The sequence below is a fragment of the Crinia signifera genome, chromosome 19 (assembly GCF_055691185.1).
Source record: "Crinia signifera chromosome 19, ASM5569118v1, whole genome shotgun sequence".
NCBI lineage: Eukaryota > Metazoa > Chordata > Amphibia > Anura > Myobatrachidae > Crinia > Crinia signifera.
Window position 1 is genome coordinate 5017510 of NC_139226.1, and position 63336 is coordinate 5080845.

The 63336-nt window shown below is 51.8% G+C and overlaps 1 protein-coding gene across 2 annotated transcripts; it reads left to right on the forward strand.

Annotated features, from left to right (window-relative positions):
* Positions 1-16891: 16891 nt before the first annotated feature.
* On the forward strand, positions 16892-51304 carry LOC146041989 (protein-arginine deiminase type-3-like). Of its 2 annotated transcripts, XM_083161875.1 has the most exons (15): positions 16892-16948; positions 18403-18475; positions 18552-18613; positions 18839-18956; positions 19501-19626; positions 23178-23341; positions 31315-31406; positions 45155-45266; positions 47556-47663; positions 48082-48236; positions 49321-49462; positions 50118-50211; positions 50354-50430; positions 50520-50660; positions 50961-51304. In XM_083161875.1, exons 2-15 carry the CDS (start codon positions 18472-18474, stop codon positions 51192-51194), a joined length of 1629 nt encoding a protein of 542 aa, XP_083018001.1. In that variant the 5' UTR covers positions 16892-16948; positions 18403-18471; the 3' UTR covers positions 51195-51304. The 2 variants fall into 2 exon arrangements, with proteins under 2 accessions (XP_083018001.1, XP_083018002.1); XM_083161876.1 differs by lacking the exons at positions 16892-16948; positions 18403-18475; positions 18839-18956 and having other exon boundaries at positions 18596-18613.
* Positions 51305-63336: the final 12032 nt, after the last annotated feature.

Consider the following 63336-nt stretch of genomic DNA (forward strand, 5'->3'; position numbering starts at 1 on the left):
ATGCAGGCGTGGCCAGGTGTGTGAGGGGAAGTCATGTGATGTCAGCTCCGCCCCAATCAGCCTTATTCCATACCTCCCAACTGTCACGATTTTAGAGGGACAGTCCCGATTTTCGGGTCCTGTCCCGCTGTCCCACCCGCGGCAGGCATTGTCCCGCTGCGGGGGGTGGCAGTTGGGAGACCCCCCAATCTAGTAGAATAGACGCTGTGCGCATGCGCACAGCGTCGATTCTCGTATGAAAATGAGGTCGCGGCTAATTAGCATAAGCCGCGCCCTCATTTGCATATGCCCCGCCCCCTTTTCGGGCGCTCGCGCGCGAGTGTCCCTATTTCTTCTACTGAGAAGTTGGGAGGTATGCTTATTCTATCACAGCCGCTGAGTAAGTCCTGGGCTACACACACACTGCACACTGGGGAATCATTACATGGTGAGCAGCTGTTATCTGGGAGTGTCAGGTAATACGCAGGTGTGGCCAGGTGTGTGAGGGGAAGTCATGTGATGTCAGCTCCGCCCCCGGTCAGCCTGATTCTATTGCAGCCGCAGAGTTAGTCCTGGGCTACGCACAGACTGCACACACTGGGGAATCATTACAGCAGGCCTGCACCTGTGTCTGGCGAATCTCTGGCACCTTGTATGGTGCTAGTACTGAAGGTGAGGATAACTGCTGGGCGCTGTCATTCTTGCGGATTCCCCTCTCCGCGGGGTCAGGACAGCTGGAGGCACCACTTTTGGTGCCTCCAAATCAATAAAAACATGATGCACAGTTAAAAATGATTAGAATAATATAAAGAAAATAGTTATGACACAGAATTTGTGTCATAGGTATCTTCCTTGTATTATTTTAATCATTACTGACAGGGGAGGCACTGCCTCCCCTGCCTCCCCTGACTGCACGTCCCTGCTCACAGAACACAGCGGTGCACATTTTCCCTCCTATTACAGCTATTGTTACCTACAGAACAGAGGACGGTATAATTTCTCTCTGACATCACAGAGGAAGAAAGAATAATATCCGTATTAATCATGTAGTCATCCTCAGGGTACGCCACGCCCTGCTCTACGCTGCACAGCACCGAGTATCAGCGGAGGTGTCACCACGATTCCTAGAAACACAATCACATCACTGTTTTTCTTGTAACATTCTTTGTGACACGTTGTAGCCTAAAAATAGACAACTGTGTGCGGTTCATGATCATCATATTTCTTCCAATCAACATAAAGAGAAAAGCCATTTTGTGATGATTGCTGGGACTTGTGGTTCATCCCATGCTTTCCTAGCTGCAGTCCTCAGGTAGCCCCGACGCAATGTTTTCTGGGGGGGTGGTATGATTGGCCGACAGTCATCAGGTGAGCACGAGAATGTCAACAGCTTCGGTCAATAGGGACCATGTTGACATTCATTGGATTAGTTGACACGATCCAGATGCGCTGCTCCCGGCTGGTACCCGCTCACGGACTGGAGAGGCGCAGAGATGTTCATCTTCCGTGCCTCTCCTCAGAATGATTCCATTGGCCGCCTAGCGGCCAATCAGGAGCCGACTTTCTCGGCTCCTGATAGGCCGCTAGGCGGCCAATGGAATCATCCGGAGGAGAGGCGCCTCTCCAGTCCGTGAGCGGTTACCAGCCGGAAGCAGCGCGTCTGCCGGAGAAGATGCCGATGTCATCGCCGGGGACCAGGTGAGTAGGATTTGCTTCCTTAGGTACCCCTTTTGGATTACTTCGGATCCTGGACCCCGGAGACATCAGCCCTGGAGCCCAGGACCCCGGACCAGCCCCAGAACCAGGACCAAGGCCCCGGAACCGGACTCTTCAGCACAGGAGCCCCGGACCCAGGATCCAGGGACCGACCTACGGGCTCAAGGTAGGTAAGTATCAGTATGTGTGGGCTGTGGATGTATTAAAGTTTTATTTTTCTGGGTGTCAGTGTGTTTTATTTAACTATTTTTTGTACTGTGGAACTACAAGTGCCAGCGGGCCCTTTAATGCCCCGCATGCTGGGACTTGTGGTTCTCCAAGTCCCAGCATGCGGGGTAGGCTTGCTGGGACTCATAGTTCTACAGTATAAGACAATAGTTTTTATTCTTTTTTTTTACACTTTTCATCAGCCCGGTGCCCACCGCCCAGGGGCATCGGGGACAGCCCCGGACTTTCAGCATGGGCTGGTAAGCCCTGGAGGGGGGGGGGGGGGGCCTTCATTGGGGGGGGGTCCCCACTTCCCCAGGACCCCTGCCCATGCTGACCAGCCACGGGGATAATGCTTTGGCCGCGGGACCTTATATAATAAGTGTCCCCCGGCTGTGGCATTACCCTGCTGGCTGGTTGGGTCTGGTGCTGGTTCTTAAAATACGGGGGACCCCTAGTCATTTGGTCCCCCGTATTTTGGGAACCAGCGTTGGACTGAAAATTGCACATTTTCTGGACTTAAAAATTGCACTTTATTGCGCTATTTTGCAGCGAAATCGCATCTCATTAAATATGCGAAAATCGGCCCAATAACGCGATTTTAAAAAGTGCGATTTTGTGCGATTTTTATACATGCTTAAAAATCGCATGTCATTAAATTTCACCCCATGTGTCGCCATCGATGTCTGTGATTGCACTGCAGACCCGAAAAGTCAACACACACAAGGTCGACATTGACAAAACACATTCAACAACTGTTAACATGGTTATGGTCGACACAGGAAAAGGTCGACACGTGTTTTTTCCCACTATTTTTCCCCATTTTTTTTTAAATACTTTTTTATATTTGAACATCTGCATGGAACGGTGTGCCGACGTGTGCCGACGTGTGCTGACGTGTGCCGAGTGCAGCGGTACTGGAGTGATGCACCTGGCCCAAAAGCACAGAGAGCAAAGGGAGTGGTACACGATGTGGTGGTTAAAACGCTCAGGTGCCGACATTGGCACACAAAAAAAGCAAAAAACGTATATCAACCTTTCATGTGTCAACCTTAGACATGTTTGTCCTATTGCATGGCCAGCTTTGCGTGTCGACATTGGAAAATCACTGGCTATCGAGTAGTGTGTAATGTGTGTGTAGTGTGTATAGTGTATGTAATGTGTGTGTATAGTGTATGTAATGTGTCTGTAGTGTGTAATGTGTGTGTAGTGTGTATAGTGTATGTAATGTGTGTGTGGTTTATGTAATGTGTGTGTAGTGTGTATAGTGTATGTAATGTGTGTGTGGTGTATGTAATGTGTGTGTAGTGTGTATAGTGTATGTAATGTGTGTGTGGTGTATGTAATGTGTGTGTAGTGTGTATAGTGTATGTAATGTGTGTGTGGTTTATGTAATGTGTGTGTAGTGTGTATAGTGTATGTAATGTGTGTGTGGTGTATGTAATGTGTGTGTAGTGTGTATAGTGTATGTAATGTGTGTAATGTGTGTGTGTGTGTGGTGTATGTAATGTGTGTATAGTGTATGTAATGTATGCAATGTTTGTGTAGTGTGTATAGTGTATGTAATGTGTCTGTAGTGTGTAATGTGTGTGTTGTATGTAATGTGTGTGTAGTGTGTAATGTGTGTATGTAATGTGTAATGTGTGTGTAGTGTGTATAGTGTATGTAATGTGTCTGTAGTGTGTAATGTGTGTATATAGTGTATATAATGTGTCTGTAGTGTGTAATGTGTGTGTAGTGTGTATAGTGTATGTAATGTGTGTGTGGTGTATGTAATGTGTGTGTAGTGTGTATAGTGTATGTAATGTGTGTGTGGTGTGTATAGTGTATGTAATGTATGCAATGTGTAGTGTGAATAGTGTATGTAATGTGTCTGTAGTGTGTAATGTGTGTGTAATGTGTAATGTGTGTGTAATGTGTCTGTAGTGTGTAATGTGTGTGTAGTGTGTATAGTGTATGTAATGTGTGTGTAGTGTGTATAGTGTATGTAATGTGTGTGTAGTGTGTAATGTGTGTGTGGTGTGTATAGTGTATGTAATGTGTGTGTGGTGTATGTAATGTGTGTGTAGTGTGTATAGTGTATGTAATGTGTGTGTGTGGTGTATGTAACATGTGTGTAGTGTGTATAGTGTATGTAATGTGTGTGTGTGTGTGTGTGTGTGTGTGTGGTGTATGTAATGTGTGTGTAGTATGTATAGTGTATGTAATGTGTCTGTAGTGTGTAATGTGTGTGTTGTATGTAATGTGTGTGTAGTGTGTAATGTGTGTGTAGTGTGTGTATAGTGTGTAATGTGTGTGTAGTGTGTAATGTGTGTGTTGTATGTAATATGTGTGTAGTGTGTATAGTGTATGTAATGTGTCTGTAGTGTGTAATGTGTGTGTTGTATGTAATGTGTGTGTAGTGTGTAATGTGTGTATAGTGTATGTAATGTGTTTAGTGTATAGTGTGTGTGGTGTACAGTGGCATAAGTTCGTTCCAGTTGCCCGGAGGCAGGATATATATTGGTTCCCCCCTTACACACACACACACATATACACAACACAATAAAACCTTATATAAAATATATATTTCTGTTAAGAAATATAGATAGATAACACATATATTTCTCAGAACTCTATAACTGATTTATACTTGCATGGGGAGGAGAGGTGCCCCCTTGGGAGCAGGAGCCCGGCGGCAGATGACTCCATTGCCTCCCAGAGTTCTGCCTCTGGTGGTGTATGTAATGTGTGTGTGGTGTATGTAATGTGTCTGTAGTGTGTAGTGTGTGTATAATGTGTATGTAATGTGTGTAATGTGTGTATAGTGTGTGTAATGTGTGTGTAGTGTGTGTATAGTGTATGTAATGTGTGTGTAGTGTGTAATGTGTGTGTAGTGTGTGTAATGTGTGTATAGTATATGTATAGTGTGTAATGTGTGTGTAGTGTGTGTGTATAGTGTATGTAATGTGTGTGTATAGTGTATGTAATGTGTGTAGTGTGTAGTGTGTAATGTGTGTGTATAGTGTATGTGTCAGCAGTGCGGGTCAGTAATTACCATCGTAGTCACCAGGTCTAATATTGCTGTAATAATAACTGGCCAGAACTAGCGCCAGGCTGCTGACACAGAGCTATGTAACATAACAGGAAGTTGTGTCCTGTTGTTGTGTTTCCTAGAGGTGGTGCGGAGGGGGCAGTCGCTGTACCCCCGAGAGCCGGTACAACCCCTGTTGTTGTGTTTCCTAGAGGTGGTGCGGAGGGGGCAGGCACTGTACCTCCGAGGGCCATACAACCCCTGTTGTTGTGTTTCCTAGAGGTGGTGCGGAGGGGGTAGGCACTGTACCTCCGAGGGCCGTACAACCCCCGTTGTTGTGTTTCCTAGAGGTGGTGCGGAGGGGGCAGGTGCTGTACCCCCGAGGGCCGGTACAACCCCTGTTGTTGTGTTTCCTAGAGGTGGTGCGGAAGGGGCAGGCACTGTACTCCGAGGGCCGGTACGACCCCTGTTGTTGTGTTTCCTAGAGGTGGTGCGGAGGGGGAAGGCACTGTACCCCCCGAGGGCCGTACAACCCCTGTTGTTGTGTTTCCTAGAGGTGGAGCAGAGTGGGAAGGCACTGTACCCCCGAGGGCCGGTACAACCCCTGTTGTTGTGTTTCCTAGAAGTGGTGCAGAGGGGGCAGGCGCTGTACCCCCGAGGGCCGGTACAACCCCTGTTGTTGTGTTTCCTAGAGGTGGTGCGGAGGGGGCAGGCGCTGTACCCCCAAGGGCCGGTACGACCCCTGTTGTTGTGTTTCCTAGAGGTGGTGCGGAGGGGGAAGGCACTGTACCCCCGAGGGCTGTACAACCCCTGTTGTTGTGTTTCCTAGAGATAGTGCGGAGGGGGCAGGTGCTGTACCCCCGAGGGCCGGTACAACCCCCGTTGTTGTGTTTCCTAGAGGTGGTGCGGAGGGGGCAGGCACTGTACCCCCGAGGGCCGGTACGACCCCTGTTGTTGTGTTTCCTAGAAGTGGTGCAGAGGGGGCAGGCGCTGTACCCCCGAGGGCCGGTACGACTCCTGTTGTTGCGTTTTCTAGAGGTGGTGCGGAGGGGGCAGGTGCTGTACCCCCGAGGGCCGTACGACCCTTATTGTTGTGTTTCCTAGAGTTGGTGCAAAGGTGGCGGGCACTGTATCCGCCCGATGGCTGGTATGACTCATGTTGTTGTTTTTCCTAGAGATGGTGCAGAGGTGGCGGGCACTGTGCCCCCCGATGGCTGGTGCGACCCCTGCTGTTGTGTTTCCTAGAGGTGGTGTTGAGGGGGCAGGAACTGTGCCCCCCTGAGGGCCGGTACGACCCCTGTTGTTGTGTTTCTTAGAGGTGGTGCGGAGGGGGCAGGCACTGTACCCCCCCCCCCCCCGAGGGCCGTACGACCCATGTTGTGTTTCCTAGAGGTGGTGCGGAGGGGGCAGGTGCTGTACCCCCGAGGGCCGGTATGACCCCTTTTGTTATGTTTTCTAGAGGTGGTGCGGAGGGGGCAGGTACTGTACCCTCTGAGGGCCGTCCGACCCATGTTGTGTTTGCTAGAAGTTCTGCGGGAGGGGCAGGCACTGTGCCCCCCCACCCCCAAAGGCTGTACGACCCCTGTTGTGTTTCCTAGAGGTGGTGCGGAGGAGGCAGGCACTATACCCCGGAGGGCCGGTACAACCCCTGTTGTTGTGTTTCCTAGAGGTGGTGCGGAGGGCGCAGGCACTGTACCCCCTAAGGCCGGTACGACCCCTGTTGTTGTGTTTCCTAGAGGTAGTTTGGAGGGAACGGGCACTGTACCACCCGAGGGCCGAAGGACCCCTGTTGTATTTCCTAGAGGTGGTGCGGAGGTGGCTGGCACTGTGCCCCCCCTGAGGGCCGGTATGACCCCTGTTGTTGTGTTTCCTAGAGGTGGTGTGGACGGAGCGGGCACTGTGCCCCCCAAGGACCGGTACGACCCCTGTTGTTGTGTTACCTAGAGGTGGTGTGGAGGGAGTGGGCACTGTACCCCTCAAGGGCCGTACGACCCCTTTTGCATTTCTTAGAGGTGGTGCAGAGGGGGCAGGTACTGTACCCCGAGGGACGGTACGACCCCTGTTGTTGTTTTTCCTAAAGGTGGTGCGGAGAGGGCGGGCACTGTGCCCCCCCCCCCCACGAGTGCCGGTATGACCCCTGGTGTTGCATTTCCTAGAGGTGGTGCAGAGGTGGCGGGCACTGTGCCCCCCCCCCCCCCCGAGTGCCGGTATGACCCCTGTTGTTGCGTTTCCTTTGCAGATATGATTGTGACAGGAGAGAACCGCTCCCAGATGTATAATCCCAGTGTTTCCACACAATAAACCTGGCCACGGGCCACGAGCCGGTTCCACCTCCTGTGAGGTGAGGTGTAGTGCAGGAATGCGGCCCAGCCCATACCAGTGACAGGCTGCCATTAATGACATTAATGACCCCAGTCCTGTCCGGGCGAGCTAATCCTCCCGACCGGTAATGCAGGGAGACAGTCATCCCAGTCAGTCACTCTCCCAGCTGGATATACCGTCAGACATGTCTAAGGGGAGGTCAATCCCAGTCTCACACCTGAATCCCACCTGTGACCTGTGTGTGGTTGGCCATGAGACCACCATCGATATCTACCGGTGAGTTCACCATCCTACAGACCCAAGCGCAGGATTCCTATTGGCTGGCATTTACTTTGTTGGGGGCTTTATAAGTGGGACAAGTGTTTTTAGGCTTGCAGGTGGGAGTAATCAATAATTTTTTGCAATTTTTTAAAAAGTGCTTTAAATTGACCCATGTATATATTATACCTATTCATGTACCGCTGGGCGTCTGTCTCGCCGATGCGGCGTGCAGGAACAGGGTCCCGTCACTGTACGGCTTGTGTGCTGGGCGTCTGTACCGCCGATGCTGCGTGCAGGAACAGGGTTCTGTCACTGTACGGCTTGTGTGCTGGGCATCTGTACCGCGGATACTGCGTGCAGGAACAGGGTTCTGTCACTGTACGGCATGTGTGCTGGGCGTCTGTACCGCAGATGCTGCGTGCAGGAACAGGGTTCTGTTACTGTACGGCTTGTGTGCTGGGCGTCTGTACCGCGGATGCTGCGTGCAGGAACAGGGTTCTGTCACTCTACGGCTTGTGTGCTGGGTGTCTGTACCGCAGATGCTGCGTGCAGGAACAGGGTTCTGTTACTGTACGGCTTGTGTGCTGGGCGTCTGTACCGCGGATGCTGCGTGCAGGAACAGGGTCCCGTCACTGTACGGCTTGTGTGCTGGGCGTCTGTACCGCGGATGCTGCGTGCAGGAACAGGGTTCTGTCACTCTACGGCTTGTGTGCTGGGCGTCTGTACCGCGGATGCTGCGTGCAGGAACAGGGTTCTGTCACTCTACGGCTTGTGTGCTGGGCGTCTGTACCGTGGATGCTGCGTGCAGGAACAGGGTTCTGTCACTGTACGGCTTGTGTGCTGGGTGTCTGTATTGCGGATGCTGCGTGCAGGAACAGGGTCCCGTCACTGTATGGCTTGTGTGCTGGGCGTCTGTACCGCGGATGCTGCGTGCAGGAACAGGGTTCTGTCACTGTACGGCTTGTGTGCTGGATGTCTGTACCGCGGATGCTGCGTGCAGGAACAGGGTTCTGTCACTGTACGGCTTGTGTGCTGGGCGTCTGTACTGCAGATGCTGCGTGCAGGAACAGGGTTCTGTCACTGTACGGCTTGTGTGCTGGGCGTCTGTACCGCCGATGCTGCGTGCAGGAACAGGGTCCTGTCACTGTACGGCTTGTGTGCTGGGCGTCTGTACTGCGGATGCTGCGTGCAGGAACAGGGTTCTGTCACTGTATGGCTTGTGTGCTGGGCGTCTGTACCGCGGATGCTGCGTGCAGGAACAGGGTTCTGTCACTGTACGGCTTGTGTGCTGGGCGTCTGTACCGCGGATGCTGCGTGCAGGAACAGGGTTCTGTCACTGTACGGCTTGTGTGCTGGGTGTCTGTATTGCGGATGCTGCGTGCAGGAACAGGGTCCCGTCACTGTATGGCTTGTGTGCTGGGCGTCTGTACCGCGGATGCTGCGTGCAGGAACAGGGTTCTGTCACTGTACGGCTTGTGTGCTGGGCGTCTGTACCGCGGATGCTGCGTGCAGGAACAGGGTTCTGTCACTGTACGGCTTGTGTGCTGGGCGTCTGTATCATGGATGCTGCGTGCAGGAACAGGGTTCTGTCACTGTACGGCTTGTGTGCTGGGCGTCTGTACCGCGGATGCTGCGTGCAGGAACAGGGTTCTGTCACTGTACGGCTTGTGTGCTGGGCGTCTGTACCGCGGATGCTGCGTGCAGGAACAGGGTTCTGTCACTGTACGGCTTGTGTGCTGGGCGTCTACCGCTGATGCTGCGTGCAGGAACTGGGTTCTGCCACCGTACGACTTGTGTGCTGGGCGTCTGTACCACGGATGCTGCGTGCAGGAACAGGGTTCTGTCACTGTACGGCTTGTGTGCTGGGCGTCTGTACCGCGGATGCTGCGTGCAGGAACAGGGTTCTGTCACTGTACGGCTTGTGTGCTGGGTGTCTGTATTGCGGATGCTGCGTTCAGGAACAGGGTTCTGTCACTGTACGGCTTGTATGCTGGGCGTCTGTATTGCGGATGCTGCGTGCAGGAACAGGGTCCTGTCACTGTACGGCTTGTGTGCTGGGCGTCTGTACCGCGGATGCTGCGTGCAGGAACAGAGTTCTGTCACTGTACGGCTTGTGTGCTGGGCGTCTGTACCGCGGATGCTGCGTGCAGGAACAGGGTTCTGTCACTGTACGGCTTGTGTGCTGGGCATCTGTACCGCGGATGCTGCGTGCAGGAACAGGGTTCTGTCACTCTACGGCTTGTGTGCTGGGCGTCTGTACCGCGGATGCTGCGTGCAGGAACAGGGTTCTGTCACTGTACGGCTTGTGTGCTGGGCGTCTGTACCGTGGATGCTGCGTGCAGGAACAGGGTTCTGTCACTGTATGGCTTGTGTGCTGGGCGTCTGTACCGCGGATGCTGCGTGCAGGAACAGGGTTCTGTCACCGTACGACTTGTGTGCTGGGCGTCTGTACCACGGATGCTGCGTGCAGGAACAGGGTTCTGTCACTGTACGGCTTGTGTGCTGGGCGTCTGTACCGCGGATGCTGCGTGCAGGAACAGGGTTCTGTCACTGTACGGCTTGTGTGCTGGGCGTCTGTATTGCGGATGCTGCGTGCAGGAACAGGGTTCTGTCACTGTACGGCTTGTGTGCTGGGCGTCTGTATTGCGGATGCTGCGTGCAGGAACAGGGTCCTGTCACTGTACGGCTTGTGTGCTGGGCATCTGTACCGCGGATGCTGCGTGCAGGAACAGGGTTCTGTCACTGTACGGCTTGTGTGCTGGGCGTCTGTACCGCGGATGCTGCATGCAGGAACAGGGTTCTGTCACTGTACGGCTTGTGTGCTGGGTGTCTGTACCGCGGATGCTGCGTGCAGGAACAGGGTTCTGTCATTGTACGGCTTGTGTGCTGGGCGTCTGTACCGCGGATGCTGCGTGCAGGAACAGGGTTCTGTCACTGTACGGCTTGTGTGCTGGGCGTCTGTACCGCGGATGCTGCGTGCAGGAACAGGGTTCTGTCACTGTACGGCTTGTGTGCTGGGCGTCTGTACCGCGGATGCTGCGTGCAGGAACAGGGTTCTGTCACTGTACGGCTTGTGTGCTGGGCGTCTGTATTGCGGATGCTGCGTGCAGGAACAGGGTTCTGCCACTGTACGGCTTGTGTGCTGGATGTCTGTACCGCGGATGCTGCGTGCAGGAACAGGGTTCTGTCACTGTACGGCTTGTGTGCTGGGCGTCTGTATTGCGGATGCTGCGTGCAGGAACAGGGTTCTGTCACTGTACGGCTTGTGTGCTGGGCGTCTGTACCGCGGATGCTGCGTGCAGGAACAGGGTTCTGTCACTGTACGGCTTGTGTGCTGGGCGTCTGTATTGCGGATGCTGCGTGCAGGAACAGGGTCCTGTCACTGTACGGCTTGTGTGCTGGGCGTCTGTACCGCGGATGCTGCGTGCAGGAACAGGGTTCTGTCACTGTACGGCTTGTGTGCTGGTCGTCTGTACCGCGGATGCTGCGTGCAGGAACAGGGTTCTGTCACTGTATGGCTTGTGTGCTGGGCGTCTGTACCGCGGATGCTGCGTGCAGGAACAGGGTTCTGTCACTGTACGGCTTGTGTGCTGGGCGTCTGTACCGCGGATGCTGCGTGCAGGAACAGGGTTCTGTCACTGTATGGCTTGTGTGCTGGGAATCTGTACTGCGGATGCTGCGTGCAGGAACAGGGTTCTGTCACTGTACGGCTTGTGTGCTGGGCGTCTGTACCGCGGATGCTGCGTGCAGGAACAGGGTTCTGTCACTGTACGGCTTGTGTGCTTTGCGTCTGTACCCGCGGATGCTGTGTGCAGGAACAGGGTTCTGTCACTGTACGACGTGTGTGCTGGGCGTCTGTACCGCGGATGCTGCGTGCAGGAACAGGGTTCTGTCACTGTACGGCTTGTGTGCTGGGCGTCTGTACCGCGGATGCTGCGTGCAGGAACAGGGTTCTGTCACTGTACGGCTTGTGTGCTGAGCGTCTGTACCGCGGATGCTGCATGCAGGAACAGGGGGGTGTAAAATGTCTAGTTATGCCAGTGAGAGGTTCCCACACCTCTGTGCAGGCAGATAAGACACAGAACCAGGCTACAACCCCCTGCACCGGATGGGCAGTTGCCAGCGACAACCACACATGATGGTCACACGGAGGCTGGTGATGTTATTATGAGTCACTGCTGCGTCGGATACATTATACTATGATGTGTAATAAGCGTCCAGCGATCAGTTTGGAACTTTGCGATAAATTGTACAATTGACTTTCTATAACTCTTCCTTTATAAGAAAGGGGGGGGGGGGAATGTAGGGGTTCTCTGTATTTTAAGACCAGCACCAGGTTCCACTAGTCAGTAAGGTAATGAGCTGCCTTTATATAGGTCCCTGCGGCCGTGACATTAACCCCCAACTATATAGCACTGCCCCGGGTCACTGGTGGATTGGGGACCCATCCAATAAAGGCCCCCCCCCCCCCCCCCCCCGGGGCACTTAAGGGCCAAGGCTGAAGCCCGGGGCTGTCAAAACTCCGTTCTCAGGATCACATGACGTCACTTGATGACACGCCTCTCAGATGTAGCGGGAAACGTCCGCAGATGTCTCTCCCATAATCTCCCTGTCACACATTCAAAAATTGCCCCAGCGACGCCATGTGTATGTATATATGTGATATCTGTGTAAAAATACCTATTTGAGTTTTCCCGGAGAGGAAACCTGCAGCGAACTTCAAGGGTTTTGCCCCACCTCCAGTTCGGAAAACATTGCAAAACAACTGCGATTCGAGGGTCTGCAGAGGAGGCGGAACTAAAATGTCCCCTTAGACCCGCCTCCTGCCCTGCCTGTGATTAACTTCCAATCCTGCCCGCTTCACTGAAGTGCAGGCAGGATGCGGGAGATTTGCCTGTTCCTCCATGGGTGCAGGGGCCTCCCCGGAAAATGGGAAGCCTCCTGCAATTTCCAGGAGAGCAGGCAAGTGTTGTATTAATTGTTTGCTAATTAGCTAATTAACATGCTAGCGAGATGATTCATGGCCCATATTATTCGGGAACATTTCCGTGAATGCCGTAACGGGTTCAGTAGTTCTCCAATCACTGCGCATCATCGGCAATGTCGCCATCGCTAAGCCACGCCCAGTTTTCATCACCTGTCTCTCACCACGGGATTATTCCCCATGGGACCACCAGTCCCGTGGGGAATAATCTGCAAATACCTAATGATATTTGGGCCCCGAAATGGGCGACTTAGCAGCAGCTTCTCATACGCATATGCCAGTAGATGAGGGGAACAAGTAGATGGGTGAAAACCAACTGCTGCCACCTGTGTTCCCCTCGGGTATGGATCATTTGGTCTACAACACGATGGTCAACAAACATTGGGTCGACACCATTAGGTCGACATGGGTCTAGGTCGAAATGGGTCTAGGTCGACATGGGTCAATGTTGAAATGGGTCTAGGTCGACATGGGTTTAGGTTGACAGGTCATTAGGTCGACACAAGCATTAGGTCAACATGGGCAATGTCGATAGTCAAAAGGTTGACACTGGGTTTTTCACTGTTTTTTGACCCTCATGGAGGCTATTTCTATGAGGACGCGTTTCCTCATCCACCCCGTCTTCCACTCCTGTAGCTTACAATGGACGATGCAAGCTGAATGAATATATACATTTATATCCCACGCAAGCTCGGTCCCAGGTATCGCTATGGCAGTCATGCAGTACACTTAAATTCAACAGTTACAAAATGCCGACATTGTCAAAAGATTAACACAAACAAGCCTTTTGTACCTGTTCACAATAAGCTACTTTGTACCTGTTGACCTTTTTTACCCTGTTGAACTTTTGACCTTGACAACATAAAGCATGTCGACTATATGACTGTGGACACTGTGGACCTATACACGGGTGACGCTGGTACCGGTGAGTCCTCCTCCGTCTACAGGAGCCTCAGATACACACAGACATGTAATCTGGATGACACTGCTCACTGTATCCGTGTACGAGTCTGGGCATGAACAGGCAGATCAGGTTTCCATGGCCTGCAGTGTCAGCTCACATTATGCAACGGCGCAGAGAGGGGCGGAGCTACGGGACTCAGCCAAGAATATAATCCTCCTGTATTCTGTGGCCTGTGGGCTAAGTGTTACAGGATCACTTCCCTCACCCCGGGAAATTGTGTCCCCAAATATACAGGGCCAGGCGCAGAGCAGGACCCCCCATCACTCCGCATCCTTCCTGGTGACAGTAAGCGGGTCCCCCTTCCTCTGCGGAGTGCTAGAGGCTGTGCACTCACTGAGGAGAACGGGATATGGTCATTTGGTCTACAACATGATTGTCGACACCATTAGGTCGACATGGGTCACAGTCAACATGGGTCAAGGTTGACATTTCATTAGGTCAACACAAGCATTAGTTCGACATGGGCAAGGTCAATAGTCAAAAGGTCGACATGGGGTTTTTCACTGTTTATTGAGCCGACATGTGCCGACAGGCGGTATTTCATGCTCTACCATCCACTAGGGCGTGTTGGGAGAATAAAATAGTGTGCTCGAAGCATTGCCAGGAGCACCCGACCCCGGACCCAGGGACTTACCGACGGGCTCAAGATAGGTAAGTATCAGTATGTGTGGGCTTTGGATGTATTAAAGTTTTATTTTTCATGTGTCTGTGTATGTGTTTATTTTACTATTTTTCATACTGTGGAACTACAAATGCCAGCGGGCCCTTTAAAGCCCCGCATGCTGGGACTTGTGGTTATCCAAGTCCCAGCTTGCTGGGACTCATAGTTCCACAGTATTAAAGAATAGTTAAATATTTTTTTACACAAAGATCCACCGCTCCAGGGCCACCGGGGACAGCACCAGGCTTCAGCCTGGTCAGGTAAGTCCTGGAGGGGGGGGGACCCCTTTATTGGGGGGTCCCCACTCCCCCAGGGGCCCTGGCCAGGCTGACCGGTCAGGGGGTTAATGTTTTGGCCCCGGGACCTTATATAATAAGTGTCCCCCCGGCTGTGGCATTACCCTGCTGGCTGGTTTGGCCTGGGGCTGGTTCTTAAAATACGGGGGACCCCTATTCATTTTGTCCCCCATATTTTGGGAACATGCCCCGGACCTGGAGCCTGGGGCTGGTTTTAAAAAATCGGGGAACCCCTATTTGCCGGGTTTCCTGATTTTTTTATTACCAGCCCCGGCTCTTTCAGTCTGGTGCTGGTTACAGCTGTGGGGGGGACCCCATGCTGTTTTTTTTAATTTATTTTTAATTTTCCCATTTTTTTTAACACCGAAGCCTGCACGGATCCGACTAATCCGTGCAGGCTAAAGCCAAATATGACAGGAAAATAAAGTATATTTGGCCGGCCATTCGCGGCCGTTTTATGCCAATTTACAGCCGTATTTTCGATATCGCCACTTAGCAAATCAGGAATCACCATTCTTTTGAATGGTGATTGCTGTCGTATTCTATCGATGGTGTAATCATTCGTATTTGTAAATACAAATCAAGACGTCCCATCAAGACGAATACGAAAATATGAATACGTAAATTTCCCCCATATTGTAATGAGCAGACAGCTGGTGCCATGCTAGCACTTGTAGTTCCACTGTAGCTGACAAGGCTCAGGTTGTCTTATCATGCTGTAGATTCTAGGCATAGGAGCTAGCACTCGGTTTATGTGGACGCAGGTTACCCCGAGTGGGATCCAATCACTGCCCATATACACTATGGGGGTTATTCAGCTTGGTACGGTGGGACCGTACGCGGTCGGTTCGGGTTTTTTTTTCAACTGCGCATGCATAGCTTTCGCTATGTGCATGTGCGGCGACCTCACACCGATCACGGACGGGTCTCTCAGTGCGAAAAAACCTGTCCGCAAGAGCACGGTCATTGTGGGCGGCATATGGGCGTTTTTATGGGAGCGGCTGGAATAATGAGGAAAACTGGGCGTAAACATGGGCGTACACGGGGGTGTGCACCAAAAATGCATGGTGCCACAACCGCTCGATTGGCGAACGCACTGTTCATTTTGGCCCAAAAACAGGCGGACACAAAAGATGGCTCCAGACCACCCCTAGAGATACCGCATGAGAGCGGACGCCTGGGTCTGCTAATTAACGCTGATTACTAGTCACACACATACACCTGAATGTAATAAGCAATGCTGCAGCCTATTAAGTGAAAACCATGATTTCACTACCTGCAAGACACACACAGCCCTCAAACACATTGGAACCTTATCTTTCTAGACTTCTCTACATGTAAAGGTTGGTTTCATTTTAGGTAAGATTCATTCTAAGACCTGCTTATATATGTCAAGGTCAGAGGCAGAACTCTGGGAGGCAATGGAGTCATCTGCCGCCGGGCTCCTGCTCTCAAGGGGGCACCTCTCCACCACTGCCAGCTTAAATCCATTAATTGAAAGCCATCAAAATTGCTTCTGTGGCTGAGTTTTGAAATATATATGTGTTCTCCCTCTCTTTCTGTATATACATACAGTATATAATATATATATATATATATATATATATATATATTTTATAACAGACTATATATATTTTGAATAACGTGGTGTGTGTGTGTGTGTGTGTGTGTGTGTGTGTGTGTGTGTGTGTGTGTGTGTGTGTGTGTGTGTGTGTGTGTGTGTGTGTGTGTGTGTGTGTGTGTGTGTGTGTGTGTGTGTGTGTGTGTGTGTGTGTGGCAAAAATATTCATCTTGCCTCTGGGCAACTGGGACAAACTTACGCCACTGGTCAAGTTTATAACCATCTACACCCATTCAGTAAGTGTTTTTGTATACTTTAAAAAGCAGGACACTCAATTCACAGAAGTCGACAGGTGTCCACTTTTTCACTGTAACACAAACATACCAGTTTTTTATATGGAAAAAGACACATAAACCACGTCTGAGAGCAACAATGATGTTTTTGGACTCAATTTCTACTTGCACTGTGGCGTACGCTCAGATATACGGATGGTGTCAGTGGGAAAACGGATGAGATCCGTCCGTGCACTTTGGCGTACGCTCTGTTGTACGCCAGGTATCGGTGGCTAAGAGGGAGATCTGTCCGTACACGGTGGCGTATGCTCAAGTTTACGCCACTCCCCATTGTCGGTGTTTGTGACCGTCCGTGTGCGGCTATTCTGTGGGCGGACTTTCGCTCACCGTCCGCGTACGGGAAACGTACGGCGTGACTGACCGTACGTACGTTTCACCGACCTAACCAGAATAGGGCCCTATATTTCTCATTCAGTCTCTGTAACACAATATTATTTTACCCGTCATCAGGTATGTTCCAAAAGGGGCCGAGTCCTTCGATGTCCGTGGATCGAGGTCACTGGATGTCACCATTGTCTACAACCCCAAAACTCTGACCAAACCCCAAAATGAGGAAAAATGGCCTCTAAGGAAAAATGTCAAAGTCTTGATCACCCCCCAACAGCCCAGCAAGGAACTGAACGACAGCAAGGTGATGCGTTGTGTTGTGTAATACGTCCCATGTCTACTGTGCTGCAGAGGAATGGACACAGCGGTTCTACGTCAGCATTACGCATACAGGGTCTTATCAATACAATGTGGCAATAATACTGTAGTGTTAGATAATACTGATGTTCTGCAGGCCTCTATGGGGGTCAGTAATAATGTGCAATATATAGTACTATGTATCTGGGTAGATGGGACAGAGCAATGTTCTGCAGATCACTAGAGAGGTCAGTAATGGAATAATCTGCAGGATATATCACTATGTATGTACCTGTCAGGGGGTAGATGGGATAGAGCGATGTTCTGCAGATCACTAGAGAGGTCAGTAATGGAATAATCTGCAGGATATATCACTATGTACCTGTCAGAGGGAAGATGGGATAGAACGATGTTCTGCAGATCACTAGAGGTCAGTGATGTAATACTCTGCAGGATATATCACTATGAAGCTGTCAGGGGGTAGATGGGACAGAGCGATGTTCTGCAGGTCACTAGAGGTCAGTGATGTAACACTCTGCAGGTATATCACTATGTAGCTGTCAGGGGGTAGATGGGACAGAGTGATGTTCTGCAGATCACTAGTGAGGTCAGTGATGTAATACTCTGCAGGATATATCACTATGTACCTGTCAGGGGGTAGATGGGACAGAGTGATGTTCTGCAGGTCACTAGTGAGGTCAGTAATGTAATAATTTGCAGGATATATCACTATGTACCTGTCAGGGGGTAGATGGGACAGAGCGATGTTCTGCAGATCACTAGTGAGGTCAGTAATGTAATACTCTGCAGCATATATCACTATGTACTGGTCAGGAGGCAGATGGGACAGAGCGATAATCTGCAGGATATATCACTATGTACCTGTCAGAGGGGAGATGGGAGAGAGCGATGTTCTGCAGATCACTAGGGAGGTCAGTAATGTAATACTCTGCAGGATATATCACTATGTAGCTGTCAGGGGGTAGATGGGACAGAGAGATGTTCTGCAGGTCACTAGAGGTCAGTGATGTAATACTCTGCAGGATATATCACTATGAAGCTGTCAGGGGGTAGATGGGACAGAGCGATGTTCTGCAGGTCACTAGGGAGGTCAGTAATGTAATAGTCTGCAGGATATATCACTATGTACCTGTTGGGGGTAGATGGGACAGAGCGATGTTCTGCAGATCACTAGTGAGGTCAGTAATGTAATAATCTGCAGGATATATCACTATGATCCTGTCAGGGGGTAGGTGGGACAGAGCGATGTTCTGCAGGTCACTAGAGAGGCCAGTAATGTAATACTCTGCAGCAGGAGGCAGATGGGACAGAGCGATACTCTGCAGGATATATCACTATGTACCATTGGGGGTCCCGATCCTAATTGAACCCTAGGTTATATTGAACACACCATGGACTATACAGTATGTGTGACCAGGTATTTTTGCCGTATTCCCCCAGATTAAGGTTTGGTATTACGGACCTCAGCGGAGGGATGTCTTGGGCACTGCCGTGCTGTACCTGACGTGTATGGGTGAGTAGCCATACGTCAGGCAATGTGATTACCACCCTGAGATACTGGTGCCCTCTGACCCATTGCTGTGTTCCAGGTGTCTCCCTGGATGTGGATGTGAATCGCATCGGAGCCGTTACCCGTGGGGTAAAGGATAAGGTACGGGGTGCTCATTATAATGCAGAGTGGGGCAGATGTATTAAGCCTTATAAAGAGACAGACGGGAGGGTGATAAAGAGTGATCATCGTCCAATCAGCTCCTGTCATTTTTCAAAAGCATCCTGTATCATGGCAGTTAGGAGCTGACTGGCTGGACATTTTTGTCATCCTTGCATTTAATCCATCTGCCCCAATCCCTGGTACGCTCATGTTTACCTATCACAGGACTCCTGGACTTGGGGGCCCGGTGGGAAGGGAGCGGTTCTGCTGGTGAATTGTGATCGAGATCGAAACAGCTCCGGTCTTCCTGACAACCAAACCGTCGAGATCCCTAACGCTGCTGGTACCAACCTTGTTTTCATCATCCCAGTCCAGGTTTTATAGCAGAAACACTGCCATCTACTGGCAGAGACTGAAACTACATCTCTTTCTCACACATGCACAAACACAGAAGGCAGCAGACTGGCTTTCGAAGCTTTTGCTTCGAGCGAGCTTACTAGTATTTTAAATAAAACAGGAATATACAACATTAAAGTGCACCTGTCCACTCTGCACAGTGGGGGCGGCAATTTTTGGAGGGTCACCTATTGTTTATCATGATGCAGCCTATTAGTGCGTAGTAGACATATGAGGTGTGAGGCATCCGTACCTCTGTGACATCACTAGTTCCAAGTACATTGATAGCTATACACAGAGTGATCTGGAAGTGAAAGATACAGTATATTTATCTAATAAGTTTCCCATCACGAATGACGGCTGTGAGAGTCTGCTGTTTAGTGTCACCCTGCACAAGGGAATTTTCCCTAAATCGGTGACTGGCACTTCCAGGTCATTGGGTTGGAAGTCTGTGGGTAGTGATCAGTGATCATGGAACCTTCCTCCGGCAGATCTGAAGGACATGTCCCCAATGGTGCTGACAGCGGAGGGGCCCGATGAGGTGTTCGATGACTACAAAGTGATTCTGTCCATATCCGCCCCTGACTCCAACAAGCTGAGAGTCTACCAAAAGTGCAGTAAGTGTCTCTGCAGAAGGGCGGGTGACTGACAGCGCGAGGGTGTACGGGTGTCAGTGCGGGTGTAAGGGTGTCAGTGCGGGTGTCACTGAGAGGATGTAAGAATGTCAGTGCTGGTGTCACTGTGAGGGTGTAAGACTGTCAGTACGGGTGTCACTGTGAGGGTGTAAGAGTGTCAGTGTGGGTGTCACTGTGAGGGTGTACGGGTGTAAGAGTGTCAGTGCGGGTGTAAGAGTGTCAGTGCGGGTGTACGGGTGTCAGTGCGGGTGTCACTGAGAGTGTAAGAGTGTCAGTGTGGGTGTCACTGAGAGGGTGTAAAGGTGTCAGTGCGGGTGTCACTGTGAAGGTGTAAGAGTGTCAGTGCGGGTGTCACTGAGAGGGTGTAAGGGTATCAGTGTGGGTGTCACTGAGAGGGTGTCAGTGTGAGGGTGTAAGGGTGTCACTGTGAGGGTGTCAGTGTGAGGGTGTAAGGGTGTCAGTGAGGGTGTCAGTGCAGGTGTCACTGTGAGGGTGTCAGTGTGAGGGTGTAAGGGTGTCAGTGTGGGTGTCTCTGTGAGGGAGTAAGGGTGTCACTGTGAGGGTGTCAGTGTGAGGATGTAAGGGTATCAGTGTGGGTGTTTCTGTGAGGGAGTAAGGGTGTCACTGTGAGGGTGTCAGTGTGAGGGTGTCAGGGTGTCACTGTGAGGGTATCAGTGTGAGGGTGTAAGGGTGTCAGTGTGGGTGTCTCTGTGAGGGAGTAAGGGTGTCTCTGTGAGGGAGTAAGGGTGTCACTGTGAGGGTGTCAGTGTGGCACTGTGAGGATGTAAGGGTGTTAGTGTGGGTGTCTCTGTGAGGGAGTAAGGGTGTCACTGTGAGGGTGTCAGTGTGGTTGTCACTGTGAGGGTGTCAGTGTGGCACTGTGAGGGTGTAAGGGTGTTAGGGTGGGTGTCTCTGTGAGGGAGTAAGGGTGTCACTGTGAGGGTGTCAGTGTGAGGATGTAAGGGTGTCAGTGTGGGTGTCTCTGTGAGGAAGTAAGGGTGTCACTGTGAGGGTGTCAGTGTGAGGGTGTCAGGGTGTCACTGTGAGGGTATCAGTGTGAGGGTGTAAGGGTGTCAGTGTGGGTGTCTCTGTGAGGTAGTAAGGGTGTCACTGTGAGGGTGTCAGTGTGGCACTGTGAGGATGTAAGGGTGTTAGTGTGGGTGTCTCTGTGAGGGAGTAAGGGTGTCACTGTGAGGGTGTCAGTGTGGTTGTCACTGTGACGGTGTCAGTGTGGCACTGTGAGGGTGTAAGGGTGTTAGTGTGGGTGTCTCTGTGAGGGAGTAAGGGTGTCACTGTGATCGTGTAAGGGTGGCACTGTGAGGGTGTCAGTGCGGGTGTCAGTGTGGCACTGTGAGGGTGTAAGGGTGTCAGTGTGGGTGTCTCTGTGAGGGAGTAAGGGTGCCACTGTGAGGGTGTAAGGGTGTCAGTGCGGGTGTCAGTGTGTCACTGTGAGGGTGTAAGGGTGTCAGTGTGGGTGTCACTGTGAGGGTGTCAGTGTGTCACTGTGAGCGTGTAAGGGTGTCAGTGTGTCACTGTGAGGGTGTAAGGGTGTCACTGTGAGGGTGTAAGGGTGTCAGTGCGGGTGTCAGTGTGTCACTGTGAGGGTGTAATGGTGTCAGTGTGGGTGTCACTGTGAGGGTGTCAGTGTGTCACTGTGAGGGTGTAAGGGTGTCACTGTGAGGGTGTAAGGGTGTCAGTGCGGGTGTCAGTGTGTCACTGTGAGGGTGTCAGTGTGGGTGTCACTGTGAGGGTGTCAGTGTGTCACTGTGAGGGTGTAAGGGTGTCAGTGCGGGTGTCAGTGTGTCACTGTGAGGGTGTAAGGGTGCCAGTGTGGGTGTCACTGTGAGGGTGTCAGTGTGTCACTGTGAGGGAGTAAGGGTGTCTCTGTGAGGGTGTCAGTGTGGCACTGTGAGGATGTAAGGGTGTTAGAGTGGGTGTCTCTGTGAGGGAGTAAGGGTGTCACTGTGAGGGTGTCAGTGCGGCTGTCACTGTGAGGGTGTCAGTGTGGCACTGTGAGGGTGTAAGGGTGTTAGTGTGGGTGTCTCTGTGAGGGAGTAAGGGTGTCACTGTGAGGGTGTAAGGGTGGCACTGTGAGGGTGTCAGTGCGGGTGTCAGTGTGGCACTGTGAGGGTGTAAGGGTGTTAGTGTGGGTGTCTCTGTGAGGGAGTAAGGGTGTCACTGTGAGGGTGTAAGGGTGTCAGTGTGTCACTGTGAGAGTGTAAGGGTGTCAGTGTGGGTGTCACTGTGAGGGTGTAAGGGTGTCAGTGTGTCACTGAGGGAGTAAGGGTGTCACTGTGAGGGTGTAAGGGTGTCAGTGTGTCACTGTGGGGGTGTAAGGGTGTCAGTGCGGGTGTCAGTGTGTCACTGTGAGAGTGTAAGGGTGTCAGTGTGGGTGTCACTGTGAGGGTGTCAGTGTGTCACTGTGAGGGAGTAAGGGTGTCACTGTGAGGGTGTAAGGGTGTCAGTGCGGGTGTCAGTGTGTCACTGTGAGGGTGTAAGGATGCCAGTGTGGGTGTCACTATGAGGGTGTCAGTGTGTCACTGTGAGGGAGTAAGGGTGTCTCTGTGAGGGTGTCAGTGTGGCACTGTGAGGGAGTAAGGGTGTCTCTGTGAGGGTGTCAGTGTGGCACTGTGAGGGTGTAAGGGTGTTAGTGTGGGTGTCTCTGTGAGGGAGTAAGGGTGTCACTGTGAGGGTGTCAGTGTGGTTGTCACTGTGAGGGTGTCAGTGTGGCACTGTGAGGGTGTAAGGGTGTTAGTGTGGGTGTCTCTGTGAGGGAGTAAGGGTGTCACTGTGAGGGTGTAAGGGTGTCACTGTGAGGGTGTAAGGGTGTCAGTGTGTCACTGTGAGGGAGTAAGGGTGTCACTGTGAGGGTGTAAGGGTGTCAGTGCGGGTGTCAGTGTGTCACTGTGAGGGTGTAAGGGTGTCAGTGTGGGTGTCACTGTGAGGGTGTCAGTGTGTCACTGTGAGGGTGTAAGGGTGTCACTGTGAGGGTGTAAGGGTGTCAGTGTGTCACTGTGAGGGTGTAAGGGTGTCAGTGCGGGTGTCACTGTGAGGGTGTCAGTGTGTCACTGTGAGGGTGTAAGGGTGTCAGTGTGTCACTGTGAGGGTGTAAGGGTGTCAGTGTGGGTGTCTCTGTGAGGGTGTCAGTGTGTCACTGTGAGGGTGTAAGGGTGTCACTGTGAGGGTGTAAGGGTGTCAGTGTGTCACTGTGAGGGTGTAAGGGTGTCAGTGCGGGTGTCACTGTGAGGGTGTCAGTGTGTCACTGTGAGGGTGTAAGGGTGTCAGTGTGGGTGTCACTGTGAGGGTGTCAGTGTGTCACTGTGAGGGTATAAGGGTGTCAGTGTGTCACTGTGAGGGTGTAAGGGTGATGATGAGGAAGTGTGTCCCACCCACAATCACAGTAGTAATATTACAGTTTGTTCCCAGTTGTAAATCTCTCTAGAATATGGCAGCGGTCACTGAATAACCGATAAATATCCCAATAGGATGAGTCACAGGTTCCAGATGCTGACACCTTTGCTCCCCTGATTTAGAGAACATCTACTCCCATGTGCTGGGGATGGGGAAGTTACTGTACAAGGTCCAGCGCCAGAACAGGGACGAGGTGACATTCTACGTGGAGGGCCTGGAGTTCCCGGACGCAGACTTCCCTGGTCTGGTTAATATAAAGCTCACGTTTCAGAAGACCGGATGTGGGGTAAGTGACCGGTAGGCATCTGCAGCCGTCATGGCGCCATATTACTGTATACCGGTATGTGTGTATATTACTATATATGTCTGTATATTACTGTATACCGGTATGTGTGTATATTACTATATATGTCTGTATATTACTATTTATGTGTCTGTATGTTACTATATATGTCTGTATATTACTATATAGGTCTGTATATTACTATATATGTCTGTATATTACTATATATGTCTGTATATTACTGTATATTACTATATAGGTCTGTATATTACTATATATGTCTGTATATTACTATATATGTCTGTATATTACTATATATGTCTGTATATTACTATATATGTGTGTATATTACTGTATACCGGTATGTCTGTATATTACTATATATGTGTGTATATTACTGTATACTGGTATGTCTGTATATTACTATATAGGTTTGTATATTACTGTATATTACTATATATGTGTGTATATTACTATATATGTGTGTATATTACTATATATGTGTGTATATTACTGTATACCGGTATGTCTGTATATTACTATATATGTGTGTATATTACTGTATACCGGTATGTCTGTATATTACTATATATGTGTGTATATTACTGTATACCGGTATGTCTGTATATTACTATATATGTGTGTATATTACTGTATACCGGTATGTCTGTATATTACTATATAGGTTTGTATATTACTGTATATTACTATATATGTGTGTATATTACTATATATGTGTGTATATTACTATATATGTCTGTATATTACTGTATATTACTATATATGTCTGTATATTACTATATAGGACTGTATATTACTGTATACCGGTATGTGTGTATATTACTATATATGTCTGTATATTACTGTATATTACTATATATGTCTGTATATTACTATATAGGACTGTATATTACTGTATACCGGTATGTGTGTATATTACTATATATGTCTGTATATTACTGTATATTACTATATATGTACGCAGGGGGACCTTAGCGCGGCGCAGCCGCGCTGAAAAAAGGGGCGTGGCATCATGTGAAGGAGGCGTGGCATCACAAAAAGGGGTGTGGTGTTACACTTTAGACCATACACAGTAATGCCCATAACACATTTTAGCAAACTCTGTAATACCCATTACACATAAAGCCACACACCGTAATGCCACTTACACATAAGGCCACACACCATAATGCCCATTACACATTGTGCCACACATCATGATGCCCGTTACATACTATATAACAAACCGTTATGCCCATTACATATTTGCCACATAAGTGCTAATTACCTATGTGCTCATTGCTAGGGGGTTCTTGCTTGATGGCACCATAGTACCCATTACACATGATGCCGCACACCATAGTACCCATTACACATGATGCCGCGCACCATAGTACCCATTACACATGATGCCGCACACCATAGTACCCATTACACATGATGCTGCACACATAATGCTGCTTACACATGATGCTGCACAACATAATGCCCCTTACACATTAAGCCACACATTATGCATAATGCCCCCACATACCGCTACTTGTAGCGTCCCTTAAGCAATGCCCCCAAAAGTGCCACTTACTGTAAATTTTTATATGAGCCTTCGCTGCTGCTGCAGGGAGAGATGGAGAGCGGTGCAGCTGCTTCTATGGGGAGAGGAGCAGAGCGCAGCGCAGAGCACACTCACACTCCCCTCCTGGTGTCCCCTCTATCCGAGTGGACATTTGAAATATTGTGCGCGCTGTTGTTGTGCGTGATGTCGGGGGAGCACGCCAGGCGCCTGCACCACATGATTAAAAGATGGGGGGGGGGGGCTGAGGTGAAAGCGGGAAGAAGAATTGGAGTGGAAGCTGCAGGGGTGACAGTCATTGACAGCTGGGCAGAGAGCAGGGGGCTGCCCGGCTGTATTCAGAGCACTGCAGTTCACGGCTGTTTGAAATAATACCCCTTTCACAACAGAAAATTCAGGGATTTACCCGGGAATATGGTCCCAGGTTCATGCAGGGACATTCCCAGGCTGACACCTTATACACCAGCCTAGTGCATTTTCTGGTGTGAGGGGGAGAGACAACCACTTCCCTCTCCCTACCCCCCTTTAACCAACCAGCTATATCTTCAGAACCAACTGACCCATTTACATGAGACCAGTATCATATTGAAGAACTTTTGAGTTGGCTTCGAATGATTTTGGTCCCATGAAACTGGGCTGTTTGGTTACAGAGAAATCTGCCCTCAAAGAACATAAACAGTCATGAAATTACATTTAAGAAATGAAAGAAAACAAACGGTTTAACCTCAATACCCCTGGAACCAATTAACCCATATTAATCCAGCCTGGTATCAGATTGAAGGCCCAGCAATTTGGGTTCGACTGAGATCAACCTCGAGCTTCAGTGATGCCGAAGGGGGAACTGGCAGCCGTTGAACTGGGTGGGGGTCGGAATTAGCGGGTCCCATGTTATCCTATAGGCAGGGGAGCCGAGAGAGGGGGGGAGCAGGTACTAATTACCCGGGCCCACGATTGCTGAAGGGGCCCCGCAGGGGCCCTGGTCTGACCCCTCCCTTCCCCCTCCATCCCTCCCGGGTAGCAACAGTAGCACACACTTCTACAGCATGTGCTGTGCTGACAGCAGGCTCAGCATGAGTGTCTCACTGACAGCGTGAGAGGTCATGCTGAGCCTGCTGCCAGCACAGCACATGCTGTAGGTGTGTGCTGCTTCTGAGATTACAGTTTTTAGAGTTTTCTTTCACCCTATTCTAAACATTTCAGGGGCGTGGCCTAAGTGTGGGAGGTTCCCACAGCACACACACTTAGGCCACGCCCCCAAAATTTTACCGGGGCCCGGCATTCCTCTCGGCTGCCCTGCCTATAGGGAAAATGTTCCAAATTTGCCTGGTCGTATCTCCGGTTCCCAGGGGGCTAGAGACACAGGGCTGGGCTCGTTGGAAAGCTCCATCCCTCAGCTACAAAATGGGCTAATGGGTGGTCCTGTGCACCCCCGGACCACCCCCTAGATTCGCCTATGACTGTATACCGGTATGTGTGTATATATTACTATATATGTCTGTATATTACTGTATATTACTATATAGGTCTGTATATTACTGTATATTACTATATATGTCTGTATATTACTGTATACCGGTAGGTCTGTATATTACTATATATGTGTGTGTATATTACTGTATATTACTATATATGTGTGTATATTACTGTATATTACTATATATGTGTGTATATTACTATATATGTGTGTATATTACTATATATGTCTGTATACTACTGTATATTACTATATATGTGTGTATATTACTATATATGTCTGTATATTACTGTATATTACTATATATGTCTGTATATTACAATATATGTCTGTATATTACTGTATATTACTATATATGTCTGTATATTACTATTTATGTCTGTATATTACTGTATATTACACTATATTACTGTATATTACTATATATGTCTGTATATTACTATATATGTCTGTATATTACTGTATACCAGTATGTCTGTATATTACTGTATATTACTATATATGTCTGTATATTACTGTATACCGGTATGTCTGTATATTACTATATATGTCTGTATATTACTGTATATTACTATATAGGTCTGTATATTACTGTATATTACTATATATGTCTGTATATTACTATATAGGTCTGTATATTACTGTATATTACTATATATGTCTGCATATTACTATATATGTCTGTATATTACTGTATACCGGTATGTCTGTATATTACTATATATGTCTATATATGTCTGTATATTACTATATATATGTCTGTATAATACGGTATGTGTGTATATTACTATATATGTCTGTATACTACTGTATATTACTATATAGGTCTGTATATTACTATATAGGTCTGTATATTACTGTATATTACTATATATGTATGTATATTACTGTATACCGGTATGTCTGTATATCTCTTATATATTTAGCCAGATCTGTCACTCAACCCCTGTGGAGAACGTTCCTGTGAAGAACAGTTTCACTTTCATGTGTCTGACGTTCCACCCCCTTGACATCACCTCCCCCCGCCCAGCCAGGGCTACAGTACACGCCCACCATCCACCATTACTCCACAGCCACCATCCACCATTACTCCTGCACATCCCTACCCTCTGCCAGGACCCCCGCGACCCCCCTCCCGCAATTCGCGGGACCCCCCGCGACCCCCCATCCCGCGATTTGCGGGACCCCCCCGCGACCCCCCCTCCCGCGATTCGCGGGACCCCCCCTGACCCCCCCTCCCGAGAAACGCGGCACCCCTGCGACCCCCCCCCTCTCGCGAATCGCGGGACCCCCGCGACCCCCCTCCCGCGATTCGCGGGCCCCCCGCGACCCCCCCTCCCGCGATTTGCGGAACCCCCGTGAACCCCCTCCCGCGATTCACGGGCCCCCCGCGACCCCCCCTCCCGCGATTTGCGGAACCCCCGTGACCCCCCCTCCCGCCATTCGCAGGACCCCGCACCCCCCCTTCCGCGATTCGCGGGACCCTCGCTTTCCACCCTCCCGCAAGTCGCGGGACCCCCGCGACCCCCCCTCCCGTGATTCGCTGGACCCCCGCGAACCCCCCCTCCCGCGATTCGCGGGACCCCCGCGACCACCCCGGTATCCGGACTATTGTTAGACAGCACTTACATCGACAGCCATTACATCGACACCATTAGTTCGACACCTCAATAGGTCAACATGGTTTTAGGTCGACATACCTTTAGGTCGACATGTCATTATGTCGACAGCTCATTAGGTCGACAGCTCATTAGGTCGACACTGCCATTAGGTCTACACTGCCATTAGGTCGACAGTGTCTATGTCGACAGTCAAAAGGTCGACATGGGTTTTTTCACTGTTTATTGAGCCGACATGTGCCGACAGGCGGTATTTCATGCCCTACTATCCACTAGGGCGTGGTGGGAGAATAAAATAGTGTGCCGAGCGCAGCGAGGCACCGTGCCCGAAGCATAGCGAGCGGCTGCGGTACACTTCAAACTGTGTCCATGTCGACTGTGTCGACATTTCGGCCAAAATACAGTGAAAAAACCCATGTCGACCTTTTGACTGTCGACATAGACTCTGTCGACCTAATGGCAGTGTCGACCTAAAAACATGTCGACCTAATGAGCTGTCGACCTAATGAGCTGTCGACATAATGACATGTCGACCTAATGGTATGTCGACCTAAAACCATGTCGACCTATTGAGCTGTCGAACTAATGGTGTCGATGTAATGGCTGTCGATGTAAGTGCTGTCTAATATCCGTCCCAGACCCGACCACCCCCTCCCGCGATTCGCTGGACCTCCGCGACCACCCCCTCCCACGAAACGCGGGACCCCCGCGACCCTCCCGCAAATCGCGGGACCCCAGCGACCCCTCCCTCCCGCGAGCCCCCTCCCGCGATTCGCAGGACCCCTGCATCCTCCCCTCCCGCGATTCGCGGGACCCCTGCGACCCCCCCTCCCGGCCTTAAAAGGGCCCCCCGCGACCCCCCCTCCCGCAATTCACGGCACCCCCCCCCCTACTATGATTTGCGACCCCCCTCCCGCAATTCGCGCCGCCCGCTCCCGCGATTCACGGAACCCCCCGTAGCGCCCCCCTCCCGCGATTTGCGGGCCCCCTCGGCACTTCTCACGATTTGCGACCGCCCCCTAATTCACACATTCGGGGACCCCACCTCCCGCGATTCATGCCCCCCTCACGCAATTCACGGCACCCCCCACACCCCTCTTCCTGCGATTCGCAACCCCTCACGACCCCCCCTCCCGCGATTCACGAAACCCCCCGTAGCGCCCCCCTCCCGCGATTTGCGGGCCCCCTCGGCACCTCTCGCGATTTGCGACCGCCCCGTAATTCACACATTCGGGGACCCCCCCTCCCGCGATTCACGGCACCCCCCATACCCCCCTTCCTGCGATTCGGAAGCCCCCACGACCCCCCCTCCCGCGATTCATGCCCCCTCCCGCAATTCACGGACCCCCGCACCACCCCCCTGCACCCACCCTCCCTTGATTCACGCCCCCCTCATGCAATTCACGGCAACCCCCCACACCCCCCCTCCTGCGATTCATGACCCCTCCCGTGATTCACAGACCCCCGCACCACCCCCCCTTGACTCACGGCACCCCACGCGCCCCTCCCGCAATTCACGGACCTCCGCAACCCCCCCTCCCGCAATTCACTAACCCCGACAACCCCCCTCCCGCAATTTGCGAACCCCCCTTCCCACGATTCAAGCCCCCCCCCGCGCCCCCGCCCACGATTTGCGGACCCCCGCCCCCTCCCACTAACCGCGGATACCCACACACCACCCCCCCTCCCGCAATTTGCAGACCCCCCAGACCCCCTTCCGGCAATTCCACCCCCCAGCGGACCACCGCGGCCCCCGCTCCCGCATTTCACGTACCCCCGTGACAATGGGGGATCCTGTACCACCACAAGCAGGTACCGCCCCTAGGTGGGAAATCCGGCCCTGGCTGCCGCACTGCAGGTTTCCCCACTGCCCTCTGCACCAGCGCCACAACTTTTATCAATGTCTTGCCCACATACCACTATTATACAGCCTCCTGCTCTCATGCACGCTCACTCCCTCCCAGTGGGAGGAGACGCTCACCCACTGCCGGGAGCTGCATACTGTCCCCCACCCTCCTCCAGTTCTAGGGATGCCCATCGACCATCAATGATTTTCAAATAATCAATGGTTTATGGCCGATGTTGAATACTTTTGCCATCAATGTGGGAGGACACTGCCCTGCCTCCTGTTCTCCTGCCCCGTAACTTCCGCCAGTGGAGACCCGCTCACCCTGTGTTGCCCACATTCCCCTATCATGCTTTACCGCCCAGCCTCCTGCTCTCATGCACCCTAACTCCCACCCAGTCGGAGGAGACACTGACTCCTGTACTTCTGTGCTGCCACGCTGGACCCTCACCCACTGGCAGAAGCTGCACAGTGTCCACCACCCTCTTTAGTCCACCCCCTTCCACCACTGGGTAATCGCTGACGCTGTGTTGCCCACATACCCCTATCATGCCTCATATCCCAGCCTCCTGCTCTCATGCACCCTAACTCCCACCCAGTAGGAGGAGACACTGACTCAGGGCCACCGTCCGGTACTCCTGTGCTGCCACGCTGGACCCTCACCCACTGCCAGAAGCTGCAAAACAGGGCATCTTTCATACAATTCTAACCATATTTCTCACAATACAAATGTTCACAAATTAAGGGGCGTAGCCCCTTACGTCGGTGTGAAGAGCGCCCGTAGGGCGCGATGAATCACCTAGTTACTATATATGTGTGTATATTACTGTATACCGGTATGTGTGTATATTATTATATATGTCTATATATGTCTTTATATTACTATATAGGTCTGTATATTACTGTATACTGGTATGTGTGTATATATTACTATATATGTCTGTATATTACTGTATATTACTATATAGGTCTGTATATTACTGTATATTACTATATATGTCTGTATATTACTGTATACCGGTAGGTCTGTATATTACTATATATGTGTGTGTATATTACTGTATATTACTATATATGTGTGTATATTACTGTATATTACTATATATGTGTGTATATTACTATATATGTGTGTATATTACTATATATGTGTGTATATTACTATATATGTCTGTATACTACTGTATATTACTATATATGTGTGTATATTACTATATATGTCTGTATATTACTGTATATTACTATATATGTCTGTTTATTACTATATATGTCTGTATATTACTGTATATTACTATATATGTCTGTATATTATTATTTATGTCTGTATATTACTGTATATTACACTATATTACTGTATATTACTATATATGTCTGTATATTACTATATATGCCTGTATATTACTGTATATTACTGTAAAATCTATATACTGTATGTCTGTATATTACTCTCATATTTTTATCTCCCATTAGACCGACATCTTTACAGAGCGCGTGGTCTTCAGAGTGTCCCCGTGGATCATGACACCAAACACGCAGAAGCCGCTGGAGGTCTATGTCTGCAAGTACGTACATGCGTGATGTCACTCATATGGGGTCAGACCTGATTCACAGCAGCCAGAGTTCCGTAAAGGCGACGCCCCTTAAAGCAAAACCCCACCTCGTCAATGAATATGTCCAAAACATCGCAACAGGCTCACCATCAAAGTATTTATACACGAAGCACCAGTCATCGCAGGTGCCATGTAGCGAAATACTTAATCTGCGTGCGATGGATACAGGGTGTGTGATGCCAGCTACTGACATCACGCATCCTCCCCTAATAAGCCTGCGTTATCCCGGACACTCCCAGCGGTTTCCTAGGCACGCCTGCGTTATCCCGGACACTCCCAGCGGTCTCCTAGGCACACCTGCGTTATCCCGGACACTCCCAGCGGTTTCCTAGGCACACCTGCGTTATCCCGGACACTCCCAGCTGTTTCCTAGGCACGCCTGCGTTATCCCGGACACTCCCAGCGGTTTCCTAGGCACGCCTGCGTTATCCCGGACACTCCCAGCAGGTTTCCTAGGCGCGCCTGCGTTATCCCGGACACTCCCAGCGGTTTCCAAGGCACGCTTGCGTTATCCCGGACACTCCCAGCGGTTTCCTAGGCACGCCTGCATTATCCCGGACACTCCCAGTGGTTTCCTAGGCACGCCTGCGTTATCCCGGACACTCCCAGCGGTTTCCTAGGCACGCCTGCGTTATCCCGGACACTCCCAGCGGTTTCCTAGGCACGCTTGCGTTATCCCGGACACTCCAAGCGGTTTCCTAGGCACGCCGGCGTTATCCCGGACACTCCCAGCGGTTTCCTAGGCACGCCTGCGTTATCCCGGACACTCCCAGTGGTTTCCAAGGTGCGCCTGCGTTATCCCGGACACTCCCAGCGGTTTCCTAGGCGCGCCTGCGTTATCCCGGACACTCCCAGCAGGTTTCCTAGGCGCGCCTGCATTATCCCGGACACTCCCAGCAGGTTTCCTAGGCGCGCCTGCGTTATCCCGGACACTCCCAGCAGGTTTCCTAGGCGTGCCTGCGTTTTCCCGGACACTCCCAGCGGTTTCCTAGGCGCGCCTGCGTTATCCCGGACACTCCCAGCGGTTTCCTAGGCACGCCTGCGTTATCCCGGACACTTCCAGCGGTTTCCTAGGCACGCCTGCGTTATCCCGGACACTCCCAGCGGTTTCCTAGGCACGCCTGTGTTATCCCGGACACTCCCAGCGGTTTCCTAGGCACGCCTGTGTTATCCCAGACACTCCCAGTGGTTTCCTAGGCGCGCCTGCGTTATCCCGGACACTCCCAGCAGGTTTCCTAGGCGCGCCTGCATTATCCCGGACACTCCGTCCCAGCAGGTTTCCTAGGCGCGCCTGCGTTATCCCGGACACTCCCAGCAGGTTTCCTAGGCGCGCCTGCGTTTTCCCGGACACTCCCAGCGGTTTCCTAGGCGCGCCTGCGTTATCCCGGACGCTCCCAGCGGTTTCCTAGGCGCGCCTGCGTTATCCCGGACACTCCCAGTGGTTTCCAAGGTGCGCCTGCGTTATCCCGGACACTCCCAGCGGTTTCCTAAGCACGCCTGCGTTATCCCGGACACTCCCAGCGGTTTCCTAGGCACGCTTGCGTTATCCCGGACACTCCCAGCGGTTTCCTAGGCACGCCTGCGTTATCCCGGACACTCCCAGCGGTTTCCTAGGCACGCCTGCCTTATCCCGGACACTCCCAGCGGTTTCCTAGGCACGCCTGCGTTATCCCGGACACTCCCAGCGGTTACCTAGGCACGCCTGCGTTATCCCGGACACTCCCGGCGGTTTCCTAGGCGCGCCTGCGTTATCCCGGACACTCCCAGCGGTTTCCTAGGCGCGCCTGCGTTATCCCGGACACTCCCAGCGGTTTCCTAGGCACGCCTGCGTTATCCCGGACACTCCCAGCGGTTACCTAGGCACGCCTGCATCATCCCGGACACTCCCAGCGGTTACCTAGGCATACCTGCGTTATCCCGGACACTCCCAGCGGTTTCCTAGGCACGCCTGCGTTATCCCGGACATTCCCAGCGGTTTCCTAGGCACACCTGCGTTATCCCGGACACTCCCAGCGGTTTCCTAGGCACGCCTGCGTTATCCCGGACACTCTCAGCGGTCTCCTAGGCGCGCCTGCGTTATCCCGGACACTCCCAGCGGTTACCTAGGCGCGCCTGCGTTATCCCGGACACTCCCAGCGGTTTCCTAGGCACGCCTGCGTTATCCCGGACACTTCCAGCGGTTTCCAAGGCACGCTTGCGTTATCCCGGACACTCCCAGCGGTTACCTAGGCGCGCCTGCGTTATCCCGGACACTCCCAGCGGTTTCCTAGGCACGCCTGCGTTATCCCGGACACTTCCAGCGGTTTCCAAGGCACGCCTGCATTATCCCGGACACTCCCAGTGGTTTCCTAGGCACGCCTGCGTTATCCCGGACACTCCCAGCGGTTTCCTAGGCACGCCTGCGTTATCCCGGACACTCCCAGCGGTTTCCTAGGCACGCCTGCGTTATCCCGGACACTCCCAGCGGTTTCCTAGGCACGCCTGCGTTATCCCGGACACTCCCAGCGGTTTCCTAGGCACGCTTGCGTTATCCCGGACACTCTCAGCGGTCTCCTAGGCGCGCCTGCGTCATCCCGGACACTCCCAGCGGTTTCCTAGGCACGCCTGCGTTATCCCGGACACTCCCAGCGGTTTCCTAGGCATGCTTGCGTTATCCCGGACACTCCCAGCGGTTTCCTAGGCGTGCCTGCGTTATCCCGGACACTCCCAGCGGTTTCCTAGGCGCGCCTGAGTTATCCCGGACACTCCCAGCAGTTTCCTAGGCACGCCTGCGTTATCCCGGACACTCCCGGCGGTTTCCTAGGCGCGCCTGCGTTATCCCGGACACTCCCAGTGGTTTCCTAGGCACGCCTGCGTTATCCCGGACACTCCCAGCGGTTTCCTAGGCTCACCTGCGTTATCCCGGACACTCCCAGCGGTTTCCCAGGCACGTCTGCGTTATCCCGGACACTCCTAGCGGTTTCCTAGGCACGCCTGCGTTATCCCGGACACTCCCAGCGGTTTCCTAGGCACGCCTGCGTTATCCTGGACACCCCCAGCGGTTTCCTAGGCACGCTTGCGTTATCCCGGACACTCCCAGCGGTTTCCTAGGCAAGCCTGCGTTATCCCGGACACTCCCAGCGGTTTCCTAGGCACGCCTGCGTTATCCCAGACACTCCCAGTGGTTTCCTAGGCACGCCTGCGTTATCCCGGACACTCCCGGCGGTTTCCTAGGCGCGCCTGCGTTATCCCGGACACTCCCAGCGGTTTCCTAGGCACGCCTGCGTTATCCCGGACACTCCCAGCGGTTTCCTAGGCACGCCTGCGTTATCCCGGACACACCCAGCGGTTACCTAGGCACGCCTGCATCATCCCGGACACTCCCAGCGGTTACCTAGGCATGCCTGCGTTATCCCGGACACTCCCAGCGGTTTCCTAGGCACGCCTGCGTTATCCCGGACACTCCCAGCGGTTTCCTAGGCACGCCTGTGTTATCCCGGACACTCCTAACGGTTTCCCAGGCACGCCTGCGTTATCCCGGACACTCCCAGCGGTTTCCTAGGCACTCCTGCGTTATCCCGGACACTCCCAGCGGTTTCCTAGGCACGCCTGCGTTATCCCGGACACTCCCAGCGGTTTCCAAGGCACGCTTGCGTTATCCCGGACACTCCCAGCGGTTTCCTAGGCACGCCTGCGTTATCCCGGACACTCCCAGTGGTTTCCTAGGCACGCCTGCGTTATCCCGGACACTCCCAGCGGTTTCCTAGGCACGCCTGCGTTATCCCGGACACTCCCAGCGGTTTCCTAGGCGCGCCTGCGTTATCCCGGAATCGGACCTATAACTCAGTGATAATTATGGAGATTGTGGTCTGCAGCCCTAATTAGCCGTCTGCGGGAGATATCTGTTAGTACATAGGGAGAATACATACAATAATACAGTATTGACAGCAATAGGCCTCTCACACCTGATTCTGCTGCTTTGTAACTATTTCCTTACTGAATGTATCCTATATTCTCTGTACAGCGCTGCGGAATAGGAGTGCCTTACAATATACAAGTATATGTACTGAGTAACAGGGAACGGTCACTACAGGAGTTACAATGAGCAAGTTGGCGGCTCTGTGAATTATAACTAATAGGTGGATACACACCCACCGGTAATAACGCCACAGCCCCGCACCCACATTAATTAGAGTACACGGAGAAGAAGAGGGAGGAAGACTCTGGCAGGTCAGTGACACCCAGGAACTATTCATAAATCTCACATTGTACAAGCGGTTTTATGTAAGAGTGTAGATGACTCCTTCAGGGGAATGTCCGGGCGGTGTCACATGGGACCTGCTGGAGCTGGCAGCGTCACAGGGACCAGTGACAGTCCTAGGGACCAGGGGAATGTCCGGGCGGTGTAACATGGGACCTGCTGGAGCTGGCAGCGTCACAGGGACCAGTGACAGTCCTAGGGACCAGGGGAATGTCCGGGCGGTGTAACATAGGACCTGCTGGAGCTGGCAGCGTCACAGGGACCAGTGACAGTCCTAGGGACCAGGGGAATGTCCAGGCGGTGTAACATGGGACCTGCGGGAGCTGGCAGCGTCACAGGGACCAGTGACAGTCCTAGGGACCAGGGGAATGTCCAGGCGGTGTAACATGGGGCCTGCGGGAGCTGGCAGCGTCACAGGGACCAGTGACAGTCCTAGGGACCAGGGGAATGTCCAGGCGGTGTAACATGGGACCTGCGGGAGCTGGCAGCGTCACAGGGACCAGTGACAGTCCTAGGGACCAGGGGAATGTCCGGGCAGTGTCACATGGGACCTGCTGGAGCTGGCAGCGTCACAGGGACCAGTGACAGTCCTAGGGACCAGGGGAATGTCTGGGCGGTGTAACATGGGACCTGCTGGAGCTGGCAGCGTCACAGGGACCAGTGACAGTCCTAGGGACCAGGGGAATGTCCAGGCGGTGCGGTGTAACATAGGACCTGCGGGAGCTGGCAGCGTCACAGGGACCAGTGACAGTCCTAGGGACCAGGGGAATGTCCAGGCGGTGTAACATGGGACCTGCTGGAGCTGGCAGCGTCACAGGGACCAGTGACAGTCCTAGGGACCAGGGGAATGTCTGGGCGGTGTAACATGGGACCTGCGGGAGCTGGCAGCGTCACAGGGACCAGTGACAGTCCTAGGGACCAGGGTAATGTCCAGGCGGTGCGGTGTAACATGGGACCTGCGGGAGCTGGCAGCGTCACAGGGACCAGTGACAGTCCTAGGGACCAGGGGAATGTCCAGGCGGTGCGGTGTAACATGGGACCTGCGGGAGCTGGCAGCGTCACAGGGACCAGTGACAGTCCTAGGGACCAGGGGAATGTCCGGGCGGTGTAACATGGAACCTGCAGGAGCTGGCAGCGTCACAGGGACCAGTGACAGTCCTAGGGACCAGGGGAATGTCTGGGCGGTGTAGGTGTAACATAGGACCTGCAGGAGCTGGCAGCGTCACAGGGACCAGTGACAGTCCTAGGGACCAGGGGAATGTCCGGGCGGTGTAACATGGGACCTGCAGGAGCTGGCAGCGTCACAGGGACCAGTGACAGTCCTAGGGACCAGGGGAATGTCCGGGTGGTGTAACATGGGACCTGCGGGAGCTGGCAGCGTCACAGGGACCAGTGACAGTCCTAGGGACCAGGGGAATGTCCGGGCGGTGTAACATGGGACCTGCAGGAGCTGGCAGCGTCACAGGGACCAGTGACAGTCCTAGGGACCAGGGGAATGTCCAGGCGGTGTAACATGGGGCCTGCAGGAGCTGGCAGCGTCACAGGGAGCAGTGACAGTCCTAGGGACCAGGGGAATGTCCGGGCGGTGTAACATAGGACCTGCTGGAGCTGGCAGCGTCACAGGGACCAGTGACAGTCCTGGGGACCAGGGGAATGTCCGGGCGGTGTAACATAGGACCTGCAGGAGCTGGCAGCGTCACAGGGACCAGTGACAGTCCTAGGGACCAGGGGAATGTCCGGGCGGTGTAACATAGGACCTGCAGGAGCTGGCAGCATCACAGGGACCAGTGACAGTCCTAGGGACCAGGGGAATGTCCGGGCGGTGTAACATGGGACCTGCAGGAGCTGGCAGCGTCACAAGGACCAGTGACAGTCCTAGGGACCAGGGGAATGTCCGGGCGGTGTAACATGGGACCTGCTGGAGCTGGCAGCGTCACAGGGACCAGTGACAGTCCTGGGGACCAGGGGAATGTCCGGGCGGTGTAACATGGGACCTGCTGGAGCTGGCAGCGTCACAGGGACCAGTGACAGTCCTGGGGACCAGGGGAATGTCCGGGCGGTGTAACATGGGACCTGCTGGAGCTGGCAGCGTCACAGGGACCAGTGACAGTCCTAGGGACCAGGGGAATGTCCGGGCGGTGTAACATGGGACCTGCTGGAGCTGGCAGCATCACAGGGACCAGTGACAGTCCTAGGGACCAGGGGAATGTCTGGGCGGTGTAACATAGGACCTGCAGGAGCTGGCAGCGTCACAGGGACCAGTGACAGTCCTAGGGACCAGGGGAATGTCCGGGCGGTGTAACATAGGACCTGCGGGATCTGGCAGCGTCACAGGGACCAGTGACAGTCCTAGGGACCAGGGGAATGTCCGGGTGGTGTAACATGGGACCTGCTGGATCTGGCAGCATCACAGGGACCAGTGACAGTCCTAGGGACCAGGGGAATGTCCAGGCGGTGTAGGTGTAACATGGGACCTGCAGGAGCTGGCAGCGTCACAGGGACCAGTGACAGTCCTAGGGACCAGGGGAATGTCCGGGCGGTGTAACATGGGACCTGCTGGAGCTGGCAGCGTCACAGGGACCAGTGACAGTCCTAGGGACCAGGGGAATGTCCGGGCGGTGTAACATGGGACCTGCAGGAGCTGGCAGCGTCACAGGGACCAGTGACAGTCCTAGGGACCAGGGGAATGTCCGGGCGGTGTAACATAGGACCTGCTGGAGCTGGCAGCATCACAGGGACCAGTGACAGTCCTAGGGACCAGGGAAATGTCCGGGTGGTGTAACATGGGACCTGCAGGAGCTAGCAGCGTCACAGGGACCAGTGACAGTCCTAGGGACCAGGGGAATGTCCGGGCGGTGTAACATTGGACCTGCAGGAGCTAGCAGCGTCACCGGGACCAGTGACAGTCCTAGGGACCAGGGGAATGTCCGGGCGGGGTAACATAGGACCTGCAGGAGCTAGCAGCGTCACAGGGACCAGTGACAGTCCTAGGGACCAGGGAAATGTCCGGGTGGTGTAACATGGGACCTGCAGGAGCTGGCTGCGTCACAGGGACCAGTGACAGTCCTAGGGACCAGGGGAATGTCTGGGCGGTGTAGGTGTAACATGGGACCTGCAGGAGCTGGCAGCGTCACAGGGACCAGTGACAGTCCTAGGGACCAGGGGAATGTCCGGGCGGTGTAACATGGGACCTGCGGGATCTGGCAGCATCACAGGGACCAGTGACAGTCCTAGGGACCAGGGGAATGTCCGGGCGGTGTCACATGGGACCTGCTGGAGCTGGCAGCGTCACAGGGACCAGTGACAGTCCTAGGGACCAGGGGAATGTCCGGGTGGTGTAACATAGGACCTGCGGGAGCTGGCAGCGTCACAGGGACCAGTGACAGTCCTAGGGACCAGGGGAATGTCCGGGCGGTTTCACATGGGACCTGCTGGAGCTGGCAGCGTCACAGGGACCAGTGAGAATCCTAGGGACCAGGGGAATGTCCGGGCGGTGTAACATAGGACCTGCAGGAGCTGGCAGCGTCACAGGGACCAGTGACAGTCCTAGGGACCAGGGGAATGTCCGGGCGGTGTAACATGGGACCTGCTGGAGCTGGCAGCGTCACAGGGACCAGTGATAGTCCTAGGGACCAGGGGAATGTCCAGGCGGTGTAACATGGGGCCTGCAGGAGCTGGCAGCGTCACAGGGACCAGTGACAGTCCTAGGGACCAGGGGAATGTCCGGGCGGTGTAGGTGTAACATAGGACCTGCTGGAGCTGGCAGCGTCACAGGGACCAGTGACAGTCCTAGGGACCAGGGGAATGTCCGGGCGGTGTAACATGGGACCTGCTGGAGCTGGCAGCGTCACAGGGACCAGTGACAGTCCTAGGGACCAGGGGAATGTCCGGGCGGTGTAACATGGGACCTGCTGGAGCTGGCAGCATCACAGGGACCAGTGACAGTCCTAGGGACCAGGGGAATGTCCGGGCGGTGTAACATAGGACCTGCTGGAGCTGGCAGCGTCACAGGGACCAGTGACAGTCCTAGGGACCAGGGGAATGTCTGGGCGGTGTAACATGGGACCTGCAGGAGCTGGCAGCGTCACAGGGACCAGTGACAGTCCTAGGGACCAGGGGAATGTCTGGGCGGTGTAGGTGTAACATGGGACCTGCAGGAGCTGGCAGCGTCACAGGGACCAGTGACAGTCCTAGGGACCAGGGGAATGTCCGGGCGGTGTAACATGGGACCTGCTGGAGCTGGCAGCGTCACAGGGACCAGTGACAGTCCTAGCGACCAGGGGAATGTCCGGGCGGTGTAACATGGGACCTGCAGGAGCTAGCAGCGTCACCGGGACCAGTGACAGTCCTAGGGACCAGGGGAATGTCCGGGCGGGGTAACATAGGACCTGCAGGAGCTAGCAGCGTCACAGGGACCAGTGACAGTCCTGGGGACCAGGGGAATGTCCGGGCGGTGTAACATGGGACCTGCAGGAGCTGGCAGCGTCACAGGGACCAGTGACAGTCCTAGGGACCAGGGGAATGTCTGGGCGGTGTAGGTGTAACATGGGACCTGCAGGAGCTGGCAGCGTCACAGGGACCAGTGACAGTCCTAGGGACCAGGGGAATGTCCGGGCGGTGTAACATGGGACCTGCGGGATCTGGCAGCATCACAGGGACCAGTGACAGTCCTAGGGACCAGGGGAATGTCCGGGCGGTGTCACATGGGACCTGCTGGAGCTGGCAGCGTCACAGGGACCAGTGACAGTCCTAGGGACCAGGGGAATGTCCGGGTGGTGTAACATAGGACCTGCGGGAGCTGGCAGCGTCACAGGGACCAGTGACAGTCCTAGGGACCAGGGGAATGTCCGGGCGGTGTCACATGGGACCTGCTGGAGCTGGCAGCGTCACAGGGACCAGTGAGAATCCTAGGGACCAGGGGAATGTCCGGGCGGTGTAACATAGGACCTGCAGGAGCTGGCAGCGTCACAGGGACCAGTGACAGTCCTAGGGACCAGGGGAATGTCCGGGCGGTGTAACATGGGACCTGCTGGAGCTGGCAGCGTCACAGGGACCAGTGATAGTCCTAGGGACCAGGGGAATGTCCAGGCGGTGTAACATGGGGCCTGCAGGAGCTGGCAGCGTCACAGGGACCAGTGACAGTCCTAGGGACCAGGGGAATGTCCGGGCGGTGTAGGTGTAACATAGGACCTGCTGGAGCTGGCAGCGTCACAGGGACCAGTGACAGTCCTAGGGACCAGGGGAATGTCCGGGCGGTGTAACATGGGACCTGCTGGAGCTGGCAGCGTCACAGGGACCAGTGACAGTCCTAGGGACCAGGGGAATGTCCGGGCGGTGTAACATGGGACCTGCTGGAGCTGGCAGCATCACAGGGACCAGTGACAGTCCTAGGGACCAGGGGAATGTCCGGGCGGTGTAACATAGGACCTGCTGGAGCTGGCAGCGTCACAGGGACCAGTGACAGTCCTAGGGACCAGGGGAATGTCTGGGCGGTGTAACATGGGACCTGCAGGAGCTGGCAGCGTCACAGGGACCAGTGACAGTCCTAGGGACCAGGGGAATGTCTGGGCGGTGTAGGTGTAACATGGGACCTGCAGGAGCTGGCAGCGTCACAGGGACCAGTGACAGTCCTAGGGACCAGGGGAATGTCCGGGCGGTGTAACATGGGACCTGCTGGAGCTGGCAGCGTCACAGGGACCAGTGACAGTCCTAGGGACCAGGGGAATGTCCGGGTGGTGTAACATGGGACCTGCGGGAGCTGGCAGCGTCACAGGGACCAGTGACAGTCCTAGGGACCAGGGGAATGTCCGGGCGGTGTAACATGGGACCTGCGGGAGCTGGCAGCGTCACAGGGACCAGTGACAGTCCTAGGGACCAGGGGAATGTCCGGGCGGTGTAACATGGCGCCTGCGGGAGCTGGCAGCATCACAGGGACCAGTGACAGTCCTAGGGACCAGGGGAATGTCCGGGCGGTGTAACATGGCGCCTGCAGGAGCTGGCAGCGTCACAGGGACCAATGACAGTCCTAGGGACCAGGGGAATGTCCGGGCGGTGTAACATAGGACCTGCAGGAGCTGGCAGCTTCACAAGGACCAGTGACAGTCCTAGGGACCAGGGGAATGTCCGGGCGGTGTAACATGGGACCTGCAGGAGCTGGCAGCGTCACAAGGACCAGTGACAGTCCTAGGGACCAGGGGAATGTCCGGGCGGTGTAACATGGGACCTACTGGAGCTGGCAGCGTCACAGGGACCAGTGACAGTCCTGGGGACCAGGGGAATGTCCGGGCGGTGTAACATGGGACCTGCTGGAGCTGGCAGCGTCACAGGGACCAGTGACAGTCCTAGGGACCAGGGGAATGTCCAGGCGGTGTAACATGGGGCCTGCAGGAGCTGGCAGCGTCACAGGGACAAGTGACAGTCCTAGGGACCAGGGGAATGTCTGGGCGGTGTAACATGGGACCTGCAGGAGCTGGCAGCGTCACAGGGACCAGTGACAGTCCAAGGGACAAGGGGAATGTCTGGGCGGTGTAACATGGGACCTGCAGGAGCTGGCAGCATCACAGGGACCAGTGACAGTCCTAGGGACCAGGGGAATGTCTGGGCGGTGTCACATGGGACCTGCTGGAGCTGGCAGCATCACAGGGACCAGTGACAGTCCTAGGGACCAGGGGAATGTCTGGGCGGTGTAACATGGGACCTGCAGGAGCTGGCAGCATCACAGGGACCAGTGACAGTCCTAGGGACCAGGGGAATGTCCAGGCGGTGTAGGTGTAACATGGGACCTGCAGGAGCTGGCAGCGTCACAGGGACCAGTGACAGTCCTAGGGACCAGGGGAATGTCCGGGCGGTGTAACATAGGACCTGCTGGAGCTGGCAGCGTCACAGGGACCAGTGACAGTCCTAGGGACCAGGGGAATGTCTGGGTGGTGTAACATGGGACCTGCTGGAGCTGGCAGCGTCACAGGGATCAGTGACAGTCCTAGGGACCAGGGGAATGTCCGGGCGGTGTAACATGGGACCTGCAGGAGCTGGCAGCGTCACAGGGACCAGTGACAGTCCTAGGGACCAGGGGAATGTCCGGGCGGTGTCACATGGGACCTGCTGGAGCTGGCAGCGTCACAGGGACCAGTGACAGTGCTAGGGACCAGGGGAATGTCCGGGCGGTGTAACATGGGACCTGCAGGAGCTGGCAGCGTCACAGGGACCAGTGACAGTCCTAGGGACCAGGGGAATGTCTGGGCGGTGTCACATGGGACCTGCAGGAGCTGGCAGCGTCACAGGGACCAGTGACAGTCCTAGGGACCAGGGGAATGTCCGGGCGGTGTAACATGGGACCTGCAGGAGCTGGCAGCATCACAGGGACCAGTGACAGTCCTAGGGAACAGGGGAATGTCCGGGCGGTGTAACATGGGACCTGCAGGAGCTGGCAGCGTCACAGGGACCAGTGACAGTCCTAGGGACCAGGGGAATGTCCGGGCGGTGTAACATGGGACCTGCAGGAGCTGGCAGCGTCACAGGGACCAATGACAGTCCTAGGGACCAGGGGAATGTCCGGGTGGTGTAACATGGGACCATCGGGAGCTGGCAGCGTCACAGGGACCAGTGACAGTCCTAGGGACCAGGGGAATGTCCGGGCGGTGTAACATGGGACCTGCAGGAGCTGGCAGCATCACAGGGACCAGTGACAGTCCTAGGGACCAGGGGAATGTCCGGGCAGTGTAACATGGGACCTGCAGGAGCTGGCAGCGTCACAGGGACCAGTGACAGTCCTAGGGACCAGGGGAATGTCCGGGCGGTGTAACATGGGACCTACAGGAGCTGGCAGCGTCACAGGGACCAGTGACAGTCCTAGGGACCAGGGGAATGTCTGGGCGGTGTAACATGGGACCTGCTGGAGCTGGCAGCGTCACAGGGACCAGTGACAGTCCTAGGGACCAGGGGAATGTCCGGGTGGTGTAACATAGGACCTGCTGGAGCTGGCAGCGTCACAGGGACCAGTGACAGTCCTAGGGACCAGGGGAATGTCCGGGTGGTGTAACATGGGACCATAGGGAGCTGGCAGCGTCACAGGGACCAGTGACAGTCCTAGGGACCAGGGGAATGTCTGGGCGGTGTAACATGGGACCTGCAGGAGCTGGCAGCATCACAGGGACCAGTGACAGTCCTAGGGACCAGGGGAATGTCCGGGTGGTGTAACATGGAACCTGCGGGAACTGTCAGCGTCACCGGGACCAGTGACAGTCCTAGGGACCAGGGGAATGTCCGGGTGGTGTAACGTGGGGCCTGCAGGAGCTGGCAGCGTCACAGGGACCAGTGACAGTTCTAGGGACCAGGGGAATGTCTGGGCGGTGTAACATGGGACCTGCAGGAGCTGGCAGCGTCACATGGACCAGTGACAGTCCTAGGGACCAGGGGAATGTCTGGGCGGTGTAACATGGGACCTGCAGGAGCTGGCAGCGTCACTGGGACCTGTTTTCAAAAAGCAGAAAGATGACTTAAAATATAACCTTTAAATAAATAGCGAAAAATAGAGGATAAAATCACGAACAGTGTACAAATATATATATATATATATATATATATATATATATATATATATATACACATATAATCAGGGCCGGTGCAAGCCTTGTCAGCGCCCCAGGCAATTCCCCCCGAGATAAGGAACCTTGTGAGGTGGACATTTATTTGTGCACTGGGAGCCGGTTCCACGGCTGCAGCGACAAGGAGACTACCCCCACGTGGTACAGCTGTGACAGATTGTATGCAGCACCTAAGCTGAGGATTCAGAGACGGGAGTAGAGGTATTTCATAAAATGTACTTATCCCTGCCCCGCTCTCTTAGTTTGAAGTGTCTGTCCGAGCAGATAGACTGACGTTGGGATTATAATCCTCTTTTTATTTGTTATTTTGGAAAAAAATCACACACCATTCCTTTTAACCCTACGTGAATGCCTAAAGCCGCCTAGTGGTGGCGCCAGCCCTGCATATAATGTCATATAGTAGAGAACAAAGATTTTACTGTATTAAAATGACACAAGTGTCTGTCTGAAAGATGTCTGTTCAATATAGCCCAAGATGCCAACCTCAAAGATTATTGGTATATTGATAATTTCACAATAATCTCTGTGACCAGTGAGGAATATGAATTTATTGTATCATCTAGTAAAGACACAGATTATAGTCCTTCGGCTGGGCATTCCTATGCGAAAATCGCCCGGCCCGCCACCGCCCACAATTGTGGGTGCATGCACCCGGGGAACAACCTGTTCACCATGGCCGCACGCACCCTGCATCTGCACAGGCGCACACCATTGGTCCCCCGTGGAAACGCACAGGGTATTCGAGCAGTCCTGAATTAGGTCCTATGACCGTAGCGTGTTTCCGCACAGCAGATACCGGCGATAGAGATCTGTCTGTATGGTAATTACTGACATAACATAGTTCCCTTTTTCCCCAGTGTGGACAACAATAACGACTTTGTTAAGACATTAGCGGACTTTGTGAGGAAGGCGCGGTGTACGCTTAACACCTGCACATACACAGCCAACCAAGGAGACCGATGGATGCAGGTAAGCAGCGAATCATATTACAGGGGGAGGAGGGGGAAGGACGAGGCGCTGTCTGTATGGTACATCCCACAACCAACACATATAGAGCCTGGTTCTGCACTGCAGGTAGGGCAGATGTAACAGGTGCAGAGAGAGATTTACATTTGTGGGAGTTATTTTGTCTCTGTGCAGGGTCAATACTGGCTGCTTCTTACACTGTAATTTAGATTTCTGTTAGAACACATCCCACCCAAATGTAACTCTGCACATGTTGCATCTGCCCCACCTGCAGTACAGCATGATTTTGTCCATTAAAGAAACAAGCCAGAATCAGGCCCATAGAGTAGTGATGGTATACAAATATGAACAATGACGTTTGGAGTTTCCCAGAAGTTCCACTGCAGTTTTTATAATTTACTACACCCCCATTACAGACAGCTGAGCTCATCTACATCCCTAGGGTAGTGTCCTTATAACGGCATAGGGGGAGATGTACTAAGCCTTGGAGAGACATAACACAGCTACCATAAGCTGATGTAAGAGTGCTCCAATAACACAGCTATCACCAGTGCCCTTCCTCCAGCTGACGTAAGAGTGGACTGTACCGCTCCAATAACACAGCTATCACCAGTGCCCTTCCTCCAGCTGATGTAAGAATGGACTGTACCGCTCCAATAACACAGCTATCACCAGTGCCCTTCCTCCAGCTGATGTAAGAGTGGACTGTACCGCTCCAATAACACAGCTATCACCAGTGCCCTTCCTCCAGCTGATGTAAGAGTGGACTGTACCGCTCCAATAACACAGCTATCACCAGTGCCCTTCCTCCAGCTGATGTAAGAGTGGACTGTACCCCTCTAATAACACAGCTATCACCAGTGCCCTTCCTCCAGCTGATGTAAGAGTGGACTGTACCCCTCCAATAACACAGCTATCACCAGTGCCCTTCCTCCAGCTGATGTAAGAGTGGACTGTACCGCTCCAATAACACAGCTATCACCAGTGCCCTTCCTCCAGCTGATGTAAGAGTGGACTGTACTGCTCCAATAACACAGCTATCACCAGTGCCCTTCCTCCAGCTGATGTAAGAGTGGACTGTACCGCTCCAATAACACAGCTATCACCAGTGCCCTTCCTCCAGCTGATGTAAGAGTGGACTGTACCCCTCTAATAACACAGCTATCACCAGTGCCCTTCCTCCAGCTGATGTAAGAGTGGACTGTACCCCTCCAATAACACAGCTATCACCAGTGCCCTTCCTCCAGCTGATGTAAGAGTGGACTGTACCCCTCCAATAACACAGCTATCATCAGTGCCCTTCCTCCAGCTGATGTAAGAGTGGACTGTACTGCTCCAATAACACAGCTATCACCAGTGCCCTTCCTCCAGCTGATGTAAGAGTGGACTGTACCCCTCTAATAACACAGCTATCACCAGTGCCCTTCCTCCAGCTGATGTAAGAGTGGACTGTACCGCTCCAATAACACAGCTATCACCAGTACCCTTCCTCCAGCTGATGTAAGAGTGCTCCAATAACACAGCTATCACCAGTGCCCTTCCTCCAGCTGATGTAAGAGTGGACTGTACCGCTCCAATAACACAGCTATCACCAGTACCCTAACTTCAGCTGATGTAAGAATGGACTGTACCGCTCCAATAACACAGCTATCACCAGTGCCCTTCCTCCAGCTGATGTAAGAGTGGACTGTACCCCTCCAATAACACAGCTATCACCAGTGCCCTTCCTCCAGCTGATGTAAGAATGGACTGTACCGCTCCAATAACACCGCTATCACCAGTGCCCTTCCTCCAGCTGATGTAAGAGTGGACTGTACCCCTCCAATAACACAGCTATCACCAGTACCCTTCCTCCAGCTGATGTAAAAAATGGACTGTACCCCTCCAATAACACAGCTATCACCAGTACCCTAACTTCAGCTGATGTAAGAATTGACTGTACCGCTCCAATAACACAGCTATCACCAGTACCCTACCTCCAGCTGATGTAAGAGTGGACTGTACCCCTCCAATAACACAGCTATCGCCAGTACCCTAACTCCAGCTGATGTAAGAGTGTACTGTACCGCTCCAATAACACAGCTATCACCAGTACCCTACCTCCAGCTGATGTAAGAGTGTACTGTATCGCTCCAATAACACAGCTATCACCAGCACCCTACCTCCAGCTGATGTAAGAGTGGACTGTACCTCTCCAATAACACAGCTATCAGTAGGACCCTACCTCAAGCTGCTGTAAAAGTAAACTGTACACATCAACATCACCAATAACATATTTTTACTGATCTGCAGGATGAGATGGAGTTTGGATATATAGAAGCTCCTCACAAACGCTTCCCGGTTGTGTTCGACTCGCCAAGAAATCGAGGACTCAAAGATTTTCCTGTCACAGAAGTTTTGGTTTGTTCATTTTAGTCCTTTTATATTTTTATTTAGGTCATGTTTCATGATAGATGTGGGACGTTTCTTCCATAGTAAGGGTAACATGTCCCATGTGCATAGTGGGAGCAGGTACATTGATAGCTCATAGTGCCGCCTAGTCATTTATTAGTGACCGGTGCTTCGCCATGTCACTAGTTCTAGGGAATCGGCAGGCGGAACAGACAATGTGTGTCGCCATTTATAAAGCACATCCCAAGTACCCCACAAATAGCTTTGGATTGGCACATGGACACTTATGTCCCGCTTTCACCCCAGTCTGTTCCCATATTTTATGTTAAACTAACGTATTGGGGGCCTCACCCATCAGGGTCAGAGCAGCATTTGCAGAGAGTGGTATAAGTAAAAATGTGTCTTAGGATCCTCACTGTTTCCCTAGGGACCAGATTTTGGATATGTGACGCGTGAACCGGAAGACCCCGATTTGGTGGGTACCTTGGATTCATTTGGGAATCTGGAAGTCAGCCCCCCAGTGACTGCAGAGGGAAAAGATTACCCCCTGGGGAGGATTCTGATTGGCGATGGGCTGACCATGTAGGTATCACTCCTACCACCGATGATACAATGTACTAGCTTATTTCTTCTTGGTAGAGAGACGTTGCCCTCAGAGACCCCAGGTCAGTGCAGTTAGTGAGGTTCTAGACAAGTGTCTACATTGTACCCAGAGACCGCCACATTGTGTGCAGCCACCGAAATCAGGACACAAGTGAGGAATGCCACTTCTCCTGGGCCCCTGTGATAGGTCCTGCACCACCTTACCCCACCCGCTTTCTCCTGCAGGTCCCCTTTCAGGTCTCGGGGCCTGGAGCAGGTGTCTCATTTGCCTCTGGGAATTACAGACCTTAATCCAGTCCTGCTCCCTGGTAAAACATTTCACTTGGACTGTCTATTCCCTGCCCTGCATAGCAGTTGTCTTGTCTCTGGGAATAACAGCGCCACCTTCTGGTTCCCAGTGAAAATATCATTCTGTGAGATTTTGCAAAATGCAATGTAAAGATCAGTAAACTATGGAAGTACTTACAGATGTATATAAGGGACTATCACACGGCTGCATTGTGTATCGTACGGTTTGTTCAGTTCAATTTACCGGGATGCTGGAAGCAATTTCCCATTACATCTCTAGGGACTGGGGTATTCCTATTATCGCTATTATATTTGGCTGAATTGTTGCCCGAACTATACAAGTCATTGGGCCAGATGCACTAAGCTTCAAACGTGATAAAATGGAGAGTGATAAACCACCAGCCAATCAGCTCCTACCTGCCATGTAACAGACTGTGTTTGCAAAAACGTCAAACAGGAGCTGATTGGCTGGTTGTTTTTCACTCTCCATTTGATCACGTTTGAAGCTTAGTGCATCTGGCCCGAATAACAACATTCTGGTTAGTGTGAAGCAGGTAGGAATGGCTCCCTGTAGAGTGACAGACAGGGAATTGCCTGTAAATGTAGAACCATCACTTAGAGAGCAGAAGAGTTGTAATCAGTGGGCGTTCCATGGAATGGATCTATATATAATGACATGTAATTATGTAGAATTACAGATCCGGGGCACAACGCCTGCCTATAACACTAAGGGACACTGATAATAATTGTAATGGTCATGTTCTGCTATGTACAGGTCCACCTCCCGCATGAACAAGGTGGTCCGAGACTTCCTGGAAGGGCAGCGCGTCCAGGCACCGGTCTATCTCTTCTCCACCTGGCTCCAAGTCTCCCACATCGACGAATTCATGAGTTTTGTGCCAGCGCCTGACAGGAAGGTACGGAAGGCGGGCAGGGGGGCGGTGTTGGGGTTGTACCTGTGGAGTTCTCCGATAGAACCTGCTTGCCCCCCCCAACCCTTCTTCTAGTACCCCTCACCCCCCATTGCTGTCTCTGGCGTAACACTTTCTCTAGTGCCACTCACCCCCCACTGCCATCACCGTAACCCTTACCCTAGTGCCCATGAATTATGTCTCATATCACACCTGAATTAATGCATCCAATTCTATCTGCTATATTACTGAACGGTTTGACATACACAGCAGGTATGGTTTAGGTCAGGGATGGGGAACCTTCGGCCCTCCAGCTGTGGTTGAACTACACATCCCAGCATGCTTTGCAACAGTTTTAGCAAAAATTTGGCCAAATAGCAAAAGTGTAGCAGTGCATGCTGGGATGTGTAGTTCAACAACATCTGGAGGGCCAAAGGTCATGCACGGCCAAACTATGGTCCCCTCAACTGTTGTGAAACTACAAGTCCCATCATGCCTTGCCAGTTTTTCAAATAAGGGAATGCTAACACCATGGCAAGGCATGTTGGGGTGTGTGGTTTCACAACAGCTGGAGGGCCACCGTTTGGACATGCCTGGTTTAGGTGCACTGGACTTCTATCCACCCCGTATAACAGGCGTGTATGTTTCTCGTCCTCCTCAGGGCTTCCGACTGCTTTTGGCGAGTCCCAGGGCGTGTTTTGAGCTTTTCAAAGAGAAGCAGAAAGAAGGGTGCGGGAGTGCGGCCATGTTTGAAGGTGGGTACATCCGACCAGGTTCCCTGTTACGCACCCTTCGGCTTGGCACATGGTCTCCGGTCAGGGACTGTACGCGCGTTACATGTACAGCGAGGGCACACAATGCAGTAGGTACAAATAACGGTGTTTGGACTGTTTTCAGGCCTAAAAGAAACAAAATATACCATTGACCAGATCCTGGCAGACAAGAACATGGTGGCGTCTACCAGTATCTGCCAGGTTAGTATTGGGGCTCATTCTCTGCCTATACAGAAGGCGCTGCAGCCTCCTGGTGTGCAGGGCCCAATGTCTGGTGTCTCCCCCTGCAGGATTACATAGACATGAACAGGACGATTATGAAGCAGGAGCTGGGACTCTGCGAGGACGACATCATCGATATTCCTGTACTGTACAAACGCAATTCATCCAAAAAGTATTCAGAAGAAGCAGAGGCCTTCTTCCCCAACATGGTGAGTCACAAAGTGGGGTACAGCCAAGCCCTAACCTTACACACACCCCCCCCTCCCGGACACACACCCCGAGTCCCCCTAGTACCATCACCACTGATGACTAAATTCCGATGCCGATGGTTGTGGTCACTGGTCAGAATTCTGCCGCTACATTCCGGTTGTTGGCAACGTAACCGCATCCCACATACAGATGGTCAGAACCCCGATAAGTGCTGGGGAGATGGGGTCACGACCCTAACCCATGAATGTGACATGGGCCAATGAAACACACCTTTGATTAATGACTCCTCCCCCCACCAGGTGAACATGCTGGTACTGGGGAAGCACCTGGGCATCCCAAAGCCATTCGGACCACAAATGAAAGGCGTGTGCTGCCTGGAGGAGAAGGTGCGCTCACTGCTCGAGCCGCTGGGACTGATCTGCACCTTCATCAATGATTTCTGCTCCTACCACCAGTACCACGGGGAAGTGCACTGCGGAACCAACGTGGTCAGGAAGCCATTCTCCTACAAGTGGTGGAACTGCGTCCTCTAACGCCAGTCACCGCGAGTTACTGCCAGACAGTGCGGGGAAGTGGCTGGGTGTTATCACAGTGACACATGTATAACATGCATCATAGGGATCATTAAACATTTACTGACGCATATTACTGACAGTGTGTAATGACAGGGACTCTGACATCCTGCGACCAGGCAGCGCGTGACATTGTAGCCCTAGAATTGCTTGTGCTTTGATACATGTTTGGGCATCACTGAGGTCTGGGGTTTGACTCCCACCCTGGCTGTAACTGTGTGGAGTTCATTAGCTCCCAACAAATAAGCCTAGTGTGAATGTGTGTGATATAGAATATAGAGTGTAAGCTCACCAGGGACTGAGCGAACATTCCCTGTAAGGCGCTACGGAATATATATGCACTACATGAATAACTGGTAATAAATATAGATGCCTGGACTGAAAGCTTAGAAGGATCAGCCAGTCACCACGCGTTTCACCACTGCGCACTACGCACAAACACCTGCATTCCAAAATACAATCACTGACAACTACATCGCAATGTATACTAGGGATGGCCATCGACTATTCAAAATCATTGATGTCGTCGAATACTTTTACCATCGTTGGGGGGGGAGGACCAGACTGTTTCCCTACATCGATAGCATAGTAGAAACAATGTGGGTGCCGGGGGGACACGGAGCATAGTTCCACCTCTCGACAACCCAGAAGCCCCGCCCCAACGTTCTGATTGACCCGTTGGCCAGTCAGTCAAAGAGAATGGCTAACCATCGATAGGTAAAACGATAGATGGTTGCCCATCACAGTTTTTAACCATTGAGGTCTGGATGCAGAATCACCATGTATTGTGACTGCAGTGATGGCTAACCTTGACACTCCAGCTGAACTACACATCCCAGCATGCCCTGAATCAGATTTACTAGTTGGCCATGCTGAAACATGATGCAGGGCATGCTGGGATGTGTAGTTCAACAACAGCTGGAGTGTCAAGGTTAGCCGTCACTGCAATAGAGACATAATCTCACTATCACCCCACAGTGGCTACAATGGACACTGCACCTATAGTTCTCTTTGGGGAAGCTGCAGGTAAGAGGTGCCGGACGAGCCCCCGACAGCCGTCATTCCTCCAACGTCGGAATCCCGACTGCTCCCTTGTGGGGGTCCACAACCCCCATAGAGGGAGAATAAAATAGGTGGCGAGCGCAGCTCGCACCGTGCCCGCAGGGTGGCGAGCGCAACAAGCCCGCAAGGAACTTCATTGCGCTCCCCACGCTGTGCAGTCGGGATTCCGTCGTCTGACTAATGACTGTCGGAATCCCGACTGTCGGGCTAATATACCACGCCACAGGTACCAGAGGGCTGTGAATTACACTTATACAGTGCACTAGGTTGACGACATGCACAAAAGGTTGACATTAGAAACATTTCTACATATTAAGGTCAACACATAAAAAAAAAAAATTGTGTGTGGGGGGGGGGGGGGATTGTAGATATCGACACCTGTCAACATGGACCCCCAATTAGTGTAACTTGGGGCATGTTACCTTACTCTGCCAACCCTGCAGTCAGCACACTTCACCATTTCCAGAGTTCTACAAAAATTTCATGTCAACCTTTTTATGTGTCAATCGTTGCCATGGCAACCTTTTCGTTAATGTCAACTGCGTGCTTTTGGTTTGGAACTGTACTGCAGACCCATCACCTGCATCCCGTACAGAGGACCCTGCTCGCGAGAGCTGGTAATGTAGAGCAGTGGTTCCCAACCTGGGGTACGCGTCCACCTGCTCGGGGGTACGCGGCGGCCCGGCCAGTAATGGCGGCCGCGGCAGTCAGATAGGTTGCTGGAGGGGAGGAGAGTGCATTGCACATCTCTCCTACCCCTCAGTGTGCTTCCCTGTGACTGGCCGCCCGTCCGCCAATCATTTAGAGCTTGCAGGCCGGCAGCCAATCAGAAGCCGGCCCGCAAACTTTGATTGGCGGGCAGCCCAGTCACAGTGAAGGGAAGGAGAGATATGCAGTGTGCTGTACTCTCCTTCCATGAGAGAAGCAGCGGCGGCAGCTACACGGCAGGGGGACACTGGACTGTCCTCTCCCCAGCAGCAGCGTCAATGGTGAGTGTGCTGCTGCTGGGAAATACTATGGGGGCATTGCTGGCACTGTGGGGCATACTTGTTACTGGCACTGTGGGGCATACTTGTTGCTGGCACTGTGGGGCATTGCTGGCACTGTGGGGCATACTTGTTACTGGCACTGTGGGGCATTGCTGGCGCTGTGGGGCATTGCTGGCATACTTGTTACTGGCACTGAGGGGCATTGCTGGCACTGTCGGGCATACTTGTTGCTGGCACTGTGGGGCATTGCTGGCACTGTGGGGCATTGCTGGCACTGTGGGGCATACTTGTTGCTGGCACTGTGGGGCATACTTGTTGCTGGCACTGTGGGGCATTGCTGGCACTGTCGGGCATACTTGTTGCTGGCACTGTGGGGCATTGCTGGCACTGTGGGGCATACTTGTTGCTGGCACTGTGGGGCATTGCTGGCACTGTGGGGCATACTTGTTGCTGGCACTGTGGGGCATACTTGTTGCTGGCACTGTGGGGCATTGCTGGCACTGTGGGGCATACTTGTTACTGGCACTGTGGGGCATTGCTGGCGCTGTGGGGCATTGCTGGCATACTTGTTACTGGCACTGTGGGGCATTGCTGGCACTGTCGGGCATACTTGTTGCTGGCACTGTCGGGCATACTTGTTGCTGGCACTGTGGGGCATTGCTGGCACTGTCGGGCATACTTGTTGCTGGCACTGTGGGGCATTGCTGGCACTGTGGGGCATACTTGTTACTGGCACTGTGGGGCATTGCTGGCGCTGTGGGGCATTGCTGGCATACTTGTTACTGGCACTGTGGGGCATTGCTGGCACTGTCGGGCATACTTGTTGCTGGCACTGTGGGGCGTTGCTGGCACTGTCGGGCATACTTGTTGCTGGCACTGTGGGGCATTGCTGGCACTGTGGGGCATACTTGTTGCTGGCACTGTGGGGCATACTTGTTGCTGGCACTGTGGGGCATTGCTGGCACTGTGGGGCATACTTGTTGCTGGCACTGTGGGGCATACTTGTTGCTGGCACTGTGGGGCATTGCTGGCACTGTGGGGCATACTTGTTGCTGGCACTGTGGGGCATACTTGTTGCTGGCACTGTGGGGCATTGCTGGCACTGTCGGGCATACTTGTTGCTGGCACTGTGGGGCATTGCTGGCACTGTGGGGCATACTTGTTGCTGGCACTGTGGGGCATACTTGTTGCTGGCACTGTGGGGCATTGCTGGCACTGTGGGGCATACTTTTTGCTGGCACTGTGGGGCATTGCTGGCACTATGGGGGCATACTTGTTGCTGGCACTGTAGGGGCATTGTTGGCACTGTGGGCACATACCCAGTATCATGGGGTCATACCTGGCACCGTGGTGGCATTCCCGTTTCTGGCACTGTGCGGGCATACCTGGCACCATTGGAGCATATGTGTATCTGGCACTTTTGGGGGCATATGTGTATCTGGCACTATTGGAAGGCTAACGTGATCCGTTGGAATGTCTGTTACTTCAGTAATAGAGATTTGACAAATTTCTGTTATTTTATACGCTGTCCGCAGAATGGGCGGAGCTTATATTGTGGTCAAGTGGTTGCACTTTTTTTTTTCTCGTCATTGCCAGTATGACTTGCCCCTGTTAAGCCACACCCCTTTTTAGACCACGCCCCCTAAAAATTTCACGAGGGGTACTCATAAATGAAAAGCCTAATCAAGGGGTACGGGAGACAAAAAAGGTTGGGAATCACTGATGTAGAGCGACAATAGGAGGTGGAGGGAGAGGATGGCAGGCGGCCGTGCCTGGGAGGAGTAGGATCAGATCGGGGGAAGGGGGGGGGGGACTGAAGGCTGGGAGTGGCCAGGTGAGGTAGGGCGTTCCTGTGGTAGAGAGACGGGAGGGGAGAGCAGCTGAGATGCTGATCTGAGACAGAGCCAAGAGGGCGACTACAACAAGATAAGGCCACAGGTGGATCTGGGTGAGAAGTGGGTGTGAGCAGCTTGAATTCTGCTGATTGGCTAGATGTTGTGACATCACTACTAGATGCACCTGTCCCACTAGAGGCAATGACACATGCGGCAGCTCCTGCACACGGTATTCCTGGGGTCACACCAGCGACCACATTCTCCCCAATACCGTCATATAAAGCTGGAGTTCTCCTAGAAGGACTACACTGAATTTCTGCACTGTTTATAATCTGATGTACTGTAATAAGCCCCCGGCGAATGACTAGAGGCGCCGCGTGTAGAGGAATGAGACCAGACGGACCACGAGGAAGGAGCGGAGATTTACGGCTACATCTCTTTATGATGATTCTTACACAACGCGGAATGTAGTCGTAATGTCAACACCAGTGCGGGAGAAAGCCGACATGTGAAATGTCACCCTCTACACGGTCAACATTAGTCCGCCCGGGACGTTACGATGACATTCTCATTACACCAACTTGATGAATGTGGTCATTGTAAACCTAACCCACAGCCACTGCACAAATCCATAACAAGGGGGAGATACCACGGCCCTTATTCTGCTTCACTCCTTCCGGCAAATTCCTTCTTGGATGGACAAAACCCATGTGCACTGCAGGTGGGGCAGATGTTACTTGTGCAGAGATAATTAGATTTGGGTGGGGTTTTACTTCAAAGTGAGATCTATATTGCAGTGTAAAAATAAAGCAGCCAGTATTTCCCCTGCACAGAAACAAAATAACTCACCCAAATCTAACTCTTCACATGTCACATCTGCCCCCCTGCAGTGCAGCATGGTTTTGTCCATCCCAGCACTGCCCACTGCCATTTCCCAGGAGGTGCACAGGTGTACTCACTGCCCACTGCCATTTCCCAGCAGGGGCACAGGTGTACTCACTGCCCACTACCATTTCCCAGCAGGTGCACAGGTGTACTCACTGCCATTTCCCAGGTCACCAAGCAGGGTTGTATTATTGCACAGAGAAATGTGTACAAGACACATATAGTTGGTTATAGTCCCTCCTGCGAGCCAAATAGATATGACGGACAGGGACGTCCCTATCTTACTGGGAACGGTCCTCTTCTCCGCCGTATAGGATAATACACCAAACAAACAGGTAGATTTGTAAGCACTTTCCCTTCACCAAGGTTTTATTTAGAAAAGAGGTACCATACGCCCCTTAGAGGGAATGGCGTCTCCTCTTCTCCGGGTTTTGGAAATGTCTTAATCACACCAGAAAGATTCAAGTACTCATATGTTCCAGGAGACTTCTCCAGATGTCGGAAGTACATATGGAGACACAATAAAGCCGCATATGGTGTAGTACAGTCATTTATTTCTGACAACACATATAGGGAACAAACTAGGAGTACATGGAACACACTGGGGTTTTAGAAGAATAAAACGCCACACAGGGAAATAGCAAAACAATTACCAGAACTGGTGGAGAACTAGTTGGACCAAGTTCTCAAATGCGCTTAAATGAATAGAGTCCCGGAAACCCTCACACAAGGCACAGTCCACAAAGTCCAGGTAAAGGAGCTTCTCCCAGGTGGGCGTCTGCAATGGATCCAACGCGTTTCGACCGTTCACTACGGTCTTTTTCAAGGATGATTTTTTTCCAGTTGCAGATCAACATTTAAAGGGCACAATGACCAATCACATACTAGCGCTATTTCGCGCCTGATCTTCCTGCCTTCTCAAACACGCTGTGTCCTCTTCTCGCCCCAATCGCCCTCATGTCCTGCCCGAACCTTGCTGCCTCCCTCTATAATGACACCCTATCTTCGGCATTGGACTCTGCCTGCCCTCCCTCCTCTATCCCCCTTCGATGCTCCAACCCCCAACCGTGGCACTCACCTATCACCCGATTCCTTAAAAAGTGCTCTCGCACTGCTGAGCGCTTCTGGAAGAAATCACGCTCCCTTGCGGATTATCTCCATTTCAAATTCATTCTTTCCTCCTTCAGCTCTGCCCTTGCTCTGGCCAAGGAATCCTACTTTAAGTCCCTCATCCTTTCCCAATCATCCAATCCCCGCAGGCTCTTCGCCACCTTCAACTCCTTGCTCTCCCCCCCTCCTCCAGCTCTTCCGTCCTCCATCGTAGCCGCTGATTTTGCTACCTACTTTTCAACCAAAATCTCCTCTCTCAGGACTGCCATCACTGCTGCCATGACCTCACCCTCTCCCTCCTCCCCTCCTACATCTCCACTCCCCTCCTTCCAACCCCTGTCCTCATTTTACCCCACCACTGCTGCTGAAGTCCACTCTATCCTTCAATCCGCTTCTCCCTCCACCTGCCCGCTCGATCCTATCCCCTCCAATATTATCCGTCGTCTTAGTCCATCCGTCTGCTCTCACCTGGCTCACCTCTTTAATCTTTCCCTATCCTCTGGGATCTTCCCTTCCTCCTTCAAACACGCTCTTGTCTCCCCAATTCTCAAAAAAACAAATCTGGACCCCAACTCTCCATCCAACTACAGGCCCATCTCCCTCCTCCCTTTTGCCTCCAAACTCCTAGAACGTCTGACCTATAATCGTCTCCTAAGCCACCTTACTGCTAACTCCATTCTAGACCCCCTCCAATCCGGGTTCCGCCCTTTACATTCCACTGAAACTGCCCTGACCAAAGTCACTAACGATCTAATATCGGCTAAATCCAAAGGCCTCTTCTCTATCCTCATCCAGCTTGATCTGTCGGCTGCCTTTGACACTGTTGACCACCCTCTCCTGCTCAACACCCTCCGCTCCTTTGGCATCACTGGCACGGTCTTCTCCTGGTTCACCTCATACCTCTCCGATCGCTCCTTCTCCGTCTCCACTCCGAGCTCCTCCTCTCCTACTACCCCCCAGCCAGTCGGTGTTCCCCAAGGGTCAGTCCTTGGCCCTCTCCTCTTCTCCCTCTACACCACCTCTCTGGGCACCCTCATCAGCTCCTATGGTTTTCATTACCACCTTTATGCTGATGATACCCTAATCTATCTCTCCTCCCCCGACTTATCCCCATCACTCCTGTCCAAGGTCTCCGAATGCCTCACGGCCATTTCAGCCTGGATGACCCAACGCTTCCTGAAACTAAACATGGCTAAAACTGAACTTCTAATCTTCCATCCCCCGAACATCCCCTCTTCTCCCACTATCTCCATCAGCATTGGTGAAACCGAGATCACGTCCACCGACCAAACGCGCTGCTTCGGTGTCATCATTGACTCCTCCCTCTCTTTCACCCCCCACATTCGTGCTCTCTCACAGTCTTGCCGCTTTCACCTACGCAACATCTCACGCATCAGACCATTCCTCTTCACTGACGCAACCAAAATTCTCATTCACTCTCTTGTCATCTCCCGCCTTGACTACTGCAACATCCTTCTCTCTGGGCTACCTCTCACCCGCCTCGCACCTCTCCAATCCATTCTTAACGCTGCTGCTAGGCTCATCTTCCTCTCCCGCCGCCTCCCCCCTCTGTTTATCTCTTCACTGGCTCCTCATTCCTTTCCGAGTTCTCTTTAAACTCCTCACCACCACCTACAAGGCTCTCTCCTCCTCCACAGCTCCCTACCTCTCTTCACTGATCTCTATCCACACTCCCTCCCGTCCTCTTCGCTCCATCGCTGACCGCCGACTGACCTATCACCTAATCACCTCCTCCCACTCCCGTGTCCAAGATTTCTCTCGCGCTGCCCCCCTGCACTGGAACAACCTCCCGCCACCCATCAGGCTATCTGATTCCCTTACCTCCTTCAAGCGCTCCCTCAAAACCCACTTTTTTCGACTAGCCTATCCCTCCTCCTAACCTCTTTTGATCCTCCTATCCTCCCTCCGTTCCTACTTATCCTATTGTATTTCGTTCGTCCACCAACCTATTTTTAGTATGTTAACTCTTATGAGCAGGGCCCTCCTTCCTCACGTACTCACCCTACCTCATTACCTCACCTGTGCTCCTGTCCTGTTCTTCCCTTCCTCTACTTCATCTTCAGTCTCCTTGACAATTTTGACACCTACTTCTGAACTGATGCTGATTTTAGTTCTACCAGCTATACCCCTATTTATACTGTATCTTTCAACACACCCTGTACGTTACCTTGTATTTTTTTTTTTGCTATGTACGGCGCTGCGGACACTTTGCGGCGCCTTATAAATAAACGTACTACTACTACTTCTATCACGTTACTACGTGAGGAGACTTGCGGTGCAGGGCCTCTGCCCCACTTCCGGCATCTCAGCCGTCCCGTCAGTGCCCCGCTTCCGGTTTTGTTGGAGAGTGGCGGCGGGTGAGTATTAAAGCCCCACTTCCGTCATGTAGGCTCTCACGTCAATGCCCCACTTCCGGTCTCATCAGTGATGTGCAAAAAACAGATCTATTGGAGTAGTATTTCATCGGGAATAAAGTGCACAGTGCTCCGGGCATATTTGATTGGGTATGCTCCACATGTAATCATGTATATAAGAAAAAATACAAATAAATTAACATTCAATATAAAATAATAATCATAAAAAAGAGTAATTTAGCATTCTATTTAAGATAAAAGACGAATATAAATGAGACATATAAAAACTTTTTTATGGTTAAGACTGGACCATAATAAATTAAAACTCGGAACATGATACAAAAACAGGGTTTTAAAAGAGGGAATATGAGGGAAACATGTCGAAGAGAATGCCCCAAAATAATTATAAAAACCATTTGATTTCAAAATCCTTATTCAGACCGTGGGGGTGTAAGGTGTCAAGATGTATATATACATTTCATCTCTTCTCTTGCTAATTGAGATGCCTTATTTTTCTTCCTAAGGTCATCTTTCACCTCTTTGATACCTACAAATCTGATGATATGATTTGTATTGGACTCATGTACCGTGGTGAGATAAATTATGAGTCTCCACTCCTTTTTTGATGTTATTTAGATGTTCTGTTATTCTTGTTTTTAACGGTCTGGATGTTTGTCCAATATAAAAAAGATTACATGAGCATTCGATGGCATATACAACGTTGGGAGTGTTGCATGTGATAAAATTCTCAATGGTGAGCGTGGTCTGATTTATGGACAATTCTGTTGTTTTGGATTGTCCGCCACTTTTCACCATTTTGCAGCCTCTACATAAACCGCACCTGTGAAAGCCTTTAGTGCGGATTCTCCCACTAGTGTTAGATGTGCTAAATGCACTTCTTACTAGTTTATTTTTTATATTAGGAGCTTTTATTTGTAGATAAATTTGGGGGCTTTAGGTAGATGATTGCCTATAATAGGATCCCTTAATAGGATGTTCCAATTTTTCTTAAATGATTTCTCTATTGTTTTGTATTGTGAGTTAAAGCCGGTTATAAATGCCCACTTGAAATCATCATTTTCTTCTTTGGGCTTTAGAAGAGTCCCCCTATCTATCTCTCCTGTTTTTATAAGGGTTTCTGAGATGGTTTCAGATGTGTAGCCGCTTTGGATGAATCTGCCATATTTTTTGCTTGCTCTGTATAAATGGCTGTATCAGAACAATTGCGTTTAAGTCGCTTAAATTGGCCACCTGGAATTGCATTCAGCCAGGTGTTGTGGTGACAGCTGTTCCTCTGAATATATGACAGGCAGTCAGTAGGTTTCGTATATGTTTTAGTCTCCAGATGGCCATTGTTGTCGAAAATAGTAATGTCCAAAAAAATCGATACTCGTTTGGCTAATGTTAAACGTGAGTTCTATATTCTCATCATTCACGTTTAGATAATCACAAAAAGCCTTTAAGTTCATTTCCGCTCCATATAAAGACGATATCGTCAATATATCTGGACCAGAATACCAGGTCCGCCCCGAAGCCATGCCCGTTCCATACATGTTCCTCTTCCCAGAGTCCCATGAAGATATTGGCATAGCTAGGGGCGAACCTGGTACCCATAGCGGTCCCAACCTTTTGGGTATAGAAGCTGCCATCAAACATAAAGTAATTATTGTTGAGGATCAAATCAACACTTTCAATTAGCAGTTGTTGGAGATGGGGGTCAAGGTTACTTCTCTCCAGAAATGTGGTTGTGGCTCGAAGTCCCTTGTTATGATGGATTATAGAATAAAGGGATTTGACATCTGCAGTGATTAGATAGAAGCCAGTCTCCCACGGGACCGTGGGTAGAAGGTTTAAAAGGCTACAGGTGTCTTTTAAGTGAGAGCGGTTGGTCTAGACTAGGGGTTGTAGGAAAAAATCTGTGAACTCAGATAAATTGGCAGTAGGAGAATTAATTCCGGATACTATAGGGCGTCCGGGTGGGCATGTTGAGTTTTTGTGGATTTTGGGGAGTAAGTATATGACCGGTATCATCGGTTCTATGATGTTCAAAAATGTATACTCTTTCTCTGATATTGTCCCAAGATCTTTATATTTATCAAGAAGATTAACTACTTTGCTTTGTATTCTGGATGTGGGGTCTGATCTTATTTTTAGATAAGTCTCAGTCGCCCAGATGTTTGATAACTTCACTAGTGTACCATTCTTTATCTAAAACCACAACACCACCCCCCTTATCTGCCGGCTTTATGATTATTTCTTGATTTTTACCTAAGTCTTTTAGGGATTGTCTTTCTTTTTTTGTTAGGTTGTATCTGGTGTTTTTGATTGAAACTTTCTTTATATCTTCAAGTACCAATGTACTGAAGGTTTCTATAAAGTTACTTTACGTGTGACGGGTAAAAAATGGATTTCGGTTTGAAATGACTGGTGCTGGCAATTTCAACTGTTTCTGTTGTATTGTCTGTGTTATTACTGAGAAAAAATTTTTTTAGACACAGTTTACGTACAAACTTATGTACGTCTATAAAGCTTTCAAACTTATTTATGTTTGCTGTGGGGGTGTATTTTAATCCCTTTTCTAGAACAGACACTTCTGTGGTTGAAAGCATGTGCTTGCTTAAATTAAAGATTTTCACCTTATTAGGCTGTCCTTTTTGAGTGAGGTCTTGGACAGTAACATCATTGGGGGTTATTATTTTATTTCCTTTGTTAGTATTTTTCCTGTTCTTTCTCCTTTTCTTCCTATTCGTAGCTCCCCCCCCTTTTTCCCCGGTGAGTGTTTCTAATTATTACTTTGTGGCATTGATCGCCTGTTTTCTCTAAAAAACGTATTCTGTTTGTATCTTTTTGCAATGGAGAATACCTATTTTGAGTATCCATAGGTGATTCGAGGTGGTCTGAATAGGATATTCGTCTCCGAAATGGTCTTTTGGGATAATCCCATTTTTGAGTGTTAGTTTCTCTTACAGTGTCTCTTCTATAATTTCTATGTTGGGGAATTCTATATGGACTCGTTCTCTCTCTATTATTAGCAAGCTGTCTATGGTCTTCATATCTCCTATAATTGTCTCTTAAAATTACCGTTCTGAGTGTGATCCTTGGTATGATCTTCTTCAAAATCTCTTATTATAATGTCTCCATTTACTTGGAGTATTTCTATCTGGCCTTCTATGATTTTGTGTAAGTCTATGGTCATGTATATGAGGCTCAGAAATTATCTGAGAGTTCCTGTTTTCTCTCGTATTACCCTGATAATACCTTTTTGGACTGGGATTTGAGTTTATGTGTTTTTCTGAATGCTTGTATGACTTGCATTCACAAGTGGGAACCGGATTGGGTTTTTCTATTCGATCTACTGAATCCTTTTTGTCCCTAATGAATTTTCTTAATTTACGGTCTATCATAGGTTTGGACAGTCTTTTGATATTACTTTCTATTCTCTTTTCATATTCTGCATATTCAGGTAAATCTGCAAACGGTTTGATGAGTTCTTTATATTTTTTTTATCTCATCGTCTAGAATAATTAGTTGTTTTCTTCTTTCCTCTATAATTAGGGTAATGAGGCGTATTGAGCAGTTATGAGTCATTTTGTGCCATTCTTCAACAAATTTATCAGTGGCTGTTTCAAAAGATGCCTGTTCGACAATCAATAGACCTTTTGGGATTATATCGTGGGACAGATACTTCTCGAGCGTTACCACTTCCCACCATATTTTGTTCTCTTTAATTAACACTTTCTCAAGTTTTTTCATTATACCTTCAAGGTCCTCATCTATTAATTCTGTACTTTCAATTTCATTGCAGAAGATATGTCCTAGGAGAATTACTCTTTTCTCTCTATTTTTG

Bases quoted from the DNA above. Each gene is read 5' to 3' on its own strand.
- LOC146041989 (XM_083161875.1), top strand. The intron at 23,342-31,314 runs GTAAGTGACCGG...ATCTCCCATTAG, and splicing joins TTCAGAAGACCGGATGTGGG to ACCGACATCTTTACAGAGCG. The intron at 31,407-45,154 runs GTACGTACATGC...CTTTTTCCCCAG, and splicing joins CTGGAGGTCTATGTCTGCAA to TGTGGACAACAATAACGACT.